Below are 72,089 nucleotides of genomic sequence, written 5' to 3'. Positions count from 1 at the left end.
GTTGTAAGTGTTTTTTTTTATTTATTCAAGGTAAAGTCGGAAGAGGTATGTTTTTAGTTAACATTGCGTTGCGTTCTACACTTGTATCCGAGGCTGATGCCGGCAAAAGCTACATTGTGTTCTAAAAGACCCAATCAGCAAGCAAGTGTGAGATTATATGTCATGGTTTCCAAAGATGTTGGTCACTCTCCGTCCAGACTCTAACGCAGACCCGGAGTTTTTAAAATGGGGCTAACAGTGTTCCCACACTTCTCCATTTCAGCAGCTCTAAAACTACAGAGTAGTGTGGAGTCCAGGCGTATCCAGACCAGAGTTGATGCGTTTCCAAAAGAAAACGTAGTCGTGTGGATGTAACCAGAAAACATGATGGGGGAAACAAAGAATTTTTAACATGTGAACATGTAGTGTTGGAGTAGGTGCCAGCTGTCTCTGCATTATTAATCAGCCATGTGTGGCTGCTCAGTTTGGAAAAGTCTGCTTCAGAGGTTTGTATGTTTGTTTGGCAGGAACTCAAACACCTCTGTATAATGCCTATGTCCAAAGACATGGCATGACCACATCCTCCAGTGTACTTAACCCTTCTGATCTGATTGTAGGTTCAGTTGCATATCTTATCTTTCACTCAATGTCTCTCCACATATCAGTGAGTGTCTCTGTCATGTGCCTGTGCCGTGTGGGATCACCTTAAATGGCTTTTTATGACGCACCTACGGGAAACTGGGGAGATATCCTGCTTCAGACAGCTGTCAGAGATAAAAATCTTGTCCTCGGAAGAGCGAGCCCCGGAGCTCCATCGTGCCTGAGCAGCTGTCATACAGCAAACAGGAGAGGTAAGAAAGTGAGGCAGTGTCAGCAAGATGGATCCCTGCTTCACCCGTAAAGCTGGAGATTTTCCAAACCACAGTTAACCCCCGCCCCCCCTTTATTTTCTGGCTCAATCTCTGCATGCGGCTCCACTCGGTCTCTTTAAGCAGGGCCTAATTAGATTAGAGGACTTTATTAGTTGCCCAGAGAACCGAAGGGAGAGGTTGTTAGATAGACAAAGACGGAGAGGAAGAAAAAAAGTGGTGGGGAAAAGAAAGAAAATGTTAAATAATCAACCGATGTCGTAACTTTTTTTGATCTGTCTGGCCTGTGAAGTGCGTTCCTCTGCCCCCTCCAAATGTTCTTCATCACCCAGCGTTCACTCCCTTCACACACTACACTTTTGCCCTCAGGGTTCAGTGCGGTGAAACCTTGAGCACGCGAACCAGCGCCTGTCTTTCATTTCTGCTTTTCCAAAAGCAAACGAGAAAGAGGTGGAGGGCCAAGAGAGACAGAGACAGAAATTATGAGACGTGCTGCCGACATTCCTTCAAATTTAACTGCCTCTGTAGTATGTCCTGTTTTAATAAGGAATGAATTGGAGGGCCCCACGATATCCCCACGATTTCCTACCAGGTGATGACTTATGGCTCGGTGGTTGGGCCATGCGAGGGGTGCACGTCCAATAATGTCTTGGGTGTCAGTTTCAGGGTTGAAACATTACCTGAGGCTCATCAGTCAGCGCAGAATTTGGTCAAGCAATCATCAGCAATGTGGAAAATTAGTTTCTGAACTCACTCACAAGTGTTATGGAAGATGCATTGCCTGAGTTTTTTTTCAGAATGATTAACACAACCCTAGTCTCGTGAAAAAAAGGCCTGTTCCACTTAAGTTTGAACCGTGAAAGGTGAAAATAAAGTGAATCCATCTTTATTCACTGTTTGTTTATGTCGCGCACGGCAGGTTCCATCTGCTGTTTTTCTTGTTTCCTCGCTTGACCCTGGATGAATATTATTGATGGCTCAGGATGGATATGCCTTGTTTGTGTTCTCATCCCAGTGTTCTTCATTTAGCTTGGCTCGACCGAGTCCCCAAAGTGATATTGTATAATACAAAAGTGCTGAATGAGAACTATGAGACCTAACAAATGCATGCGAGGACAAATGTTGGGTTAATGAGGGTTGAGGTTTAGTTCATGGATTATGAACAACATTTTCGTGGGTAGTAAAGCTGCTCAAAGCAGAGCCATTTACTTAAAGAAGCTATGGTTGATATTTTCTATAATAACAGTGGTTGAAATGAATGTGCATAATGTGAAAGGAGCAGTGATGAACCATGAAAAAGAGCAACCATTCCTGCAGCTCCACTCAGCTCTATACGGAGTGTTTAACGAATAATAATCCCAGTGTTAGATACGAAAAGGGACGGAGCCTTCGGTCCAACAATAGCAGAGCTATTTTGAGGAGAGACTTTTTCAAGTTGGTAAATAAAAACAAAGCATCTAAATGATGTTATTTTGTTTTGGCAAAGGGACAAATTCTTTCTTAATAACCAAATTTCTTAATCATCGCCATATTTGTTCTTGTTTTAGACTCTCGCCTCTCCACTGCCCTCTAGAGGATGTATCTAACAATCATGCCAACGCCAAAAACACGTATGTGGGTAGTGTTGGCTACATTGTTTGAAACAGACTTTCTACTCTCTCTTTGTGCTCTCATGTTTTGGGAGCTGTCATGTCGTCTTTTTTTAAACAGTCTGTTATTTAGTCTTGTTCAAGCACAGACTCAGGGCTGATAACATCTCCACCCATCTCTGCCTCCATCTACCTTCTCTATGACCCAATGACTGCACTCCTGGGAGGGAGACAAACGGTTTGACCGCTGACCTCACGCTACTCCAGACCCTTTGAAGTGGACAAGCCCGGACGTGGATAGTTTTCTTAACAACACTGGACATTAGAGAGAGCGGCGATCCAACCACTCCCTCCTTTTGTAGAGTGACCTAGAGGAGAGGAAATAGCCTCGCTCAGGGCTAGTGACATGATTTAATGAGAAACGTCTCAACTCACTGACCGTCAGTTCTCTAAACTGTAGCAGTGGCGACACTAGACGTCTTAAACTGCTATTTTTTTATTTCAGAACAATCTTTTTTAACCATATTATTAATACACTTTCAAACTAGGGCACAGCTCCACGAAAGGCAGAAAAGACCCATGTTTCAATAGATCTAAATTTGTATTTGAATCTGCACCACATTTACAAATATATCAATTATTCTCTGCGAAAAACCAGGAAAATGATAAAAAACTCACAATGTTAAAGGAGGTGGGGGGTAAACATTCTTGAAACTTCTTTTAATTAATTAATTAAGTAAGTGAAATACTGTGTAATACTTGGATATCATAAATTCTGGCCGGTGTCTGGCGTAAATACTGGTTAAATATTTACGATTTACATTAGACTGTTAATGCAAAGGGTCGAAAACCGACCCTTTGCATTAACTGTCTAATAACGATAACATTATGTCCCAGTCAGTCTGCGTCCCAAAGTAACCCGTTCTTTCTGTTTTGGCTTACATGCAACGCTCATTTGCATTCGTCATTGTGACACAAGCTCCTCTTATGTAACACACATTCACGTTAGTAGCAACTGGTGCAGCAGCGCTGAGCCTCTTTAGGGCTGTGGGAAACCTAATTTACAGAAACAGAAGGCACAGTAAATGATACATAAACACTACCAGGAGAAGGAAACTGGGATTATTTGTTCGTCTAAGTGTTTTTTGGTACCAGTACAAATGTGGTTGTGCTCAATGGTGTCAGCTCGGTTTGCGTTTTTTGTTTCTTTTTGCGAGGAGAGGGTGTGGCCGCTGTGTAAATCTGTGTGCACGCTCTGGTGGTGAAAATGATAATGTTTGGCCTTGTGGTTTTTAATCAGACTCCAGAAAAGTGTGTAAATGCTAGATTGCAGCATGAGGGCCCAGAAACTCCAGCGTAGTGGAACACGAGATAGGAGAGCTGACAACGATAACGTCAAAATCAAATTCATGGTTTCCTTGCAGTGGTTTCCCCTCGCTGCAGCTCGCGTGTTTGATTTAGAGGCTGTCGCTGCCAAACACGCCAGTCCTCCCTCTCTTTCTCTACTAATGGCAGGAGTTGTGCGCGCGAGCCAAGACATTCCTGCAGTTGGGTGGTAGGATCTCTGTATTTCTTTCACTCTTTCCACCCTCTGTCCCTGTGTCTAAATCCTTTTCTCCATTTATCCCCCTTTTTCTGTTGGACCCATGAAAAGTGGTGGTTTCAGCTATTAGCGCTCTGTTAGCCTTCATTCTTTCTTCGCCCTTTCCATCAATGTGCAGGCCTGTGAGAAAACTGCCTGCCTTTTGTGTGTCTGCGTGGGTTTCTGCAGCACTCGGCCCTTGGGATGTGACTCAGTGTGCAATCTTACAGACAGCCCCTATCATAATGACCGCTCATTACCTACCATGCACTCATATAAAGATATATTTATACACCCGAGGACATAACCCCATCGCTCATCTACATAACAATTATGGCTCACTTTATAGGCCTCTTTGGAGCCGTAGAGGAAGCTCAGAATGCACTCCATGCAAAAACAGCCTGGGTGACAGACAGGCTGGGAGATTAACAACAGTCACCAGTCATACTCTGGTTAAAGTCCTTGCAGGGGCCAGTAAATTGGTCCACCAAACTGTTCAGCAGAAAGAAAAGTAGATCATTCAGTGGTCGGATTCTGACTTTTTAATTTTTTTATTGTGGTAATTTGCTGTTACAATGGAAGCAAGTTCCTCGGAACACAGTGGCCTGGAGCCAAAAGTAGCTCTGACACTCGTCTCTTAAACCAGTGACAAATGGAGTTCAGTGAAATCTGGGAAAAAGATAGTGTTCGTAATGGCAGTGGTCAAAATGCTCAGCACACTCATGTCCAGAATCTTTCCTGTAGATTCATTGCTGAAAATAAAATTAGATTCATATGAGGTGTGTAATTGAAGTTTTTTTCCGGTGATGCTGCAGTGGGTATGAGCTCACCATGAATCTATTGCAATGAGTTTGTTACTATACTTTTGTGGCTCAGGCTCCCGGGTGAGCTTCGTTTCTTCTGGACTGTCCAGCGTCACCATGTTTGCAGACGATACACTTCTTTCTGCAATAGATCTGTAATTTTGTCCAAATTCTAGCTGGCATGCTCCCTCACTATCATGTTATTTGGGTGGGAGTGGGACACTTAAAATATGCGGCGTCACATTTCCAAACTGTCTCTCCAGGAAGTAGTTGAGTCACAATGTTAACAGAAGATGTTTGGAGAGGTTATTTAAATCCCCCTATAGTCTGACATGAGGAATATTTATTTTTCATACTCAATAAAATTACTGGTTTAGGAAATGTATGTTTTCTTTTAAATCGTTAATTGTCACCAACTTTGCGGCTGACAGGCTGGGGACGTGTTTATAGAGGGACTTATACGTGTTGATTTAAGTCTTTTGATGCAATTAGACAAATGTAATGTAATTAGAAAAATAATGCTGACACATTGTCAGCATTATCTCAGTCAACAAGGAGACAGGTGAGTGAGGGCTGTACCCCCTGTGACCAGGCTGTGTAAACTCGATACAGAAAAGCTAGATCCGCCCTTTCCCAGATACGCCTGTTCATCTGGATCACGCCCCACCCTTCTACATTATTTATTCACTTCAGTAGTTTGAGTTTTCCTGATGTCAGACAGACAAACAAACGCCAATGAAAACACAACCTCCCAGTCAGACTCACTGTGCCAACATTGGACTCATTGAATACATGAAGAGCAAATATGACTTTAGAGATTGCAAACCCACACGAGCGCTGCTTTTATCTGGACTCAGCTTTTCTCAGCTGTGACGAGTGAAACGCACCACAGCTATAATTTCAATAGATGAGAGGGCAACACACGACTGTGACAATCAGAGTTATTCAACCCGACCTACTGTGCTGGTTTTAAACCAAAGGTTTATTTAAGATACTGCTCTCCCACATCAAGGGCTGCAGTTTACAATAACTCTAGCCACCTTGAAAAATCTGAACTGTTGAAACTGAGGGGAAAACACTTTTCCTCACGGCTGTGAAAGAATTTGCATTGTTACTGGTTAGTAAGACTTTGGCAGCAGAGGGATAAGCTAAAGGTGTAATAAATTACAAGGCAAGTAGACAGTGCACACATGTGATACTTACACAGAGTGAATATGGACACAAGACTTTGAAAGGTAGGTTTGCCTTTCTGAAACACTTTTTATTTAGCTTACTTGTCGAATTACTTGTCAAGTCTGTAGGTCCAGAGAGGCAATAATAAATAAAGATGTCTAGAAGAAAAAAAGCAGATCTGATTGAAATGATTGGTCGTGATAAGTTGCGATTAACTGGAGTGCTCAGCCCGAGAGACATCACTGAAGCAGAGATGATAGCCAGACGTTAGCGAGCCAGTTGTCAGGCAGTGCACATGGTCGTACAAATGGCCATAGTTTTGTGGAGAGGGTCGATGGGAGGGGGCGGGATGTATCGGTTGCATTTTTTCAAGTTTAGCCTGCTCTTGCTTACTTTCCCAGGATTACTGGGAAAACTTTTATTTCAAGCATTGTCACAAGAGTGAGTTTTGCTAAAGGGAACTTTGGCTGTTGTAGGTATTTAGCTAAATTTGACTCGTAGCACGGCCTTCATCCTGTAGATTTTCATTTTATCACTTCTTGCCCAATCTAGAGATGGCTTTTTGAAAATGTTGGAATTTGGTTTTTGAGGTTGTGTGAGAAAACGAAGACAGGCGTCTGCACACTTTTTTTAAACTTGTGATATCAGGGTCACCGCCCACCCACACTCTCACCAGACCTGTGCACTTTCACACTTGCACACCAGCACACACACACACATATTCTCATGCTTCCATCTTAACCCTGACTTTAACCATCACAACTAAATGCCTGACACTAACCCTGCACAACCCAATCTGATTTCAATGTTAAAGCTAAACAATCATTTTGAAGAAATTATTCTTTCTTGATTCTTGTCATCCTGGGTCTGTACCCTCGGGGTAGAATGCACTTATTGTAAGTCGCTTTGGATAAAAAGCGTCAGCTTAATGAAATGTAATGTAATGTAATTGCCTTTAATTTAAAGTCCTTATTTACAACCTGCTAGAGGTCATACAATCCAGTCCACAAATCGTACCTTTTAACACTTTCTTATAACTCAATTACATTTTTCTAATGGCTTTAAGTAAATCAACAATGTACTGGTGATGAACACTTGCTTTCATTCATTCAAACTCTTCATGTTACCAAAAACAACAGTTAGATTTTTCGTCCATCTGTCAATCGCTGGTTTACAGTGGACTGCCCTCTGTGCTAGTGCACTTAACTCAGCATACATTTGCTTAAGTGTGATCCTAGAACTTGATTACAGTTAATCATTAACCAGTGGAGCCGCTATAGAGCTTATCAGACGACACATTATCACCAGTGATATATATAATAAAAAAAAAGAGCACCCTCCTTTTGGAATCGGACCAAATACTTACAGGTGTGTCTTGTTGATTTCATTCTGGATCCGTGTGTGTTTGTGTGTGGGTGTGTTTGTGCGTGTAACCTTATCATGAACAGATGGTAAACATCAAGAAGAGAGATATGCGGCCTTAGACCTTGCAGATATATTTTTTTAACCATTGATGTAACGTAACATGCTTCCTACTTACTTTATTAACCTTTTGTTTTCACCCGTGTTGATGAGGGTTTGGGGGTTAAGGGGTAACAATTAAGGCTTACTCTTGTCATTTCAGGCGAGCAAAATATATCTGTTTCTTTGTGAGAAAAAGGAGCCAGGATGTGACATTTGGCTTGTGGTTATTCAAGACAGACATGCTAAACACACACACACACACGTAGGCACGCACACACACAAGTGTCTCACCATTGCAAGCGTGGGTGCAACTTCTGCTTTTGTTCGACGTGATCAATGCTAAATATTGTTGGATGTCCTCTTTGCAAGTGTTGCTCGGTCTCTAGCCGTTGAAGAGCTGCTTCAAGTGTGTGTGGGAAGCAGTACCTTTTGACCGCATGTGCACTTGTACTTTGCGAATACCATTTTGTTAATAAAGAACTTATGGAGTTATGACATTTTGGAGTTTTGGAGGCTAACACTTGGTTTGAGGCTTATGAATCCGTCACAATGAGTCTCACTTATACCCTGACCCTAAGTCAAGTCATGGACCGGTGCATATCACTTCCCTAAGCTTTGTGCAGTCCTGCCCCGGCAGTAGCAAAGTGGGGTGAAAGGAGAAGTTAGAGTTGGGTTCCCATTCACTTGATGGATTTGGTTTGGTTAAGGTTAGTGTTAAGTTAATAAAAATGTAATTGGTTGAGTTTAGGTTTGAAAGCCCTGAAACAATTCAAGGTTGAGTTCGAGTAATTTAGAAGTTATAAGAAAGTGTTAAAAGATACGACTTGTGGACTGGATTGTATGACCTCTGGCAGGTTGTAAATAAGGACTTTACATTTAAGGCAAGGGATGTTTAGGTATCAGATTGGGTTGTGCAGGGTTAGTGTCAGGCATTTAGTTGTGATGGTTAAAGTCAGGGTTAAGATAGAAGCATGAGAATATGAGTGTGTCTGTGCTGGTGTGCAAGTGTGAAAGTGCTCAGGTCTGGTGAGAGTGTGGGTGGGCGGTGACCCTGATATCACAAGTAAAAAAAAAGTGTGCAGACGCCTGTCTTCGTTTTCTCACACAACCTCAAAAACCAAATTCCAACATTTTCAAAAAGCCATCTCTAGATTGAGCAAGAAAGGATAAACTGAAAATCTACAGGATGAAGGCCGTGCTACGAGTCAAATGGTTCTAAATCCCTACAACAGCCAAAGTTCCCTTTAGAAAAACTCACTCTTTTGATAATGCTTAATATAAAAGTTTAGAAAATCACATGTTGCACCTTCTGCTTCGGTTACTCACTTATCAATACAAGACTTATTTTCAACACAGCAAACCAGTAACATGTGACCAATGCTTCATCTCCTTCTCTCAGTGCAATGTGCTGATGCAAAACAGCGGCACCGAGCCGAAGCTGCACATGTGCACTTTTAACATTTGGAACTCATCTCTGCGGGTAAAGGAGACAGACAGGATAAAAGTGGGCAGTCAGTCGAAGTTGAACGGGATGCGCTATGCCTCACATTGAACTGGACTCCCAACTGTGGTTGTGGTTGCACTTGGCAGCTCCCAGGCCCAAGTGTGGGTTGAGTTTGTGCGAGTCTAACTAACTACTCCTCCAAGATGATTTCTTGAGATCAAGAGTTTTCTTAACTTTCTCCTAAAAAGGATGAAACTAAGATGTCCATTAAAACTATGCCCCAAAATACAGTTAGTTATCTTATTGTTGATATGTCGTAAGAGATTTAGCTTGTTTTTAAAAGGTATCGTGTTTAATTTGTATTTCATCTCCTCCTGTAGAGAGTTGGTCAGATGAGATGCAGCTGCAGTGCAGCTACAGTGGAAATTGGCTCCTTGAACCTTTCAACTGTTTATTGCAACACTAAACCTCTTGGTTTCTCTGTCATTTCATCAGAAGTGAAATTAAACTATTATCTGGAAGCACCACAGTACACCAAAAAAAAACACTTAATCATAGTGAGAGAGGCTCAAACTTGCTCTTCTGCTCTAATTGTGTGGTCACTTTCTAGTTCTCCTCCCACCTACGTGTAGAAATCCACAACTGGATGCAACACGCTCCCACCGTTTGTCTTGAAGATGGTAAAACCCATTCTGGGAAATATGAGCGGCCCTCTGAGAGGAGGCGAGTTCAGGACCCATGCTAAATAAAGAAATACCTTTTATGTGGCACATAACTAACTCAGAATTAGTCATACATCACAGTTTCGTAATACTAGATAATGTATGAGTATGTATTCAGAGGGAAACATAGAGGAAAGTTATTTTAGGAAATGTGTCAACCTAGAAAGGCAACAAGATTTAAAAGCTTTTGTAGATAAGGGCCAACGGAAGTGTTGATGTTGAAAAAAAAAAATCTGAATAAAGTCGTAATATCACAAGAGGTAATCATTTTATGAGAATAAAGGCAGTATATTACTATGCAGCCTTTCACCTGCAGTATCCTTCCTATTTTCTACTGGAGGAGAAACAAAGATGGAAAAAAAAGCAGAAACCCAGTGTCAAGCTGGTGTCATCTCCTGATCAGGCCCCTGGTGACCCACAACATTTTTCGCTCAGCCTCTATCACACTTCTGCACGTATACTGTGATTACAGCCACATGCTCAACAGCACCCAGCCTTCATATTCCGTGCTATGCATTTGTCCCAGCAGGACAGCATAGATGTTATGAAACGTGAAAAGTTAATTCCATCAACAGCAGTGAGGGAAGGGGTAAAGGTCACACGTGAGGCCGTGGTTGTGGATTTGGTCTGCTAAGCCCAGCAAAGAAGTATGAACTGTATATATATGTATTCAGAAGAAGCTCTGTATGGTACACTAAACATAGGTCATTGAAACTGACCTTGAACAAGCTCAGCAAACTTTAAAGTACATAACTACAATACAATTAACTATAATACAGGTCGAGTACAGCACAGAGATGTTCCAATACCAGCATCGAAAGTGCCTCACATACTGTCGAAAATGCACTTTGGTTAGTCCCACAAGTAAAACAGATATGTATAACATATGCAAGTCTTGAGTTTCAAACTGCAAAACTAGCAATAGGCCATTCATCAAGTAGACAGCCTTTAAAACATATTACCCAAGTTTTAGTTCATCGGAACGGTACCCGGTATCCGCTGATACGCAACGTCCAGGTATCAGAATAAATAACGGGAAATGAAGAAAAGATATCGAAACATCTCTACGTTTCACTATTAGTGAGGTTCACCACTTTAACCTGCCAATGTTTAATGGGTGAGAGAAGGTTCCGTGTTCCATGTCCGCTGAGAGACACGTTACATGCGTGTCTGGAGATCCATCTGATCCCACATTCTGTTGCATTCCAGTAGGGGGACCCGTTGGCAGATACACGAATGAAATGAACATGATTTCAAACTTAAACTCGCTGTGTTAAACCCTTCTGACCTGCAGTCGGAGTCGATAATCCCCCCCGCATCCTGTCATGTCGGCGTTTAGCCTTTAACGCTTGCCCCCTTGGAGGGTCGCGACCCGAGCTCCCCCGATCACAGCACCAATCAGGCACATTAGAGGCGTTTTGGTTGCCCTCACCCTGAACCTGCGAGCGTTGATACTTCCTGAAGCCACATGTCTGTCCTCAGGTCAAACATTACTCACCGCCAGAGTGAAGAAAAAAAAACAGTGTGCGCAGGGGTCAACTCCTCGCAGATCATCCAGGGCCAGCTCTCATTTCAAAGTTGTTAAGGTTTTGGCGAGTTGCAAACACTTTGGCGGTGACACACTGACAGATACATTACACAGTGTCCGCCCACAGGTTTGTGTTGGCAGTCCGTTAAATTCATCATTAATTAGTACAGTATCACAGGGAGATAGATAATCCTACAACCAGCTGTGGGTCACCGAGGTCAGGGAATAAGCAGCAGATGTAATGAGTTTAAATAAGCAGCATTGTTGCATGAAATAGTTGCACAAACACACACATACCAGCGGGCAAACACATGTTACTTCTAGGATTGAGACACACACTCTTCAGAGTAGCTTTGTGGCGCTCTGACTGAACTGAGATGTACACATGGAGAAAATACGGCCCCCCGGGTTATTAACCAGAGCACGAGTCACCTCAGCAGTTGATCGTTGCCTTACTTCAACCGGTTTGTTCTTCATCCCTCCTCACAGACACACATACACAGACAGAGACACACACACACACCAACACACCGAACACACACACACGTCATCCAACCCTCAGGGCCAGATGAAAGAAATCACAGACATGTGACCTGCACAGGAATTGAAGAAGACCTGGTATGGTGCGTTCGTGTGTGTACGTCTTTAACACTTAAGTCTTCATGTCGAAAGCTGTTTGTGATATTCATTCTGTATTTTATCATTACTTTTATATTACTACCTCCCTAAAAGAGGTTTTTGCTGCTGTCGATTTGTTTATGTTTGTTTAGAAAATTAAGATGCAAATACCTACTGAGCATGTTTCCATGGAACTCATTGGAAGGATGTGACCTTGGCCAAGAAAGAACTCTTTCAAATCTGGTTCGGATCCAGACAAAGGGACAGATACACAACTTGTTCTCCTACTTTCTTTAACATTTGTTATTATGAGGCGTTTCTTGACATTTTCACTGATTTTCAAGGGAATTATTCTTGGGTCATTGTTCCACAATGGAGACTATATTATTTAATGATCAGCATTGTTTCACTGGCTTAGCTAAAGTGATTGATGAGGGGGCTGTTGGGTCTTGGCATAGCAGTCTACTCAGTGACATTCTAGTTTCATTCATGGTCTGCATTTCATTGCTATCAAGTCCATTTACATTCTGCATCACCTCAGTGTAGACAGTTGTGTCATGACTCAGCAGGTTTTATATCAAACGACACACACAAAAATAATTCAATCAGCAAAACATTTGATGGTCACAGGTAAGTAGTCACGGGGAAATATTTTATATTCCTCAATGTTTTATTTATATCATCCGATGAGGAGGTTGCATTTGCACCTAGATTTTCACAAAACTAAGGATGAGGCATGGGCCATTGAGTTTTGGATTCAGACAAAAGGAATTTCTTTAACCTTATGAGATACAGTGTTTTCCAGGAAATAATTCAGGGATCCTGTAGAGAAAAACAAGCAGTGTGAGTGATTTAGTGCAGCCTGATTGGACTTAAAGAGACTGTTTGGCCTTGGGGGAGATATGTACGCTATAGTTACATAAATGTGTTATTTCTGCTGAGCTGTGAAATAGATTTTACACCTTATGCTGTCTTTCTGATAGTGTCTGCTGTAGCTCCCTTGATAACCTCGAACCGGTCCAACTAGGAGTTAAATCTATAGGAGCCATAAGAGCCTCTGTGTAAATTTGTATGATATCAAATTTTAATGCCAGACCTTGCCATTGAAAACTGCTTGCAGTATATTTTGAAAAGGCGGATTTCTCTGTCCTCTCTATGAAATGGCATTCAAATGTGAACATGGCAGGCCTGCACCGACGTGGTGACCCCTGCTGCAAGGCAAACTAAACACTGCAGCGCTGCAGCAGTAGACCAGCCAGCCTCTGAGGTCACACACAGCCCGGCTGCATGAGTCACACAGCCCAGAGCGAAAAGCGAAATGTGTAAAAACGCCACATTGGCAGATTAGTTTGTTTACATCCTGCGCTGGACGTGATTTGGCCAGGCTGCAGCGAGACACAGCCAAGGAGCCCGTCCTCCCTTTTTCTATCTCTCCCTCTTTAACTCCATCCTTTTTCCTCTCTCTTCATTCCCTCATTTCTTTCCTCCCTCTTAACTCTCAGCTCTCTCGCCCGTGCCAACAACACATGACCATGAGGCAGAGTGCGGCGGAAAAATAAAGCCGCCCTGGCCTTGTAAAAAATTAAAACAAAGTGAAAAAATCAGACAAATTAATAACACGAAACAGATGGGGAAGTTGTATTTCCAGAATAAAACAAGACTTAAAAAAAAAAAAACTCTCCTCCCGAGTTTGCCAAGTTATGAGCTCATGTTTTGTGGGCCCTCTGCTGAATATCTATTCATAGCGTCAGCTCCAACATGTCAGACTTTTATGACCCATTTCTCCTCTCGTTATCTGCAGCAACAATTAGGGGCCTGCTAATTTAATTCTGGGAATATGGAAGTGCTTTCCTGACTTGGAAGGAGTCTCACGGCGAGCCGCTGCGCACAGGGACAGATTAAACCCCTCATACATCTTGAATCGTGGACCGGAGGCTGGTAAAAAATCAACACGAGACCACGGCCGGGTGTGCATGTGTGTTTTTCTCACAGATCTAGAGTGTGATGATGAACAGGTCAACCTGGGGTCACACACACACAAACAGACACAGAGATGTTCATAGTGTCCGTCATCCTTGGTTCTGAGGTCACGCCTGGCATCGTTTTCTGAAATCAGTGGAAGTGGCGATGTCATTTCTGCATCGTCTGTCATACTGAACCTCTTTTCCTAATGTTGACACATCTGTAAGACCGATCACAAGTGGACCCCGCTTAGCACAGGTGTGAACGCACCCAAATTTGTTCTGTGATATCACTCAGACCTCATGGTGGTCTGCTTCACATGAAGGGCCGCCTACTCAGCCGGCGTCCTCTGACCTGCACTGAATCAATGTATTTTTAGATTCCCTAATAGATTTATTTCTGGCCCTCGCCAAAATATCAACACCACCCACCACAGAGGGATCGATACTTAAACGGATAATTCTTTCTTCATAGCAGAGCTGCAGAGAAACACTCAGCTCATTGATTCATTTATCCCGGGACTCTGCAAACAGACACATTTGTCAAATCAGATTGGGTAAAAACCTAATTTGATCTTCACAGACACAAATAGCGTACCAGATTAGAGTGGGGAAGTGAGATCCGATCACAAGCGGTCGCCACTATATCCAGGTTTGAAGTTCAGGTCGGAGTTTTGTAAATGGTGTAATCTTGCTTTATATCAGATCTGCGCACACTACTTTAAATGGAAACCAATATTTGGACATTAATTCAATTATGGTGTATACATCAGTTCTTTACATTTAATTCATATTCCTGTTTACACGGTACAGAGCAAAGTCCGATTCTGATTTACATCATTAAGTCTGACATTATTCCACCAGATCCAACAATGACGTTACAATGAGATTAAGGTGTACACAAGAAAATTCTTAATTAGTCATAATCATTGATTCTTTCGGCCACTCCTGACTTTGCACAACACAGACACACACACAGGTCAGACACATCGTTTGATTTTCACACATTCAAATGATGCATGTGTTCATTTGCATATGGAGCGGGGGAGTGAGAGCTGACACATACAGGACACGTTTTGTTAAGGCCAGGTCTGTACACACTGTATTTAAAGCTTTGACCCCTTGTTATCAGATCTCTCAGGAAAGATGTCAATATCAGGTCTGAACAAGGCCTAAATCAAGAGCTGACCTTCAAATCCACTAAAACATAAAACTTTCTGCTTCACAATCATTGCACAGTTTCAAAAAAAAATGTAAGTAGGAGTTATGTAAGTTTTGGCAGCGCGCTGACAAAGGGTCTGAGCAACTCACCACCCTTCTCTTTTAAAGCCTCGGCACCTCCTCACACAAGTGATCTGAGTTGAGGCTGATTTGACCTCTGCTGAGTCTGCACCAATTAGATTGAACCCTGCAGGTGCACCACATCTAATGGCAGAGTCACGGAGATGTGAGCCGTGTCTGAGCACGTCCCCCCCACAACCCTGAGGTGGAATCAGGAGCAGAAATAGAAGGAGGGCGTGCACACATTTGAAAAGATGTCTTTTTAATAGATGTATTTATCAGATAGTGGGTGTCCACACATCACGTGCTGTGAACACACATCACGTGTTTGATTGACAACCTCAAAAATGTCCAGTTCGGAATCTGCTGCGACTGTTCGGTGAAATTGTTCCTCGATAGTCGTGCCCTACAGCGGAGATCATTCCGAGCACTGAGCTGAACCGACATCCACTTCATATGCTATTGTCATTATATCGAGGCTGGAAACCGGAGAAAATTGAGAGGAAGTTGTTTTTTTCAATGACCGGAACTCCATGTCGCTTACGAGCACCATCAACTAAATGTCATGAGTCACTTTAAACTTTTCCTCCTTAAGAGAAAGAGTCGATTTAACAGGAGGAAAGAGGGTCATAATTTGTTCATATAATGTTCCCTCCATGCCATATTATGAGCAGGATTCCTGACCGGTGTGACAGAATGGAAATGTATTTGGAGGCCATCCATTTTACCTCGGTGCTTATGGGGTTTTACACGCTGCATTTCTGTGAAAGAGCCAGAGCTAAAAGTAACATATTGCATTTACGTTTAAAGAAAAGGCCAAGAAGAACAATTCATGACAATGGACACAAGCGTGTGAATAATGGCAAAGTTGGATAAAGTGATATTATTAATTCAGATACTTAAAACATATCAATTCTGTATCATTTCGTACACAAGACGTCCAGTTGCATGAAAAATCCAGTATTCCCTGCACATGCTCAGCTTTGTGTGCTTGTGCTCTCCTTCCCTGAGCGAGTTAAACAATACATCATGTGACGCTTGATTACTGTGCACGGAGGCCACCTCTGTTAATATGTAGCTTCTTACGCATCTGTAACTATCTGCAGGGAATTGATTCACTGTAGACGTTGCTTCCCCCGACCATGAAAACCGCCTGGAACTGATCAGAATCTAAAGATAATGAGGTTCAGTGCTTTGCCCTGATTTGAAACCTAAAGGATCTACGGCTGGAAGAGGCTCCGGCCGCCTATAGCTTATAGATGGATGTGTTCTGCATGTTTGTCTCGTTGCAGAACATTGTGAACATTTTAGGGACGTTCAGTTCCAACAACAACACAGATTCATCTATGAGTTTACAGCAATATGTCAAGACTAACATGTATAGGACAGTTTCATAAGCAAACATTTGACCTTAGCAAACTCCTTGTCCCAATTAGTTCAATTCTTTCTAGAGTAATTTCCCATAAATAAATAAAATATGATCCGGGCCAATATATAGAAAAGCATCGGAGGGCCTTTACATACCTGCACACACACTGTGTATACACTGCCTTTGCTTATAAAAAGATTTTTACATGGTAATATAATATTAATACTTTATGATGAATGATTATTTAACCTACACTTAGCCTCGGATCATGTGTCTATTTCACTTCTTCACATGTACACAAACTTTTCTGACTTCACAGTGACATCTTGATGATGTCATTCCTACCATACGATCATTATTTTTCCGTCTATGAGCTTTATGTCATGACTGTTTTCCTGTAGGATGCAGTGACACATCAAAAATGCATGATTTCATTTCCCAAGTACATATTCCCGTCAAGTTTGGTGAAAATCCGTCTATGCATCCTTCAGTTATTTTGTATTCAAACAAACAGGGAGAAAGAAAACAATCACCCGTCTTCACGGCTGTGATGGCGTGCAGGACAAACATGAAGGCAAACACACCCAGATAGGGAAATACACGAAACCAACAAGTCGTTAACATGCAGAAATGACAGATGAGCTTAGTGCCGGCACATATTTGTGCTACTCCACAAGGCAGCTGATACATTTGAATGTGTCTTATGGTCCAAAGTTACAAATGTATTTTGTGGAGAAAAAAAAGGAAACATGACGTGTTACAACTTTGCAACAAGCTCAGTGGTGATCACTGCACACACTCACAGTCAGCACCAGATATTATAGGAGTAGCTCTCTCTCTCGCTCTCTCTCTGTATGTGACTCCTACCGGCTGGTATCAACAGGAAAGAGTCAGCCAATGAAACTAATTGGGTGGTGTGTGTTTTATGAAAAGAACAGCCTGTTCTGTCCCAGGCTCCCTCCCACTGGTCTGTGACTGGCTGCCTCCTAAGTGGTCTGCTTTTCCTCTCTGCGCTGTGATTGGAGCCGGGGCGAGTCAATAACTCCCTAAAAAAAAGAAGGAAAAAAAAGGCACCTCTTACCAGTCCACCACCCCCCCTCCCTCTTTTCCCCAGGACATACCCTTGTTGTTTTCAACTTCTAGAGGCAGAGCTGGGCTGAGACGATCCAGCACAGTCACACACTGCACACCAGAGCTGTACCTGCGCTCGGGCTGTACACTGTGTCCTGGGTTTCAGACCCTGAGCACGTTTACAACTTTACAACTCTGCACCAAATACTGCCTGTGCCCTCCATACCTTCCTTATTTCCTATCTGCAGATTATAGGAATACTATAGAAATGACTGAGTTGGCAAATTTGTGCAGGAATGAGAACAACCTACACATTCCGTGGCCTTTATGTGACTTAACAGTGGCGGTTCTATTCCTGATCCTATCACTACTGTCATTCATCAAACCTTTTTAATAGCCTGTTTGTATCTGCACCAGGTCTTTGTGTCACACTTTATGTAATAACTATTAGCAGCCAGTTTACATGGGCGGATCACATTAAATGAAGTGTGTTTGTGAAGGGTGGAGCAGTTGTGTGCTGCTCAATCAAAATAGTGAGCACATCAATTTATTACAACGGAGGTTTTTTTTTTCTTTTTTAAATCAATCCAACTGCTGAGAGAGTAACAGAAAAAAAAGAGCACAAAACACACAGGGTATAAAATCGATTATTAGGCTCAGTTTTGCAACAGTTTATTTATCTTAAAAATAATAATGAAAATATATATTTACAAAAAATGCACAAAAGTTGTTGCTTTGGGAAGCGATACATACACCCACGAAAAAAAAGCTCAACATAAATAAGTTTGTATAATTTTTTTCAGTGTTTTTCGAAAACAAACAAAAACAAAGGCACACAGGTACACTTCAAAGTTTTACACCAAAAAAGGCAGCGTAACTTTGTTTTCTGCCTTCACTAAAATAAACGAGAAAGTAACAATAGTGCAATTACATGTTCCACATGAATTCCACAGCAACAAACACAAATCTTTGATTCACATATTTGCATAATAAGTAGCCCAGTGATTTCAACATATTATATCTATGTTGGCCTGGACTACTGAATTTATTTATTACAAGGGGTGGGATACATGGCTTAAAAGCCACTCAAATAATAACTCACCTAATTTTAAAATAATAATAATAATAGCTAATTCTTAGGATTATTAGCAAATACTGTTTAAATTTGGTTGGATATTGCTCAGCAGTTTAGCCACCCCTCCTTCCCACCCCTCCCCTCCCCCCCAAAAGGCACAAACTTTGGATAATCCCCGGGAAAAAAAAGGAAATATAATAATGACAAAAGAAAGGGGGAATAAAGTAATATTATTTGCATGTAAACTTTAACTATCATGGCTGCTCCCAGTTCGATGGACCCTCGACTTTCAGTGTGGCCTTCAGAAACAAGACAGGCTGTTTAAACACTGGACAAACAAAGCCATAGAAAAAGTGAAGACATTTTTTTTTTTTGTTTTGTTTCCATGTGACCCTGACTTTTGAAAAATCTGCATTTGTAACTTACATCAATTACCTGAAGAATGATACAAGACGACCATTTCAACAAAATAATATTTCTCTGCTGGAAATTGCACTGCAACTTCCCGAGTCAAATTCACACACGCATTCAAATACATTTAACAAAAAAAAAAAATAAAGAAAAAAAAAGTATAAAAGCATATTATGCTTTTCGCCTTTATGTGCTACATCTGAAACATAGGTAGTAGGTACAAAATAAAAAAAAAGATGAGCAAAAATCCATTTGCACACTGCTACATTGTCTGCTGCTTCTGAGGCAATTTAATTAAATTGAGTGCCAAAACTTGATAGTGTTCATAATCAGTGCTTGTGCAGCCTCCCCCTCATCCCCTTCTTTAGGGAAAGGCTGTTTCTTTCCCCTCTCTCTCTCTCTCTCTCTTTTCTTTTGTACTGTTCTCCTCCTTCTCTCAGATGATGAGAAACCAGCAACAGGTCTGCGCTGCTCTGTGGGACATAAAGAGGAAACGGCTTGTTGAATGGTGCAATTGAAAAAGCAGTTGCTCATACTTCACTTGGATCTCTCATGCACGCGCGCGCGCACACACGCACACACACACACACATACACACACACACACACAGTTGTGGGGGATTTAAAAAACCTGCAGATATTGAAGGTCGATGACGTGTTAAGTGCTGCATGCAGGAAATAAATGGTGTGATGGTGCTGACGATAAACAAGTCTATTGGCACCCAACATGATGGCCGATTATTAGTATTTGAGGCACTGAAGCCCCGTGTGTTATTGGCAATTCATTTCAATCGACACAAGTGGAACAGCGGGACAATGATCTCAAACCTACCGCTGTTTTTCACTGGACGTCCTCTCTGCTCTCCGGCCGGTCGGGTCTCCTCTGCTCCGCGGCTTTCACCACCAGACTCGCCGCACCGTGCGACGGGTCTTCATCATCCTCTTCGTCGGTATGCGACTTTTTACTGGGACACTCGCTGGAGCAGGGACCTGGCGGAGGAGAAAGCACCAAACAAGTGTCAGTGAAAGTTGTGAGGATGTGTGGAGCAGCACGTACACCTGACAGACGAACGAACTGCTGCCAGACTCCGGGGGGGAAACAGCCGATTTTAGCGAGAATGCCACCTCTTCGGATTACAATGTAATAATACAAGTCATGTGGAGTAATGTGGAGTAAAGTGACGTGCGGCCTCCAATTCGGGGAGGATTTGAGTTTTTTAAAGTTTCATAAGCGGGTATCTTTTAAGTTTTCTCTCCTCCCCAGTGATTTGGTGTCTGAGCAGGGACACGGTGATGAACCAACCGCAGCTCGAACCCGGCTGGCGGCTCCGCATTGCGACACAGCGACACTTCAGATGTGGACGAAAACTGCGTGACAGCTTCGAGAATGGAAGGTAAAAAAATAAATCACCTGAATCTCCAGAGCGTCTTTTCCTCGGCCGCTCCATGGCTGCCTGGTTTTCCGGCCGCGTCTCGCTCCTCTCCTGCCGGAGGTCACCGCCGAGCAGCTCTTCCTCTCGCCGCGGCGGCTGGCGCCCGTGAGGCGGCCGGCGGTAGAACTCCGGGGCGCTGCGGTCCTCCTGCCACTCGAAGTTACGCGACTCCGGCGGGTTACGCGACTCCAGCGGTCGATCCTCCACCGGGTCGAAGTTATACCTCTGCCTGAAAGCCTCCACATCCTCCTGCACAGACGTCGCCAAATTCCTCCGTATCTCCTCCCGGTCGGGTCTGCCGAAAAGGTTTCTGCGCACCGGGGGTCTCATGTTGTCCGGCTGCCGCGCATCCACCCTCTCCAATGTCGGGCTCGCATTAGAAAGGCGAACATCTGACATTTTGATGCACATAAGACAAGGAGGGGAGGGGGGAAGAAAACAACAACCAAAAAAAATTAAATCTTCTCAAACGCGTACTTCCAAGTCGTAATCCTGTAAAAATGCAAAGTCACGGGGGATGGTGCATGCGTAATCCGCGCGTCTCATCCACAATGGTGTAAAGCGTCTCCAAAAAGGCGCAGGGAGCGATCGAGAGAGCCACTCCTGTCAAGTCCGTAGTAAAGACTGATGAAAACAACAAGTCAAGTCATAACAACCAACATGGCGTTAGAGGGAGCTATGAGTGAAGAAGAAAAGTTGACATCAAGGACTATTTAAACAGAGAGGGCGATTCATTGGTCTGCGCAGCAGGGACCGCCCATACAGTTCTTAAAGTCGAACAGGGCAACAGCGTTTAGCTGGATGGGATCAACTCCGTGTTGAATGTGACTTCATGGAGCTGTTCGATGAGGGAAACACACAAGAGTCAAATAATGTGAGTTACAGGAGAAAGTGATCCGGGTTAAACTGTCCATTAACGCCTGGTTCAAGGTCAGACATGATAATTTAAGGTCAAAGGCTTCCTGTGATCCTCAATGACATGTGCATCCCTCAGCAAGTTTACATGGACGATTATATTCCGATATTAACTCATTAAGATAACAGGCTGTAAGGGGACCCGTTCAAAAGGAGATGCCAAAGATAACCAAAGTTGATTTGCTTCACTGCAGGAAGCACACGTTCAATTCATCTGACCTGCCTGTACAATTGGCCAGAGAGCGGGAGGCGATACACTGATAGATTTTCGTATGTAAGTCCATGTCATAAAACACTGCCATCTAAACAGCATGTTCTGATCACATTAAACCCAAATAGGGTCATACTTGGAACTGGATGGGCACTCAGAAAAGCGCCTACCTCCGCCAATGTCCCAAGTCCAACATTTTAATTAGCTAGATCTGGATTTTAATTAGGATCTGCACCAACTTGCACACACTCATAAATTTGAATCTATGGCCAGACGGAAGCAACGACCCTCACTGAACACTGGGTGGCTAGAATCGTCTGGGATTATTTAGGCCTTCTTAAAATCTTGACCTTGTACAGGTGAAGAAGGTCAGTTAGGGCTGAGCCAACAATATTGCTGCACACATTTATACCAGGAAATTTTGAGAGAATATGCAATTAAATCAAATTTGATTAAAAAAAAAATCATAAAAGTACGACTGACGCACATGCTTTTTCACACATGGTAACAACATGATGCCCAAAGCCGGTCTGACCTCTGCCACAATTCATATAAACAGAAAGATCTAAATAATCATATTCAGACTGAGGTCAGTAGTCTCCTTGTTCCTGCGCTGTGAGATGCTGTGGGTTTTGAAAACAGTCAGCTAATTGTCCTCAGAGTAAAATCTGATAAGAGAACAACACTGGTAAAAAGGTTTATCTCACATTGCAGGAGCGCCGGGCCGAGGTCTCGCCCGGGGGCTGGTAACACTATCACATGAATCAATCATCAAGCGATTGTGTGAGCGCTGACGGATTTCACTACTTCATCTGATTCAGTGTCACACACACAGCTTAGGCTCACCACTTGATTCAATCACTGTAAATGTATTCAGTTACCGCTGCCAGATAATTGAAGGACAATGACGCCGCTGTTGTGCTGCAGTAAGCACCCGTGATGCGAAAAGCCCCCAGTGTACGTTAAACATGATTTCAACCCTACTTCTAACCATCATCACCCGTCATTACTAAACCTCGCCTCAAGGGGGTGCTTTCGGCACAACAGCCCCTTTTCTCCCAGCATGGAACACGTTCTGTTTCAGGTCATGCAGCTACTTTTAAATCCAGAGAGAGCCTGAGTCTGAGCCGTAGCCATCAGTCAATGGAGCAGCAAGGTCCTGGTGATTTACATGCTCGACCAATCACGAGTTAGTCTCAACTGTCAATCATGACCTTTCAGCCGGTTTTTTGTAACACCAAATAAGAAATTAAAAATAAAATTTAAAGGAAAACATCACTTGAACGACACAACTGTGATAAGTACCACGTTACAGAAACTTGGTATTTTTACTTTTGAGTTTGGTCTATGTCCCATTGACTAACATGGAGGAGGAAGGGTTTAGGACCTATACTACAGCCAGCCACCAGGTGGCGATTGAGGCCGTTTGACTTTACTTTTGGTGAGCTGTCAAGTCGCCAGCCTCTTAATGCCTTCATAGTAACAACAGGATCAAAACAAAGTTATCCAACATGTTGCTGTGACTGTTAGTTTCCCTTGTGCACCGCCCTCCCTCGATGACACATCCTCGATCACCTTTAAACAGGTGGAAAAACAGGTTGGTCGACTGGACAGCACAGAGAGAATCCTGAATGACACCAGTGCAAGAATCAGATCTAATATGATGGAAAACTAGGGGATGAGACATGACTGAGAGCTTTTATGCAGGAAAACAACAACAACAATAGAAAAAAAAGGCCACAAATCTGCCTCCTGGCATCAGATGACATCAGCTCTGGAGTAGAAATCCTTCCGTCATCGTTGGCTTGGTGCCTATCACTTTTAGACTTCGCCACTGGTGCCACAGCGGTGGTTTGTGTGCTACACTGGTTGCAATTGCTTGTGTGTACTTGGAATTTACATAATGAGGAAACAGAAAGTGGTGCAGCTTTAAAAAAAAAAGAGGAAAAAAACAAACTTTGAGACTCGCAGCCATTTCCCTTTGAGGGTTTCCTGTTTGCATCATATAAAAAATGTCTCACCCAAGAGTCTAATTTGGGTTCATGTCAAGATTTAACAGCTTTCACATTTATTTTCCATACATGCCAGAGGAATCCTGACGTGAGCCTGTGAAACTTCTACAGCAGTTTAAGCCCTAAAACTATACAGTGTGTGTCACTGTGCATTCCTGCGCAGCATTAAAACTCCCTGCGCCTGCCTTTTAGGCCATGCTGTTTCAGTTAACCCATGAGAAGACCCAAACATCTCGTGACAAATACAGTGAGGACATCTGTTATATCGATGTTATCGCTGGGAATCACACTTAATCCATAATGTGTTTACGCTGCTGCAAAGTGGGCACAGTGTTGTGTGCACAGAGCGACCCACGACCTAAAAACAATTTCTGATCAAACTGATTATGCGGGTAAGAGGATAAATAAGGCAAGAGAACATTTTGTTAAGGTCACACATGCAGAACCGAATGCTTTAAGGGGAATGGTTAGGATTTTTTCTCCTGCACAGTTGGACACATTAAAGCTCAGCTGCAAAGGGGGGGTGTACAAGTTAGATAATTTGTGGCAATAACTGGGAAGGTTTGTCAGTTACCTCCACCAAGGAGGTTATGTTTTCTTCTGTAGCAGCATTATACAATCATTTAGTGGATGACTGGGACAGGACCCACAGAAGAACCCATTAAATGGTGCAGATCCAGATCATATGTCTACATAATGCAACCTCAGATCGGAATATTCCACATGTGTTAATTTGATTATTTCCACAAAACTGCAAGGGATGCATGATGGATCAGGGAAGAACTTATTCAAGATGGTGTGGATCCGTATCAGTTGGATACACATTTTCCCACTTTCTTATTTATAGATTTTTAAGAGAAAAATTCATTGATCTTGATGGAGTGATATTTTGCTCGCAATTTAGTGCAGATCCAGATAAAAATCTGGACCTGGTGGATTTAAATGTGGTTTCATAAAAGGTAGCGGTGGCCTTGGCGGGTGTATGATCTCTATCATACCCCCGCCGTATGATCTCTAGTTTGATTATACTTTTGCTGAGACAAGGTTTCGCATTCTCACCAGGAAGTGACAAGTAAATAACAAGAAAAGCTTAAGTATGTCAGAGAAAGGCTATTTGGATTATTAGTAGTTTGGAAGCTACATTTGACACCGGGTGTAATTTAAAATGACAAAAGGGGAGTAACAGTTTCACACTTCACACCACTGTTGGATGATGCAAGTGCAGTGAAATGACTGTAAGTTAAACATTAATTATGATCCACGATAAAAAATAAGTCACAAAACAAAACTCTATTTTTGTGTTTTATGTTTTTTTATGATTTCAGAACAAAGAGAAAATACTTTTGACTCAACAGAAGTCACACTTCAAGCTTTGAACATGAACAAACAGGAATAAAAGTTCGAGCTGTGATGCCCTTTGCAAATGATGTGTCACTGTGAACATGTGTGTAATATTAGAGGATGGGCCGTTAATGTTACTGTTACCACATGTTGCTGAAAAGCAGTAAAAATGTGTTCTCTTGTAAAAAAAAAATTGAACAGGCTCATTAAAAATGTTTTAATTTTTTTTTAATTATTTTCCCCACTTTGAAGGCAGTGGACACATGAATCGATGCCTAGGTGACCTGCAACTGAACTATTGCTTCCACTTTGCTCTTTGACTCGTACGCTCATGGCTGTAATATTGTTGGAACTATTTACAGACAGACTAGAATAGCTGCTGTGGGTTTAGATGGTTATAACTGTAAATGTGGTAGAGAAAGTTTAAAACTGTTCATCCTTATTTAATGAGTTTAAATAGCATAGAAAATGGGCTCCACTGAATAAACTATATTTTTTTAGTTGCAGTGTACATAACGTTTGGAGAAAGTTCAGATTTTAAACCGTCAGCCATTTTTAATTGGGAGGTTTGATTGTGAGCCTGCTAACACAATCCAACAGAGGTTTGGCAGCACTCCTCACACCTGCAGTTTACTTCTATAAAACTCTGCAGTAAACAACTAAACCTGGCTGACTATAATGCAGCAGGTTAACATCCTGGCCGCAAGGATAGATTTGTATTTTAGTAATGGATGTGGGTTTCCAATCAGAGTGGTCATTACTGAGAGCGACGTGGATTCAGTACAGGATGTTTTGTTGCACAGCTTTGTGTAGTTATAGTTCCATCCAGTGTGGATGTAATAAAAAGTGCTCATAAAAACTATTCATGACAAAAGCTATTCGTCCAAGACACCTGAACAGACGTCATGACACGGCAGCCTTGGAGCTCTGCTTCTTCTTGGCCAACTCGGACTGGATCTGGTGAGGGAACTGGTCCAGGTGTTTGTTCACACACTGCATGCAGAACCTCTTGGTGTAGAAGAGACTGCAGTCCTGTCAAAGAGGAGAGAGCCAAGGTCAGCATCAGTGGCCCAGTTTCACACGAGCACCGCATACAACACACTTACTCCAGGAGAGACGGCAATTTATTTCCCTACGATGTATCTTCCAAGGCAGAGGAATCAATTACCAGGTCTGTACAGATTGTACTGGTTTTCCACTGTGATCAACAATGTCAATCAGGTCAGGCAGGAAACTACTAATTAGCTTCATATTCCCTATATATACACGCTGATGTTAATGTTTTGTTATTATATAAAATAATCATAATAAAACACCTTAATTTCTATTTCGCCTTTCAAAACCTGAGTCACAAAATGCTACACAACATAAAGTGTAAGTAACAGATTATACTCAGCATTGCAAGAAAACCAAAAACATATAAAGAACAACATTGCAACAATCAAATTAAAGAAGAATTACTATACAAATTAACTCTTGTAAAATGCTTGTCAATATAAATGAGTTTTAAAACCCTTTCAAAGACCTAAAGACACACACACACACACACACACACACACACACACAAACACAAACACACAGTCATATAATTTGTCCCTGAAGCATAATGCCCACATCAGTGCATCCACGTATGAATCATGTGAGAACTTAAGGTGTAAGATCGCATGTTGAGTCTGAGGCAGAACCTCAAGCTTATGACTGAACCTTACCGATCCAGCACAGACACAGAGGCTGCACAGGCTGCAGGTGGAGCCCAGGACCAGGAACTTCTCCCGGTCCGGGCTGAAGGGATCCTTGGTCACAAAACACTCCTCCAGCAACCTGATGGGGAATAAGACACACTGTAACTTCTCGTAGATTATCGTGGTGCACAGGCACGAGACAGAAGTTTGTTATGAATGCGACGAACAGATCGCTGGACGGTTGTTTTCGCTGTGATTGCAGTCACGTAGCAGCTAACAGCATTAGCTTTAGCATGGCTAGCTCCAGAGCTGAGTTAGTGACTTACACTATGGCTCTAGTGTTTGGTGGTTTCTGTCCGTAGTAACTATAAGAGCTGCTTAAACCACACAACTGGCAGGTGAAGGTTTTTTCACTGGTTTCACTGGAACTATGCTCCATCGTTCACAAGAAAGTTTACTTCCTGGTTTTCATGTCGAGTACAGGCACGATGTTGCATGAAGCTTTACCGCCACCTAGAGGCGTGGGGGAGTAGAGCCACACACTGTATAATATACGTATGATTAAATATGAATTAAAATTCTTAAATACAAATTATTATTATTGCTACTATCAATAATTGTAGATACATTTAATGTCATTATTATCATTTTGTTTATTAAATTATGAAAAATTTGAGCAGATCAGTTTGTTTATATATTTATTCCACAATATATTTCATGATGCGTCAAACTAATGTTTGTTGACATGCTTATGTATAAAACTATTTGGAAATGAAGCAAACGTTTCCATAGAAAAAATAACAACAAAGATATGCAGATACTCCAATTTAGGAATAAGGAATAAAATACGTTTTTTGGGCACATGGGGGAATTTAAATAGAAAAAAGCTGCTGACATTAACATTATAAGTTTCACTTGCACTTTCCCTTCTATAAATTATAATAATTATAATATATTTATTTTTAAAGTATATTAATAAATTAAATTAACAACCAGGGTCGTAAATCACCTAAAAAGATAATATTTACTTTGTCAGGCAAGTAAATACACCAGTGTAATATTAAGTAGTTCAAATATAGTTGTTTATTCTGGGCTACTTGACATAGTTCCTTTAATTCAAACAGCAAATACATTTTCTCATTGAACCCTCGACTGTACAGGATTAAAAAATATTAACAATTTCATTATGACAAGAAACAAAGTTTATTGTTTCAGTGTGGCATCAGGAGGTGACGTTTCAGTTCAGAAAACAACGCAACTGGCACTTTTATTGAGGTCTGTAGATACATACATCCCTTTGACTGCGGTCAACACACTCCTGCCATATTTACAAAATAAAACCCAAACCAGCTCAACAGATTATTGTGTTTATGGTCAAAATATGAAATACAGGCCAAAACATTTATTTTTTCTTCATGGAAAAACAATGACTGAAAAGCAGAGAATATTTTGCACATGGCAACAGTGATCCGGAAAATGGGTTTAAAGTGAGTTATCATGTTGTGCTGGTTTTAGCAGCAGGATTAAATAAATAGATCAACCATAAAAACACAATGCATTTCAAATGATAGTTGATTTTCATAGTATATGAGAACATTTCTTGGTCCAACATTAAATAGTTTGAGAAAAGATCCAAACCATGTTTTTCAAGGACGCTATTGTGTTCCGGATAGTTAAGGGATTTTTGGCTGATAAGGCACTAGATGATAATAAAAGAACACGATGGACACATTCGAATGACCCTAATAATCCAGAATATCACGATTTACAGTTCTAGCCGCTTCTGCACTATTAACACTGGCTGTAAAACATTCATCTTAATGTTTAAAGGCACATTTAGTATTTAGCATCAGTGCATGCATGACTGTGGCAGTCTCTTAACCACATTTCTATATCCTCCCCATTTAGCGTTGCTCTGTACTCCTATCTTTCAGTTAAAAGTGAGAACAGCAAATGGTTTCTTTGAGGTCAAATCAACATATCTCGCCACATCGATGGTTTCTGAGTTCAGAGAGTACGTTCCCCACTGTGTCCTCTTCCACAGCTGCGCTCAGGTCCCCTACAGGAGCCGCCGTTCCCCCGGAAAAGAACTTCACTCTAGTTTTCTTCCTCAGAGTCACACGTTCACAGCAGTGCACGTCCACGGAAGCTGCACAATAAGTTTCTTACAGTACATTGATATGCATGATAGTATCGGTTAATGTTCACTGTATCTACCCCAAGTTAATCGACATTTTAATACACGTCCCGGTTTCCTGACTGTGTGCTCACTTCAGTACATGTCCCGGTATATCTCCTGCAGCAGCGGGTGCAGAGCAGCGTCCTCAGTCGTCTTGATTTCCTGCACCAGCTGGGCGTGCTCGGTGACCAGCTCCCGCAGGTCGGCCAGTTTCTGCAGAAGTCTGGGGAAGAGGAAGGTGTTGTCAGGGTGGTTGGCCAGCAGGTGGAGCTGCAGCGCCTGGACAATGCTTTCCTGCAGCTGCTCCACCAGAGGTACATCCACCAGGCCGGGACGGTCTAAAAGAGACAAAGTTGGTGAAGAAGGAGGTTTCAAGTCACTTCTTTTAAAGCCTATCGTCTGTCATCGGCGTCCTTTACCTCCGCAGCAGATGATGGCGGCCACGAAAAGGGCCAGGTCGCTGTCGTCCAGCTCCAGAGAGTTGAAGCGCGTGGCGAACTGGAACTTGGGCTCCATCATGTCGCTAAAAGGACGACGGAGGCTTTTGAGGAACTCACGTGTGATGAAACCGCCGCCACGTGCCACCAGGAGGCCATCTTTGTTCATGCAGGAGGCCAGGAGGGTGAAGAGGGCCTCGTAAACACCGTACTTCAATAGGGTCACCTAAACACAAGAGGAAGAAACGAGGAGCTCAACATACACAGTAAGACACAGGACAAGTACGGTTCCTGAAACACACCTGGTCGTTCAGGTCCAGGCTCTGGAAACCCGGCACGGCCTTCGCGAACTCTGTCAGCTCCGTCACCGTCTCCACAGACGTGCTCTGGCAGCAGAAGAAGAGCCTCGCTTCGGCCTCCCTCTGCTCCAGCTCCCCGCACTCTGCGTCCAGAGCCACAGCCCGCGACTGAAGGCCGCACTCGGGCTCGGCTTGGTCACCGTTTACCATGTGGGCCGCTAACGTCCTCTCGGCCAGCTGGAACGTCTCCATGTCGTGGATGATGAACGGCTGCGGGCAGAGACGACGATGAGAGCTGACATGGGGACGCAGAGTTAAAAAAATATCCTCAAACTTTTGTTCTCGTTTTGTCTTTTTACCGGTTTGCTGGTTTTTCCGGTGAGTATGAGCTTCGCCTTCGCTTTGCTCATGTTGAAGTTCTTCATGTAGGCGTCATGGATCTGCCTGACCAGAATCTTGTGGTCTGCCAGCATGGGGCTTTCCGCTTCCTTCTCCACCATATTGCTTTCCGCCTTGAGTTTCAGCTTCTCCGCCTGTGGCATCCGACCAAACCGAATGGCTGGCAGGTAGAAACATTTCCCCATTAGCAACAGATAGGAGTTTTTCTTATAGTACACACACACACACGAATCAGACGTGTTCTCCGGCTGTAGAAAACATGCAGACACAACCCCCACCCCCACACACACAACAGATGTGGTGTGTTCTCGTTCCTCTCCTCTGACGGCAACATGTCGTCTCCCTCTCAGGTTACTGACACTGCTCTCTGTCTGCAGCGGGAGGCCATCGAGACGAACCCACTGACCCTCGGGCGGGCGGTGCAGATGACAGCCCAGATGTGGAGCTTTGTACGGGCCTGTGTTGCCTCAGTGTCAAGCTGGGTCCGGCGGGACACTGCTCTATAAAAACCCAGTCGATGTAAAGCACGTTGAACCGGAGCCAAATCACAGAAGGACATGTCCTGCTGTGATTGTAAAGAACTCGGTGTGAGCAGAGTTTTGTACAACCGCGCTCACAGTGCTTACTTGCAAAATTCCTTTTTTGCTGCTGAAGTGGTTCAACAGCCTTTTTTTCACTCCCTCACAAATTAATTACACGTTAAATCGTTCAGTGAATGCGTGGAGCGTTCCAGTCTTACCGTTGTGGGACATTCCCACAGAGAGGCACTTGTGGAACCGGCAGTACTGGCACTTGTTGCGGTTCTTCTTCAGGATTTTGCAGCTGCGTTCACACTTGTCGTACTCCAGCTTCAACCTGATGGTCCTCCTGAAGAAACCCTGAAAGAGACAGAACAACACATACTTAAAGCTCTCGACCTGAGCTGCCATATTTTTGTAGCTGCATAAAGAACCTCATATGAAAACCAATTAACCTTCATGATGTTTTTATACTGAATACTGCATCGGATAAAAGGAGTCATCCTCGCCATGAAAAAAATGCATGAAAAACCTACATGCCACTCAATAAGCAAGAAAGAAGAAGCTGGTGTATCTTACTTTATGGAGCATAGATTCAAATTAATTGTTTAGGGAGTTGGAACCTCTTATATCTGTTTGCAAGTTACCTTCACCAAGGAGGTTATGTTTTCACCCCTGTCTGTCGGTTTTTATTGGTTGTCTATTTATTTTTTCTTTCTTAAATTTTTTTTTTTGATTTACTGTTGATTTCTTCGAGGATAAATGAAAGATCTCGACAAAAAAATGATTGTGCAAATGCAAATAGAATCCAGACCTAGTGAATTTTTTTTGGGATTTTCATAACGTGAGAGTTGAGCCTTCGCATGCTCTCTTCTTGTGACCTCCAGCGCATTATTACTATGGTGGTGTGAATCTCTGTTGAATAAAAGAGCAAAATCAACGCGGGTCTGTCTGAGATCGGACTCGGTGGCTGGACTCACAGCACTGTCACGTATATGAGATGTGAAAATGAGCAAAGTGAGGAAGCAACCTTTGGGAATGGGAAGAAGTGAAAAACACTGAGTGACGCTTTGAGCACTAAAAGAGTGTTTTGGCGGTGGTGAGCAGTTCAGGTCATCTGGTCTAATCCTGTTCTTGGACGCGCAGGGAAGTGCCGGCGCTAACACAAGTGTGTCATGCAAAGATGTTGAAGAAAGCTGAGTCACAGGAAAAGACCATTTAAGATAAGAAAGAAAGGAACCACAAAAAACAAAGTAATTACAACTTCTAATACAGTTCTCTGATGTGCACTCACACACACCTTTGTTTTCTGGCAGGAGCCCCGTAGTCACATGATACATCAGTCATCAGCTTAGTTATGACACATTGTCATTAATAGGTATTATGTGTTACATATCACTTTTTGTGTTGTGTTGTTTATCTAAAGAACCTCCAGCTTCCTGGTAAGATCTGGGTCTAATCTTAATTATAGTGTTTGTGCATAATGTTTAGAGGGGTCTGACAAATACACATTATAAAACATCACAGCTGTACATGGAGTAAAAAACAGATGTAAGTGCATGTATTCGCATGTCTGTGTGAGGATGTACAGACACAGCCAGAGGCCAGAGAGGTGAGTAACACGACAGGAGACGGGAGCAGAGACGTGCACTGTGTGACGGTGACTTGAGGACAAACATGTTTTTGTGAAGAGAAGAGCGTTTCAGGCACTTCAAGTACCTCTGTGACACCTGCTCATATAGACTGGGAACAAAGATGGACACGTCTCCACTTCCAGACCAGAGGCCCAAATGTCCCCGATATGAACGCTGACATCTCGCTCATTTGGAGCCACTAATATCCACTAATATGGAGGAGGCGGGATTTATGACCTATACTGTAGACAGCCTCAAGGTGGGGACTGAGACACACGAGCCATGACCCAGTTCAGCAGAGGTCTCCTTCAGAGGACGCGGTCCACACGAACCGAGGAAGGAAGCAGTCTTCAGGGGCCGGTTAGATTGTGAAGGCTGAACCGAAGTGAGACGGTCTGGTCTACAGAGGATTTCCTTCACTGGTGTCGCCACCTCACCCCATCCCTGTTACTGTCCTGATTACCGAGCCTTGATTTCTCGGGTAAAGAAGGATGCCTTCGTCTGTAGCATCACTCCGAAGGACGCAGCCCCTAAATTGAGAGACAGGTTTTGCCTTCATTTTTGGGGAGCCGTCATGTCGTCCATCTTTGTTTGCAGTCGAAGTAACTGAGCAGGTTCATTCACTTTTGTGCCTTCACCACTTAAGAGCCGGACTGTGTGGAGCTCCCTGCTGCTCCGTCATCACCAGCACAGACTCGGGCTCTCACGCCACATTCCAGCTCCACGGCGTGCGCTCCTCTCATTAAAGCAAGGTGTCAGAAGTGATACCCAGAGCCTGTCCAGCCTGCAAACCGTGAATTGTGACTCGCCACATATCACGAGCCAGATTTTTCCATGATGGCGCAACATCACCCCCCCCCCCCCCCCCCCCCGTCGGAGAACTTAGCAACAGAGAGCTGTCAAAACACGTCTCTCGCATGCACGGCGTCCAACAGCTCACCGTCAGCGTCATGCTCCTGATTTAGAATGGAATCAGTGTGGTGACAATGACAGGTCGTGTGCCAAGCCATGCAGCCGAGGATGAGCTGTATCTGTGAGGACTCCGATGAATGCAGGGAGCCGCTCGGTGTGTGCAGAGCTCAGGAACACGCAGATGCACATTGTAAAGCCGGGAGGTCACTCCGTCGGACTCGGACTGTGGAATGGACATTGTGAAATGTTCGCCCTCCTGCCTGCGTCCATCTCTCTTGTCTCCTTGAGATTCCAGTGAAACCGAAGGCACAGCGCCAGTGGAGGTGGTTACACAACAAGGAGACGACCAGGAGGAACTGAAACGTCTCTGACCGACCTCAGACACGTGTTTGTCTGGTTAAAATTGTAACTGCAGGCAAGGTCATAAGTTTAGGCAGCAAAGTAAATATAGCAAACAAAGACTCAGGTTAGCAGCAACAGCCTGAGCTCACATGACCACACAAACAATGCAGTGTTGATCCCTAATAGTTTTAACACATGCACGCACTCACACGCACACAAACACAAACATACACACACACACACACACACACACACTTATCATAGTTACTACTTTCCTAACCCTAACTTAATGTAAACCAAATCTAAATCTAGTATAAACCTGAGCCTAACCCTAATCCATGGAGGCCTGGGGTCGTTTGTCTTTTTAAACTTGTTTATTTTTTAAAAGGAGGGATTTTAATTAACTGTCTATGGTTTCAATAAGGTTTTCATATTTCCCCCCCACCCATGCCCCTCGTAGTACTCCATAAAGTGCTGGTTGGTCTCAGTGCTATAGTCTTACAGTGGCTATCTTATTTTTAGAACTCCTTAATTAAAATGTCTGGAAATTCATATATTTCACCACGAAGCAATTCGTATAGAGTTTAACTCATTTAAGCCTGAAGGTGAAAACTTTTCAGAAACATTTGCAAAACATGTCTTTCAGCATTAAATCAAAAAATGAGTCTTTGAGAAGGTAATTTATTTTCTCTCTCTCTCTCTCTCTCTCTCTCTCTCTCTCTCTCTCTGTGTATTATGATCACTCAGTCGGGCACTGTGCCAATCAGGGCAGAGGTGCCAAGTCAACCAATGCCTTCATGTCCCCCAACTCACATGACCTGGCAGCGTGTCTCAGAATCTTTCCACTGGCCCCTGGGTCAGGCGGCCCTGCTCTGTATGTGTGTCAGTGAGCGGGCGTGCATGTAGGGATGCATGTGCATGTGGGCCCGTGGGTGTGTTGGCTCGCTGAATGTTTTTCAACCCTGACACCGCTGCACAGTAACATGTGTGGGGGGGGGGGGGGGGGCAGACCTATCGTTTGTCTAGGGATCACGAGTTTGAATCTGTGGTAACGTTTATATTTAAATCTTAATGTGACGTCTATAGCGTTTCTCACTTTGGTAGGTAGAGTATGTCATTACATGCATACAATACATACTCCAGCTGGCACGGTGCCTGCTTGGGCCCCACATCTCTCACCTTGCAGCCCTCGCATGCGTGCACCCCGTAGTGGAAGCCTGAAGCTTTGTCCGAGCACACCCGGCACTCCAGGTTCAGGCTCTCCTCTGTTCCCGGTGCAGCTCCGCAAACCCCCGACAGCGGGCTGGAGGCCGGGGTCAGGGTGTCTGCAGAAGAGGACGCAGCAGAAACGAAAACAACACGGTGATTCTACTCCTTATTCACGCTGCAATTTACAGAGCAGGTCCGACACAGCTGACAAGAACCTAGTTGGCATCCGACCAATTTAAAAAGGCACATATTCAGTGTGCCAAGGGGGGAAATTCCATCTGTCAGGATCCAGGGGTGTTGCAACAGGGAAGGCACGTCAGTCCACAGCAATGACAATTTTGTAAGCCCACTTAAATTCGATGATTGGTCATATACAGGAAACTGCAGCAAGGCCGTGGTCGGAAACCTCCTAGCAAGGTCCCATGCCACTAACTTCATACCAAAAGCTTTGCAATTTTAGAGGTTTGGTTGAAAAGTGGAATTTATAAATGTGTGTGCGTTTTTCCAGGGATGGTGGGGGAGGTTTTTGCACTTCCACTACTTAGATATCATGCGTTTCTTGGGGTGCGTTTTGCAAAGGGCCCTCGAAGTCCTCTGAATTACTCCTGAGAGGATCTTTGTCAGTCTCATGTCTGTACGATAAATATGAAGGTACAAGCAGCAGCTAGTAAACTTTGCTAAGCTAAGGACTACTCAAAAACAAATTAACATTTCCGATGTGGAAATTAAACGTATCCTTAAAAATAAATCTAGATCAATGGGGCCCTGGCGACCACTTGAGTACAAGCGTCTCCTGTGGATCTAAAGACGTGAAGAGACACAGAGAGAAATTAATCCAATTGCGTCTAATCTCCTGTTTTCAGTGAATATAAATATAAATCACTCTGGAGCCAAAAGATCAGAAGGCCATTGTTGTAACGATCAACATTACCTGAAAATGAACTCTGTTCAGTACAGTTTGAAAAGCAGCTTGGGACCTTCTGCTTGTTGCTTTGCAATATAATCAGTGAGTGTGCACTGAGGGCACATCATATTTATCATCAATTGGGACGTACAGTATCTGTTCTTGTACCTTGTGACAATTCCTTCTTGACTCACCCAGTGCAGTGGAGCTCTCGGACCCTGAGCCGGTGCTCCGGTATTCTGGGATGTCAAATCCCAGTGCGCTGTCTTCCATCGACTGGGAGATGTCACAGTAGTCCTCCATCAGGTCTCCACACAGAGGACTGCCCAGGAGGGATTCCCCCAGCGGGGATGGGGGGCTGTAGAGGTCCCCTGCCATGGCGGAGGCCGAGTCAAACCTGGGAGGAAAAACCCCTCACTCACCCGACTGGAATGAGAGGAGAGATTAATGAGACTTGAGATCCACCTCTGAGAACAACCATGATTATTTTCCATTCAGCATATACGCAGCACAAGCACCCCCTCATATAGGATACAGGGGAAAGACTGAGAGGCAGAAAGCTGCAACCTACCAGCTCTTAGTATATTAGTGCTATATTTAATACCATATTTCTACAGATGCATGTATGGGGAGAGCTCAGAGCTTCTTTATTCTATAAAACAAACCCCAAATCACACTGATTACCGACCAAATGTTCTGCCTGTTACCAAACCAGGACTTAAACCTTGACTGTTTCACGAACTAGTCCCCAAGTGCATCCCAGTGGGGTCACCACTATCTTTTTGGACCATGTAGCTCAAATGTTCATCCCCAAGGAACCATGCACCTAGTTCAAAAATGAATCAGGCTGTCGTGTTTCAGATAAAACATCTGTCTGCAGATGTGAGGACGGGTATAGAGGTCTTAGGATACTGATGCCTGATGTAAGGCTGATAGACTCCCAATGTAAAGGTGTTAGGGTGAAGTTTGGTCTTAACGTATATCTGTGTGCGTGTGTGGGGGGGGCTGGGATTTGCAGGAGCTGCCAGCTGCTCCCAGCAGGGTGAAGGGCGTCTGTTTGAGCCATCGCACAACATCACAGCACCGTGTCCACGGCTCATGTTCGGAAACGCTCTGTACAACTTCCAGTAATTCACTGTGACAGATGTTCCTCCTGTCGTTCCATAGACTGATCTACTTTTGTCAAATGTACTCAGGCGGTGACGCTTCTATGAAGAGGCAACGACGCGTTCACAAACTTTTCTAAAAGAGGCAGATCCTGCAAAAAAACACTGTTCTTTTGCTTTCATATTTCTGCAGTATAATTGTATATGTGTAATAAGAAAGCAATTGAAAGGTTTGAGCAGGAGTCAGGAGCATATCTCCGATCTAGCACACAGAGAGGCCGTCTCAGTTTACACAGCTGCACACATGTGTAAGGCGAGCGTGGACAAGCGAAAGTTACCTTGTGCAACTTCCACTTACCGAGACTCCTTCAGGCACGACGTGGACTTTTTGAGCATGATGGCCGAGCACTATGATTAACTTTAGTGTTTTTCTGTATCAGCCTGAGGGGGGGGACATGAACTCTGTCAATCCCTGAGGCCTTGATAGCCGGGATGTGATTGATCAGCTTGTTTATCTAGTCTTTGTGCTACAGAATTTCCAGAGGACAAGTCCTGACGGCATGCCAGATCTGTGTCAAGGGGAAACGTGTGAGCGTGTGTAAATGCATGTGCGCCTGCAGCTGAAGGAAAAGCAACAGGACGGACACATGTCTTCTTTACTGAAGGTGTTTCAAGGCTAAAATCCCAGGGGGAGATTGAGCGACTGCTGCTGCTATCACACGGACATCTGCCCTGTGACCAACTGATGCCCCGGGAGCCTGGGCAGATTTCCACATCAAAGAGCAGATTGAGTAAATCTCTGGCTCCCTGCACACACACGCAGTGACCAGCATTTCATCTACAGGGCAGCTCGAGAAAGGCAGCACTGTAAACCTCATATGGAATCATTTATCTACATGTACTGAATTTTCCACTGTGGCTGGAGCGTGTCCAAAAATATGTACGATCCCGATCCAGCTTCCACCGTATAGATGTGGAATGTGGCGTGTCCTGAAGTGCACCCTGGCCCCAACACGTTCATTCCTTTTTTTTGGGACAGAAAATTGAATTTGCCACTGTTTTGCGGCTCTTTTACGTCATTTCTGAAGAAGATTATTCAAAATATATGATGGTGACAGGGTCTAAAAAGTGACAGATCACTGCTTTTTGTCATTTTAAGTTATAGTAAACTGATCACCAATCAACAAACCGATATTATGATACAGAGTTTTACAGTTTCTAATAAAAAAGCAAGAGATTCATCGAAGAAATCAAAGAATTTAAAGATTAACCAATAATCAGCCAAGACTGGATAAAGCCTGAGTCTCTCTCATGCGTATAATTCAGCCTTGTTGGGTCTTTGCTGATGTGTTTAAAATGGGCTCTTCCTCTTCCATAGAAGAACCCCCCCGGGCCCAGCCCATGTTTCCATCTCACCTCAAAGGACATTGTGTTTGAGGTCCCAGAGGAACTGTAATCCCAGACAGAGGGCTCTATCTTTAGGTCTCGAAGGAGAAGAGGAAACACTGTAGAGACGTCAGCTGCTCGCAAAGTATGTTAACAGATGACAGCAATGTTTTGCACGGCCAGGCGACACAATCGGTGCAAAACATTGTAGAGCTTAGTCGAAATAGATGGATACCTGAGCAGGTGTCTTCATGAAAGATTCCAAGACTTCAAGGAGGCAGAGTCAGTGGTTAAGAATAGAGGATTGATCCGGCGCCCATTTGTCCTCTGCTGAATCAGGATCAGCTGCTGTGACCCTTTCAAGAACTTTTCATCTCCCTGCAACCAGATCATCCAGGAGAGGGACTAGCCCAGCGTCCACACCGAGATCAAAACAAGTGATCTGACATTAGATCCTCTTCTTCTGCTGCTGCTGCTGCTGCTGCTGCTGCTGCTGCACAGAGATGGAAACATGCCTCACACTGAGAGTGGAAGAGGAAAATGCTGCTTAGATCACAATGACGCCTTTCTCGACACTGTGTGGGAGTGGGAGGTTTTAAACAACCACAAGTCAGGAAGCTTAAAAGTGAAGGGGCTCACTGAGAAACGGCCAGATCCTCCACTGGCTGCAGAGACCAGCGCATGTGACAGTGCGCGCGCTGTGGAGGGAGACCTCACTTCTATCACGCATGCGAGTGGTGATTACATTTGAAGTTACTGAAATTCCTCAAAACAACACGCGACCATGTGGAAATCACAGTTACATAACTGCAGAGTTTAGTGACAAAAGTTACGAGTTACCTCAGAGACAAGATCCCGAAGCATGTCCAGAAGCCAAGAAGCGGTGGATGTGTGTGTGTAGGTCCTGGGACACACACAGACACACAAACACACACAAACAAACACAGACACACAGTCCTGATCGTCTGCGCTGCAACCTTGATGCGTCGCCTCCCTCCTCCACAGTTTACCCTCGGCAGGAAATAACGTAGCGACCATGCGTCATGACGCACACACCTCCTGACACACCTATGCTACTGACCAATGACAGGGCTGGGATTTGAACGCGGCTCGCCTCGCTCAGGACACGTGACGGATTGGACAGAGGATTCGTGACGTGATCCCACAGCTGATTAAAAATAATTCAGCAGATTTTCTTTCCTCAACTATTCTCACTGTCACCTCCATCACATATTATAGAATACCACCACAAAAATACTGAATGAAACAATTCATTTTTTGTATCAATGAAATGCCAAACAATGGGTTTAATCAGGAGCGTTCAAAAGGATTTGGGGGGCTCTGGGCAACCTAACAGACCCCGCCCCCACCCTTCAATTATTCTTTTAGTATAAAAATTAATTAAGCAAAGTTCAAATAGATAATAGCAAAGTAGTTTAGTTAGACACACACATTTGGAAATTCTAGTTTTATAGAAATTAGTATTTTTGTGAACGATGTGTATTCTTAGCTTTGCTTAAGTAATGAAGTTGTGATTTTGGAATATTTTAAGTCCACCTCACTTGTTTTTCTATACTTCACTTCATAATGCATAAAACTGGAACAATTTGATGAAGTATAAAAAAAAGCCACTGACTCCACTTGCTTTCTGGGTTTTCAGTGCCTTGGGGTTGTTACTCAAAAAGCTCTGTTCCACTCAGTCGGAGCCTGGAGCAGATATGGGGCCCCTGTCAGAGGACCCTCAGGGTCAAAGGTAAAAAAACAACTAAGATATACTGAGGAGTCCCAGCATGTAAAACTGGGGTGATAAGTTAAAATCTGTTTACTCTGGTTAAGATCCTGGCCACAGAGTTCTGTGCTGTTAGTGATCAGTCTACAGTTTTACAATTTAGGTTTAACCCTTAAACCTAAAGCTACACATGGATTATTTTAATCAATAATTCTTAGTTGATTGTAAAAACAAATTTATATACATGTTTTGAAATTTACCGTAATTTACTTCAGTTACTGTCACACAAGATGCCAATATTTCCGACAGCTGAAGGTATTCAAATGGGCGGCCAGCAGATGGCATCATTTAAGTGTTTCAGTAACAATAACCCCGGTTCTGGTTGAGTTCAAAGAAGAAGAGATTTTCAGTTTATTACATCAAACGACGCTCCAGTGCAGAACTCTAGACTCTTTGATTGGTGAGTTTCATCAATGAAACAGTGGAAGAATACAAATTGTCTATGAACATTGTCAACTAAAAGAAGAAAGTTAAAAGAGATTGGTCCCTAAATTGATCCTTGAGGTGCCCCATACTCTACTGCAGAAGACAACTGGTTATAAATGGTGAGAGACCTTTCTTCCAGACAGATTAGCGGTTCAGCTGGTTATTGATAATCTCGATCTAGAATGAAAACCGTGATTATGCTAATTATCTTCTACAGGCCTAAGATGTGAGAAGTAGCTCTTTCTTGCAACTTTCACCAACATGTTGTGATGAAGAAGAGACACTTTCATAGCAACATACCTTTCAATGTCTTGAGCTATTACTAAAGGGATACAGCATTTTTTGGTGGTAATGATAAACTTTGTGATGACATTTAATGCTCTGCGTAACATAAACTACAGTAAACACCGTCCTAGTCGGCCACAACACTGACACACAACTTCTCATGGGCTTTCTCCATTTATTTATCTGAAGCCACAGTCAGAACACGTACATGACTTTGTGCACAGCGAGCAGCTCGCTGGTGCAGCATGTGGATTTCAACAGGGTAGTGTCCTGAATCAAACGCGGCTGTTGAGCAGAAATGATGACTGCAACATGTGACCGCTACTCTCACCCACCAAAATATCAAACTGCAGCTTGAGTCGCTTGGGTTAATTTTTTTTGACTGTGCCGCGTCTCACGCAACACGGAGAGGAAGCCGCCATCGGCACAGACGATGTGTCCTCTTTCCTCGGCTGCCATTTTCACGAGTTTGAAAAGGCACTGGTCATCCCTCCCCTTGTGCTCCACAGCCAAGATGGCGTCCAGCATTTCACACTCAATGTTTGGATGGTTCGTAGTACTATTCGGGTACTTAAGGTTGTATATACTAGTGTTACTGGTGTTAATACACTTCTGCACTCACAATATCAAGTGTGTATGGAAATCACATTGTGATTTTTTTCTCTCGACCCTGAGGCAGCAGCACCCTCGGGGGTTCTTAGTAAACTCTTTTCATTAATTAATTTCAATATCCCTCCTCCATCTTTGAGATGGTTTCACCTCTGGCTGTTGCCCTGCAGAGCAGCGAGGAGGAGGAACTTCGACCCTGGTGCTGTGTCCATCATGTTCAGCGTTTGAGCCGTTAGACTCAAACGTATTTGAGTCTAACGGAACATTTTGGTTCTTAAAGTGACAGCTTCCGTCACCAGCCACAGTTGAAAATGAAACATTTCCTGGATTTTTGTGTGTTCTATATTAAGAAGATATCAAATTGTGAAACTCTGTGAACATGCCCGTCACCTAAAGCAAAATGATTTTCCCAACTACTGCAAACTGTGTGTCAACGTTCTTTTAGTCTGCAATGTACAAATGTATCCCTCCTCACTGCCGGATGGTAACCAGGACAGACCTTCTCTGTGCAGTCTGCTGTAAAATAGATCTAAGCAACTGTCCAAGTAAAACACCCATCAACTCAACATGTATCATCTGGCGCCATCTGCTGCGTGTGGACACACTACACTCTATCAGTTTGTCTCTAGTTTAAGACAAGGTACTTTCTGGGGTATAACTTCGACAGTACAGCAAGATGAAGTACTTCTGAAGTGCTCAGTGTTTTTGTATGCAGACAAGTGGGAGGATGATAATTAAGGATTTCTTTGATCCTTATCTCGTGTTGCATCTCTAAGAGAAACACACTCACTGATGTTTCCTTAATTATGCCCCTTTCTGTTCTGTGCAGCTCTGCTAAGAAGCAGCTACCATCTTTGGTGAAGTTCCCGATCAAACAGTGTCTCTGCTCTGAAGTGTGGATTGAAAATTACACCAAATAAAACAATAAAACAGCACGGCTCCTTTATTTTGTTGTTTACTTTGAATTTCCTACTAGTTTGCTACAGTTTTCTGGAAAAATCCCGAATAATTGTCTCTGTTTGAAAGTACAAAGACCGATGCTGCACACTGAGGAATACACGATTACATGTTCCTGAGCCCTAGAGGCTTTTAAGATTATTATTTCAACATATAGTGAGCTCCTTTAAAAGGGATTACAGAATAAGGCAACATTTCAAAGAAAATACTTGAGCATGAAACTACTGTTTACGTCTGTACATCTGAACACGGAAAAGATCAGACTCCAGTCATTGGTTGTTTTGTTATTTCGTATCCAGTCTTTATTGATAAAAAAAATGACAAAGTTAAAACATTTAGAATATTAAAAATATTCTAAACATTTACAATTTTAATATTTTGTACCAGTTACAAATCCGTAGTAAACATCTTGATTCAGCCCCACCCACCCGTTTCATGAAAGCTTTGGGTTCTTTGTTGAGCTTTTTTAAACAGGAGTCAGGAGAAGTTTTCTTCACAGCAGGAAGGTAACGTTGGACGTGTGTGTGCGCTCGTGATGTATTGCTGCCCTCCAGGGAAGGCAGTAGGTTGTACAGTTAGCTCCCGATGGGGTAAAATCACAACCCTGAAACCACACAACCTACTACCTCACCCTGTACGAACACCGCAAGTCATCCAGGTGGGGGAGGTCGGGTAGGGGAGAGCTGAACAGAAGTCCCCTGATTTTTGATTATAACGTTCAGGCTCAAAAGGCTCAAACACAAAAAACTGTTTTCAAATATGATCTAATGGAGGAATGCTGTTCAGGCATTTGCAATTTTAATAAGGAAAAAGGAAGCAAGAGTTAATGTAGACTTTAGTAACAGAAAAAAAATAAAAGATAAAAATGCAGACATTTTATAAATAGATACCAATAAACATTAGGTCTGTTAAGTGGCAACCTTACTCACTGTCAATGGATGTACCCTTTCTTTAATTCTCTGAATATCTAAAGATTATTGCCTCTAATGTATCAGCTTCTTTTCGACATTATCTTCTCAATAAAGGAAATCAATAGGGGATTTATTGGGTGTTGATTAATACACTTTATGAAAGGATATCCCAGCTATTGTCCAAAGTGTACTGAGAAAAAAATCACATATGAAGCAAGGTCGTATTTTCGTTGGTGACAGTGACGAACACGATGCCAATACAGTCGCTTCAGGAAAGACAGTAAGTTGTATAGTCATCTGACAGCTCGGGAATGACCCTAAAACTATACAACCTACTACCTCACCCCAAGGAAAGTTTATCTTCTTCAGCCGTGTCACACTGTCGATGGTCAACCTGTGAGGAACAGAAGCTCAACGCCGCCATCGGCACACAGGAAAGAAAACTACAGATCAAGTGCACAGATTTCTCTATAAATGTCTTATTATATATGATGTGGGTACAATTACAGTACACTGACACCTTCTGTCTCCTGACACATGTATTTGACCATCAAGTCCATGAGATCCAGATTGGTCTATAGTATATCATTACGGCATTATACATACTTTACGTAGATAATTCATTCATAAAGCATGAATACAATTAAAACAGATTTAATAATTAATATATACATACAATTTTTAATTCCATTTTTAATATTAACATGAAGATTAACATGAATTGTTAATTTTAATGATGTGACAGCAGATCACAGTGAACTATTCGTCTGTGCATCTACATACTGAGATATCATCCCTTAATAGATGCAAATCTGTGAGTGCAGTAATAATACTTCCTGTCTCCCTCCTGTTTGTCACCCCGTCTCTGCGGCGGCAGCCTCCGGTCTGACAGTTTGCCTCCTCTCCAGTTTCCTAGACCTGATGGAGACAAATGAGTGGGGAGTGAGCTGGTGTCAAAGGGTCAGACTCTCACCTCTTGTTTTACACATGAGCATCATGTAACAACAGTGCTCTGCTGTGCATGTGAACCTACAACGTGTAGCTAGGTGTTTGCATGCACATGAACACAGAGGGTGTCTTCTGTCATTATTTATGAGGATCCTGTTGGCAAATCAGTGTTGTGCCCTGGTAGCTTAGGTGACACCCATTAGTTAAATAAACTCACCAAGAGTTGACTGGAAGAAAAGAAAGACTATCAAATTTAAATCAATCAGATAAATCTGTAGCCTCTTTGTGTACGACTCAGGAAATCGTGTTCAAATTAGCAAAAATTCATATGTGTTTGTGTGTTTGGTTGAAGGGGCAAGGGACAGGTTGAGGTTGTTCGGGGGGGGGGGCCTAGTGCTCTGCTGCGGTTTCCCCCAGAGCCGGAGGGAGCGACATGAGGGGGTCTGAGTTGGGGTTCAACTTATAAAAGTGAGTCATCATCTTAACTACTCACACACACGCACCAGCCAGTTAGTGGCTGTTTTTTATTGCAGGTCGGTTATCCCATAAATGCCACACAAATCTTGACACAAGCTACTTAATGTCCGGGATCCGTGAGGTGCACGGCCGACCGGACTGCATCTGGCTGCTTCCCTGGTGCTGCTGATGTGTGTGCTGCCAGGTATCAGGTTTATACAGGAGGACACCTTTAAAAAAAGGGTCACTTCAGGCTAATTGGGATAAAACATCTTATGATTTACATTAAGTGGCTTCTAGCTTTGGTTTGGTGTTACCAGGCTCTGAAATATAGATCTACCTCCAGCACAACACAATGAAGGTGAATGAAAAGTGGCTAGTGGCGTGGGATTCAATTTTCAATAAAAGATTATTGAAAAAAAATGCTAATTTATTTTACAATAATAGTATCACAAGTTCTATGTAAAGATAGAAAGCAAAATATGAGTAATGCTGTCAGTCAATTTATCATTAATTTTGTTTATTGTGCATTTTCTATCATTTCTGGCAAATAAATTGCGCTCAGATAATTAACTGCTTATAATAATGTAGTTTAGTAGAAAGATGATTCTGGTCCAAACAATTATAGATACACCAAGTTCCTCATAATCATTCCTATAAGGATTTTCGAGATTATATTCTTTTTGAGACTGAGGCAGATATCGCAAAACCTGGGGAAATTAAATTAAACTATATGCATGGCTACAAACTGCCAGAAGGGATTAAATACGTTTTTGACATATGTTTCTGTGCATGGACCCTATTTAACAATTCCTATGGAGCAAATGTTTAAATTATAAGTGTTACATTCATACTTTGATTTGCTGACACGCATTTAAACACAAGTAGGGTGTTTAATAAGTAACTGGAAACATCAGGAGATAAAGATAATATGACAAAAGATGCAACTTGTGACCTTAATCACACCTGGGACTGTTTCTGCGTCGGCTCATCCACAAATATTCTAGACATTCGTGTGCCCTGGAATGACGTTTTTATTTTAGTGAGCCCAAATGGAAACAACTGTAGAAACGAGGGGTTGAGGACCACCCTCAACCTGTGAAGGCGTCCTGTCACCATTCAGCCTGCAGTTGACCAGAACCACCAACAGGTGTCACATCTCCCCAAGTGCACAAGGAGAGCGTGAAGAGCCAAGGGCTCCCGTGACAATAAGGCCTTTGTGCAGTTCCGGGTGCCAGCCGGTGTGCCCTCGTGTCCTGTTTCCCTCTAATCTTCATTTGACCTTTAGGGTGACGACTTTTCTTTCACCTTTTTCCCAACCAATTTCCTTAGAGGAGATTATCTTTGAGTGGCAGACACTCACTGATTCAGACGACAAGACACACAACATGCTTTGATGGGACGTGTCACTCGGTCCCAAAGTCGCTGCTGCATGTTGGAACTAGGTGACACGGATTGTGTTCAATTAACTAACGGAAAACGATTTAAATTGTGTTGTGTGTCAGCAGGTCACCGACAGAAGAGTGGTTCAAATGGCCTTATAGAGACTGGGCAAGAGAGAGATGTCAGCAGTGTGGTTCAAGTGTAAGGTAAATATATACTGAAATTAAATTAGATTTAAAAATATAGGATATCTAGAAAAAAGTAGAACTAAACTTGGTACTGAGGTTTGACCAGAAAATAATAGTAATCCCCAAATAACTTGAGAGCCTGCAAATAAAAGAGAAAAATAGAGACACGAGAAAACACACACACACACACACACACACACACACACACACACACACACACACACACACACACACACACACACACACACACACACACACACACACACACACACACACACACACACACACACACACACACACACACACACACACACACACACACACACACACACACACACACCAAGGTGTAGACCTCAGGTCATAAACCTGCCAAGCAGCTCCATGAGTGTATCATTAAGGCTGATGTAACATATGTTAGAGGGATCATTGCTGAATTTAGACTGGAGAACTGTATTAACATTCACTGGCCTCTGTTAAAGAAGCTGAGATTCATCTCTCACAAAATAACCATATGGTTCTGAAAATGACCAGTGGAAATGACATTCTTGTGTGGTATTACAATTAGAAAATCAGCTAGCCTTTTTAGCCTCAACAGCTAATTTAATTTTCTGCAATTTTCTTTTGGATTTTAGTTTCTAAGATAACCAAAATAATACATTTACACAGACTTAAAAATACCAAATTATAAAAATATAAAGATAAGTAATTTAGCAAGTCAACATATGCATGTACATTCTGTTTCATATTGAATAAAATCTTTAATTTTTTTTAAATGTTTTAGTAAAAAAATATTAAAATATATTATGCATTGTTACACATTATATAAATAAATAGTACAGGTGTCTCATGCTCTCTTACCCTCCCCCTCTCTCTCTAATGGACACACAAATGTGAACACACACACACACACACACAAACAATCAAAGCTGGAATTGTCTTCTGTTCTAAAGTGCAAATAAAGAAATCAAATTTAATCTATAATATATTTATTATAATTCATATTGTTAAGTATTTTGTCGATACTTTTTTTTTTCTATGTCAGAAAAAAGGAAATAATTACAAGCAAGTATTGTGATACGAAATAAATATTAAAATACATCCTTCTTTAAAATAATAAGAAGTTTGAATGCAAGCACCTAAATATATTCACTTGTGGACCGCACACACACACTCACACACACACAGAAGTACTTTGTGTTACTGATCTTTAGAAATGAAGTTAGATTATCCCACAAACTTTAGTTTCTGCTTCATTTAAGTCCTAACAAAACCTTGACTGTCACACACAGACACACACACACAAACAGCAAGCCCCCCCCAGGCTCTGACTGAAACGTAGCTTAAAGTAAGACACAGCTAATATGTCTCATACCTCATTTCCTAACCTATCCTGTTTGCTGACAAATGTCAACATTTTACAAATTAAAAGCAGTTTTTTATGCCAAAAAGAAGTGCGAAAAATAAAGATAGCTGTGTAATAAATAGTAATCAATAATAGTGTGTCTGCATGTGCTTCTATACCTTTTCACTGCAAGTGTGTGTGTCTCAGAATTACACTGAATGCACCTGTATGTGTTTGAGTAAGACTGTGTGGCCATCTGTGGTGCATTCATTGTGAGTGTGAGAGTGTGTGTGTGTGTGTGTGTGTGTGTGTCCGTGTGAGAAAACTCAGAGGAGGAGGCTGTGCCCTGCACTCCTTGGAGAGGCGTGGGAACCCCATTCATCTTCGGAGCCAGAGTCCATTGTGGGGTACATAGCATCAAATGTGTCTGGGTGTTTGTGTGTGTGTGCGCAAGTGTGTGTGCAAGGGTGTGTGTGTGTGTGTGCACGCAAGTGTCTGGTTCAAGATGTGGTGGGATTGTCTTGAAATTCACACACATTTCCTTTAGGTTTTGATTTTCTAATATTCTCTAACACGTTGTAAGAATTTGCTTAGAAACCAGACACAGAGCCGGTGTTAGTGCCAATTGTTTTTAATTTTCTTCTTTAAGAAGAAAAAATGTATGTAAGACTCCTCTGTGATCTATTATTTAAAACATAAAGGTCAAAGCTTTTAAAACACAGGAAATCAGTGTGTATTGTTTAAAGTCTCACAACAAACTGCTTGTTGCTGCCAGTTTTGTGAGAAAATATGTTATCCTTTAATTCCAAGATCAAACCAGTTTTGTTTTTCTGGTGTCAACGGGATAAATATTTTTTCTCCGACAGAAAATATTTTGAGCAAATATACTCGATGACTTTCATTGTTATTCACATCGGACAAATTCGACAATGTAAATATGCAGTGGACACTTTAAAACATGTCCCTGTCGAAGGAAAAAGACTGGAAAATATTGTTGTTAACGTCAGAATCATTGTTCCGAGTTAGAAAAAGTGTGTTTCTTCCCGTTTACACAATGGCAGGTTGATTGTGAAGAGCAGCACAACCCAATGCAAATATTACCATTTATTTCTGCAGTGTGTGTTGGACTGAAAATACGAAGAAAGAAAATAAATCGTAAATAAAGTGAAGAAAAATTTAAACGATCCGGTCAATTTGTTTTTTCAATGCTGCACCTGGTGAACTGATCGGTGTTCAACACTGCTGTGTTCCTTTTCCAAATTGTTATGTGTTAATTCATAATTGTACCTGGCTTGAGTGTCTGAGACCAGTTTTTTTGGAAACGCCAAATACAGAAAGCAACGTCAGGGTCTCCTAACGGGGCGACAGCAATGGCAGAACCAGCACCGTTCCCTGAGGTGTGAGGGTGGCGGGTGATTTGGCCTGTAGGACGTAGGTGGGATGAGCACAGCTATCTGTGATGACTCACGCTGCCTCCACTCCTACCTATCGGTTATGGTTGAATCTGATGTGCTGAGGTGTTCAACATGAAACCATATTGAGAGGCAATGCGGGGAGATGGGCAAGATTTTCAATTAGAGCTCCTTGGAAAAATTGAATAATTAAAAGATGCACTGCTGGATGGCACTGATGAGGGGTGTGGCATGTGGAGTTTTTTAATTATGTGGAAAATATGATATAATAGAGTCAGAATTATAGCTGAAATTCTTCTTCAGGGAGGAAGCAGTTATAATTGATGCTAATGTTAATAAATATACAAGTTTTTGAATTATACTGAGCTATTCCGGTTGAAATACACAAGCCTAATGATGCGTAGGTATCTTACATCGTAAGTCTTCAAACCGTATGATCAAACTAAATTGATATAACGACATTTAAATGTTTCTTGTTTACACACGTTGAGTAAAATCTAAGAAATTAAGACAAATCGTTGAGTAAAGTTTAATAATCGATATGTCGAACAGGCCTGGTTGAGCCATATTAAAGCTACGTGTGGCCACGTGTCACCATTGACCTCTTTTCCAATGTTTAACCCTCTATTACAAATTCTAGACCTTGCACACATTAACCAAAATTAGATTTTCATTAGTATACTCAACATGAGAATTGCAGTTTATAGTTTTTTTGATAGATGACAAGGAGAGAAAAATAGAGAGAGAGAGACACAGAGAGAGAAAAAGAGAGGGAGAGAGAGGGAGCGTTGTGGTGTGGCTCGGCCTTGTGTAGCAGGCCTTGTCTGGCCCTCAGCCCAACATTACAGCACTGGTTCCTCTCTGCTCCCTCCACAACCGTCTCACACAAAAGGCCGACCTGTCGATCAAAACTGCAGGTAGGGACGCTCCAGAGGACAGATTAGCTCAGTTTTGTCCGAATTTCAAAGCCCATGCCAAGTTCCCCCTTTGGTTCACCTACATATCGTTAAGCCTGCTCTCTCTGGATAGTCGTGAAGCCCTGAAGGTAACAACACCAAGACACAACGTTTAAACACACATCCGTGGAGATTGGGTCGAACGAAGCCACTCTCTGCCATTTGTTTTGTCGTCTTCGTGTTTCATCGTTCTGCCAGAAGAATACCTCTGCATGTGTCTGTGCTTCACACGCACAGTATAAATGCAGACACACACATACTTACCTCCCCACCCACACATAGTCTTTGACTTACCCACTGAGTCTTTGAGGCAGCTGGCATACACACACCACAGCCATCAGCTATCCGGGGTAAAGTGCTGAAATCTCCACCGCTCATTGTGCTGGGTCTTCCTGTAGCTGCACCGAGTATGTCCACATATCCTCTCTGTAGAGAAGGGCAGAGAAGGAGCTTGGATTCAGTCACACAGCTCTGCACTCCCTGCAAGGAGTAGGCGGGCACGCCAACGAGAGACCCATTCAGTGTCCCAGCAAGTGCCAGCCTCCCTCTGTGCCTCAACGCCTTGTCTATTTGTCCGTCTGCCCATCTGTCTGCCCCTCTGTCTGGGTCTTACCCTGTCAATCTGGCCACCTCACCCCAAACCCCATCTCTAAGCTGCCGGTAACCTACCTAACCTCAGCTAACTGCTCTGTAATATTTACAAACTGGCTCCCCTCGCTCCTCTGTCTGCCACCTCCTAGTCCTAGACTGTCAGGGCCCGCCACAATGAGAAGGCCATGTGGGTTTCCCATGGAGTCGCGTGTTCCTCCCGTCTGGCAGTTAACAAGGCTTTGAATGAGGAATGTTAGCAAACAGAGCCGCTGAATGTCGGGTGAATGCTAAGCCAGGCAGCCAGTCAGATCGCAGCACTGGCCCAGGCATATGAATAATGCAAGAAGACTCGACAGGGAGGAGAGGAGGCAAAGGCTCCGCCTCTCACTGCCCCTTCCCAACTCCACCCACCCCTCCTTCTTTTTCCCCGCTCGAAACTCAAATGCCTTCACGGGAGCAAGAGAGCAGGGGGGTGGGGGTGCGAGAGGATTCAAGATCTCTGCCACTACTCAGTCATGCAATAAAAAAGAAAGGTTCTGCAAGAGAAGAGTTACACATGCACACATGTAATTACTACAAATGAGTTCTTAAAACATGCCACTTTCTCGCAATCATTGGGAACTATCTCACTCTTTTTTGGCTTTTTGTGTCTTTTGTTTGAAATTGGCACCTGTCCCAGAAAAAAGCCCTGTTGCCGCTCCGCCCTCCTGCTCCCCTTTCACTGGAGACTGCCCGCGAGAGGGAGAGAGAGAAAAAAAGAAAGAGAGAGAGTGTCAGGAAGAGAGGGTGGGGCAGAAAACCCAAAAGAGGGAGAGGTTTGGAGATGGAAAGGGTGAAGAAGGTGGAGGGCAGAGGAGATAAGAGAACACGAGAAATACACGAGAAATCATCGGTTTCCATTAAGATAGACGCACAGGTAACATGAAATCAAACAATTGCTCAAACAACATACTGAAAAACAAGCTGCTGTCTTCGTCCTCCGCTCCAGGCAGGATTCACGGCGAAAAGGAAGCATGGCGGGGCAATCAAGAAACATGTTCAAAAAGCCTCTGCATCACGCTAGGGCACAAGCCACACAAAAAAAAATACAGATTCTGCCCAGTTCAGTTTAACCTCACCGAGAACAACCGAGAAGAGGCCAGCACTGACCAAATTCAGGTGATCAATTTCTGCGAAGTGACGCAAATATAGGTCCTGGAAAGCGTCTTAGCAAATGGCGCAGCGATGTTGAAGCTGAGGAAAGGCAAAGCCACTTGTTGCATGATATTGAGGAGCAGATCCTGCAGACACAAGTGAGAGCAGGCAGAGGGTTAAAATTCTGGGACTGGGAGTTGTAAAAAATCCCTCCCTCTTCTGGCACAGACTAGCTCAAGGGGAGGGCCCGTCTGTAGAAATAGCAGCAGAGCGTTTTTCCCCTCTTTTTTTTCAGAGCAGCAGCGTCCTAGTCTACCCTCTCGCATGTGGCCGGGACCCAGGGAGAGAGGAGGAGGAGAGCGATGGATAGAAAAAGAAGCAAGAGCAGAGAGGGGAGGGGGAGAAAGAGGGAGGGAAGGAGATCTGTGAGTGGAGGAGAAGGGGCTCAGCTGATGATGAAACACGGACGTGTGGGAGTGAGTTTGCACGACGCGGTTTCATCACTGGGACCAGCACGACGTGCGTGTGCACGAGGTGGGGTTGGGGGTGCAGGAGAAAGGGGGGTGCACACTTTTGAGGAGGAAAAACATACCCTCACGAATGATTAAAGCTAACTTTGAGATTCATGTAAAACATTAACGAATCATGTTTTTTCATTTCCGAACCGCTGCAGCTTGGAGTTTTATCTCAGACATTTTTCTTTGACCTACATGTCCTTTGTCACAAAAGTCGGGGAGCAAAGAGACACAGGAATCTTCAAGAGGCCCCAAAAAAAACGTCTAGCATGATAACAGATGAATATTGTCTCGATAACTGCTTCTTTCTCTTGACCACAAACACCTTAATGAGTTGAAAAGATATCGACTGCGTTGTCACATGGTTAAAGCCAAATACGCACCTGGGTGCGACCGCTCTGCCATGATTGCAACAGTGGACTGTGCTGCGAAATCCTGCAATCTTTACCGCAGTGTGCCCGCAATGTGCCGGTACCAGGCCACCATTGACTTGCCGCGAATTGCAGCAACCTTGGCAGTTCTGCGTGCAGAGGAGAAATGTCGGGGCAGAACCGAATGATAAAATGGACTCTGCTGATGAGTCTGCTCATGTCCTGCACCCTCCTTCCTTTACGCCTCCCCTTCGGTGTCCAGCCTATTCTGTATCCCACCCTTTCTTATCCTTTCAGTAGCACCATTATAGCCTACAGTAATAAACAGCCCCGCTCTGAAAAGCTAGTGTTAATTTAAGCCTGCATGAGGAGGATCTTTTTTGTGTTTTTGTGCCAGATACCACCCCTGCTGTCTCTCTTTCTACCTCTCTCTCTCTTTCTCTCTCTCGCGCACACCTACCAACCTCTGCATCAGCATGCTGAAGGTTATTCTAACCCGCGTGGTTTCCGCCCGACTTTTGTCCGCAAAAGGAACCTCTATGTGGCTGAAATGCTGTAATGCCCCCTGGTTGTTTTCAACAGATTCCCTCATGGCTAAAAAAAAACCCCAACTTCCTCTCATTTGGACGCCATTCCACTCCCCTCCGGTCTTCTTTCCCAAAAGAAACCTAGAACTCAGCAGCACAAGCTAATTTTTTTCCCTCCTCTCTCCTCAAAAGTAGCAGCTGCACAAAAGAGAGGGGAAAAAGGAAAAACTGTCCAAAAACACAACAGATCTCACATCATGGAGCAAGGCTAGCTTGATTTCAATCTGTCTTTATTGCTCACACACATCTGAATGGGAAATCAGCAAAGGGAAACAAGTAAAGAGTGGGAAAAGGTCATTGTGTGCACTTAGATATTGTTTCTAATGTATTTTTTACTGTGGACAAGAAAGAACGGAGCGAACATGAGCGACTGAACAGCAACTAATATGGCCGCTTTTTTAGTTGCAGTCTCTCCTACCTCCTTACTCTTGGATGCTGAAATATAAAGGCGTTACGCCTGTGTGTGTGTGTGTGTGTGTGTGTGTGTGTGTGTGTGTGAGTGTGTGTGTGTGTTTCAACCTCCGAGGAGAGACTCAGAGAGAGAGAGAGAGTACACTTGTCTTGCCTTACCCTCCTTAGCTTTCCAGTCTCAAATAAATACTCAGGTTCTCCGTGCTCTGTGTTCTGCTGCACCATCCGCATATCAAAAAACATACAACACCTCTACATGGAAACTTGGAGCCTTAGAAAATAAGAGACAGGAATCAGTGACTGGAGGGTTTTGATAAAAGCACATTATCAAGGCATAAATTAGTTTGTCCCCCTTAATGAAGAAAAGAGGATCGAGCACTGCTTGGTTATCTGATTGAACCCTATGACGTCACATCTCGCCACGTTTTTCAACCAATCGCAATCACCGCGAGCACAAAAACGCCACAACAGCTGTGTGCCTAACAATCTAACAATACTATAAACAAATGCATGTTTCATTTGCAGTGTGAAGAGTCCCTCAGCTTTCCTCGTCTATCGGAGACCCTGTTTCTGCTAGTCAGTTGTTTACCATTTAACATGTGGCAGGAATTCAAAAAACTTGGCAGGGCTTGTTGCACCGTACGTCGTGGAGAGTTCACTTGAGGATACAGCTCTGGTTTTGGCTCATCTGCCAACTTCTGACACTGCAGCCTTCTGCACGGCCTCACCCGTGCAGAAGCGGCCTGCGCAATGGTGCCATTGATGAAACTCCAATATTTACAACCTCATTTATGACACCTTGACCATAAACCTTTCGTCAACCTGCTTCACCTCTGCATTCAAACCCCTCTGTATCCGGCCCTACATTTATTGTGTTTGAAGGCACATTGCATTGTTGATATTGGACATGCATGCAAGTCGCATTTGAACAATTTGCATATATCAGCTGACACAGTAAAGAAGAGAAGCTGCAGCAAAGCAATTCGGTATCACACATTAATTCAAATATCATAAATAAAAAACGGAAAAGAAAGGCATTCAATACAAATCACTATCAAATAGACCTATTACAGAAAATGTGTCAGTAATACACAACCCATGTTGCACCGTGATAACGAGTCAAAGTGAGTTATAGTGGACTCATGAGCTGAAACAATGGAGATGTTGACTCAGTGGCCTTATCAGACCTCCGGCACCTTCACATCCTTATGAATCATCCCGAAAGTGCACACTGCCACGTACAAATTCACACGCACACAAACACACCTCAATGCTGTACAGCACTGGAATAAGAAAAACACAAAATACCTCAGAATAATACGAGTCACAAAAATGTTGATATTCAGGGGCAAACACTATACATTGTAAATATAGTGTAAAAATAAATACAAACAAATCAGCACAAGTTGTATTGAAATGATGAATGAATAGGTTTTCGTATGAATAAGAGCAGGATAGCCGACAACAGCTACCTTTTTGAACAAATTCATCTTAAAACAAAGACAAGAAATTAAAGAAATTACAAATTATAATACATTTCTGCCCACAAAAATGCAATATTTTAAAAATATATCTTGCAGCTTTTAGTTAGCAATGAATAATATGCAGTTAAATAAGTAGAACCACCTGCCAGTAAAGATATGAGACCTCCGTAAGCAGCGTTGTTAATGTATGGTGTTTAAAATGCAGTAGTTCAAGTCTTATTCAGAAGCTTGTGACACTGGCCTGACTTGTAATAACTCACACAAATAATCCCGGTTGTGTAAACAGCCTATAAATGACAGATCTCTATATATTTACACTCTGGCGAGCACACACACACACCTTAGTGACCAGAGCGGCGGGCCGGCTCTCTCTACGTGGTGGTCTGCGGAGGGGCCCCTCAGCAGCACGCGCCTCAACAACTTCTCTATTACAGCCATGACCCCTAAGGTCAGTCTCTGAAGGGTTCTGAACAAAGGCCACGACCCCGGGGTCAGAAGTGTAATTCCGGGGGCAGGTTTGGGGACCCACGGCAAAGGGAGCATGCTGTTTGCTTTGAAAGGTAAGGATCACTAACACAGAGGCCTAATAAGGATTAAGGGGCCATCCCATTTGGGATGTCACTCTGGGGCCTCATACATCAGTCTCTATTAACCTCTGTGACCCCTGGCGGCCATTATGGGGCTACAGGTCACGGTCGCTCACACCGTTGAGCTGTAAAAACTAACATTGCATGCAGAGTCTCACACGGTTGCTGCTGATTATGTGGAGACATTGTTTTAGGAGATAGACACCTTGTCAAAAAAGACACAGTCCTCCCTGTGAGGGGTTTTGTTCCGAAAGCTTTCAACCTGTTGCAGTAGGAGGCAGTTTGGAGTCTTTAAGGAAGGTACTTGAAGGCAAACAGCAGGTATCATCCATCAGGTAAGGTCTCTCACTATGAAAAGAAAAGCCTGACAGGTCAAATTAAATAATAGTTAATTTAATTAAATGTAAATTAAAAGATCATGTGTAAGCCACAGAAAAAAAATTTACACTTTGAAAAAAGCCCCAGAAAGTTTGGTAAAACTTCGATAGAGGCAGGTGAGCAGGAACCAAGAGACAGAACCACAAAATGGAGGACAGGAGGAGACAACATGGCGGTCTAAAAGTCTGTCACCCACACACACCGACTGTAATTTGACAAATTCCGACTAAAACTTACATTTCATAATATTTGACAAGGTTTAAAAAAAATTATTGTTAAGCAACTAAACATAATTGTACAAAGACTTGTAGGAGATACATTTCTTTACTTCTTCGGTTACTTGAGTTCTAAACACACAGAATTTAACCCTGTGCAGTGTGTAAGGGACGAGAAACAAGAGTCTGTCTTTGTTTTGTTTGATTCGTTCATATTGTATTTAAAAGTTGTTTTGTGAAGCTTATCAGATGGTTGGGAAAAAAAAATTATTTCAGGTATTTTAAAGTTTACAAAAATGTGAAGCATAATTATTTATGAAGGTAAAAGAATGCAAACTATTTGAGCATTTCTTTCTCTTCAAATATAAACGGATATGCTGATAATGAAAACAAGAAAAGACAATTCAAATGTGTTAGTGAGTAAGTGTGTGTGTGTGTGTGTGTGTGTGTGTGAGAATATATATATATATACATATATGTATATACAATATATATACAATTTTTATATGAAGGGACAGTATAATTAATTAAGAGTAAAAATAAAAGCCACACAGTGATTCATTAATCATAATGTAAAACAGTATAAACTGCCTTCAGTGCAGTGAATAGGCAAAATTCTGAACAGCTTTTTTACTGTTACTGAAACTTTTTTTTAAACACTGAATACATTTATGAAGTCATTGGAAAAAATACTTGACATAATATATTGGTTTAGTTTAAAAGAAAAGGTTGAAAAAAGCAATTCTAAATTAAAATGTAACCTAAAGGATAAAACTCAAAAAATAACATGGGTTTCTTTGGCTTTTTGCCCCAAGGTGTAACCTTGATCCTGAAAAAAAAATTTAAACAACAAACTGATGATCACTTTTTTCTGCTAATTGTCAGACAGAATTTCATTATGAATTTAATTCTGACCCATTTTCATGAGCGGAACTCTGGAAAATCAAGTGGCAAAGATGAAAAGAGAGCTCTCCTTTTTTTTTTTACTTTATCAGCATCAATCGATATTCGAAATTACATTATTATTATTATTGATTTCAAATTATGACGTGGCTATTTTATAAACTACTGAAGCTTTAGTTTCAGATTTTAACTTTTAAAAAAGGAATAGAGATTTCTCCACTTAGTAACGTTTCTTGAGAAGGCTGTAATCCAGCAATCACAATTTACTCCAATGAAAACATTTAAATCACTTTAAATAGATGAAATAATAAAAAACATTTATGCAAGTGACCATTTATGCATCTAAAATGATAGAACTTGCAGACATTGTGTGTGTGTGTGTAATAAGATGCAATATGACTGTAAATTACTCTGATCTGATGAAAAGATGTTTTCATTAATTCATTTTAAAATGTAAGATTCGTGGAGAATTAACTACATGTATTAAATGTCTTCACATTAAAAAAAAAAAAATTAAAGCTGTATTTTATCATATACAGGAGTGTAGAGTATCTAACCGAAACACTAAATAAACAAAGAAGTCTGCAAGGTCAGAATAACATTCTCAGTGTGTTTTGCGAACACGGTTTAAACTTATCAAGGGCACTAACCGAGCACTTTGATTCAGACGCATTTCTTCGATAATCATTAAGCCACTCACCTCTGAAAACCCAGCGTCTCTGTGTGGAGGGAGCACATTCGGCTGCAGAGCAAAGGTTGGAAAAGTGGAGAGATGAAGTGGACCTGCATTCGCTCCACACAAGTGTCCTGAGCAGTTTTCTTTTTTTTAAACAGACAATAAATCCCAAACAGCAGCACTTTGACAGCCTCATGATTCCTCCTTTTTTTGTAGCTCATCTCTCATTAAAGCAAGGGCAGTGCTTTGGGAGAATCACTGTCCTACTTTCAGTTAACCATGAGATTCCCCCTTCTAGGTCATTTTGGATATGTCAGGTTTATTGGAAAAGTTTGGTTTCTAATTTAGCTCACAGAATAGATTGCCCATCTCTAGGACATTCAAAATATGTAATTACAGGGATGTTTATCCAGGGGACAAAGAGACGCCACCCTGATCCTTGGCAAAGCAGCCTTTTTCTCCATTATTTGTCATAACTGTGAATATGATTTAAAAAAAAAAGAATGTATGACTAAATTAAAGCTGCAATCCAAAATGTTATTCATTGCGTTAAATAGATTTAGATTTTGTTTGAGCCGTCGCAATGTTCGACAATGCTAGTGGACACAGGAAAATGCTACAAATATGAAGTCAAGTGCTCTTTAGGCTGAAACATTTCATCTAAAAATGTCTCATTTTTTAGCTCAGTCTTACTTTGGTTAGCTTGTTTTAACAGAGCATAAAAAGATGGTATATTACAAACAGCAGAAAGGCATATTTTTTATAAAATACCTAATTTTAGACATATTTTTCATATTCGAAGATCGCACCTCACACACACACACACACACACGCAAACACACACGCACTCCTCTTGCTGCCTTTCTACTTACTAGTCATATTTCAGGGTCCATTCCACATATATAAACAATTGTTTTTCGGTTCTTATAAAACAAGACTCACAAACTGGTCTGTGGGACTCTCAGGGAGTGGTACTACCTCTTAAAGGGTTCGGACCTGCTGTCGGTTCTGCTTTAATGCCACGTCACAGAGACACTGCAGCCTGGATGGTCCTGGCATGACCTAGCTCAGCCCAGATATCAGCCATTCGCACCCCAGCCCCCAACAGGACCGTACACCCACATTTCATACAAGGATGTCAGTGGTGGTGGTGTATGTGTGTATGTGTGTAGTTTTTTTAACTACAAAATCTCTGTCCTTCCTGTGCCTCTGATTTTCCCTCTGTTCTCCTCATTTAAAAAAATCGGACACATACGACACATACTCTCACCCAGTGACAGTATGTTCGTGTCAATCGCGAGTGTTTGTTTGACTTCATATCTAGCACGAGTATGCACACACATTCTCTCTGCTTCACACACACATGCACAAGTCTGGTTTACACAAAGTGATATTATTCACGTGTCTATTTATCTGAGTTTTATCAGTAAATTCTATTAAATTAGGAGATAATTTGTATACTTTTACTGCTGGTTGTGGTTTGATAAGAAAAACGTGACACAGAGTGTGAACTTAATGATCCACTCAAGGACGTGCATGTAGCACGCTAAAATTGAAAATAAAGAGTTATAATAGGTCAGAGCATCGCCTAACTGCTGCAGCCATAGAGACTTGATGCCTGTGATTTATCTTTAATTGGATTTTTACAGAGCTGTCTCCCAGTGGGAAGCTGCGGACTCATTTCTGAACTGTCCCTACACAACTTCAAGCAAAATGTACAGACAAATAAGCAAAGTTGTCCTCCAGTTATCAGAAAGGCAGAAATGGGAAACTATCGCAAATCTGAGCTTCATAATTGTTGTTAAATCCGTACAGCAATACAGAAAACACTAATCTGCATATTTTTACATACATTTCATGTGAAAACACTTAACACTTTTTAGGGGTTTTGTTCTCTGCTCCTTTTCTATTCATGGCTGACCTCAATATTAACCTCAAATCATTGTTAAAAACGTAGCCCTTATCCATTCGTCAAACAATGTATGACATTCATTTTGGTTTAACTAAGTTTAGCCTGGACATGAACACATGAGAATTTAAACTTTATTGATACTAAAATGTATCCGTAATAATCATTTCTTCTTGAATATATTTTCCAGACAGTTTTAAGGTTTGAAATGTTTTCACAAAAATACAAAACACATAAATCTCCATAAACACACTGTGGTGTCTGCTGCAGTGTGCAGTCTGGTGAGAGGGGAAAGGAGACGCTGGCTCTCAGGGGTTAAGATGCTAGCAGTCATGTGCCTGTCGGCTGCAACAAAAGCCTGCCTATGTAGGGTGCATACAGATGGAGCGAGCTCCTTTGTGTGCAGCGTTTCACACGTCGCAGCCTCGGAGCTGCCAGGTCTGGCTCTCTGGGCCTGGCTACAGGCCTGTAGCTAGCAGCTTGTAGCACCTGACGCTGCGGCTCACACTTTTCTTTCTGTGTAGCAGGTTTTAAAAGATAATAATGGAACAGAAATTGCAGATAATGGGTCACACTGCTCTAAAGAGGAGAGGTGAGCACAGTGAGGCGGTCGGGCGGGTTGGCATCAGCACGGCAGGAGCAGAATTGTAAGCATGGCTTTTACTCCAGGTCGGCCACAACATGTTTGAATTGTCGCTCTTCTGCTGTCAATTGAATACTCTGATATAAATACAAACGATGAGTGTTTTAACCATCTATGTTCGTCTGAATATCTTGCTATATTTATGCGACGTGCGCCAAGTAACTAAGACAAGCTCCTTATATTGTACATGTAGGTGTACAGTGTACACACACAGTGATTAAACTAGCAACTGCCTAGAAACTAACTTAACTAACTAACACTAAAATATAGAACTTTACATCCAAGTCTCCTGAGAGTGAAATAGTTTTTATCTATAAAAAAGAATTGTCTGCCCTCAACCACTTTTTACTGCAGAAATGTATTCATACATACATATACTGCACGTTGTGAAACACTAATACTTTTCTTTCTTAAGATTTAAATGGTCAATGACACATTTCACTCTGCACCACATTATACACAAGAAGCCTGTGAGGGGAAGTTACTGAGATCATAATAATTGTGCCACACTTATTAAAACCCTAACCAATTGTAATGATTAGAAGGGTCATTTTTTATATCTTTCCATTACTCATAATTATGAAAATGGATATATACAATAAGCAACACCATTTGTAGTCTAACACTGAAGCTTTCCAGTCTATTCACTCATGAGCCACTCAGGTGGATCCTCTCACCCAGAGTGAGTGAGCAGGTTGGGTGTTCTCTGTCCTACCTGAGAACCCTTCAGCAGCACACCTGGCTGTGAAGAGGGGGCGGCTGCTGACTTTTTAAATGCAGGACAATCTCTGTGAGAACTAACAGACCCCGCAGCCATGACTGCACTTACAACCCACATGAAGTGGATGGATATGCTGCAGAGGAGCTGCATTATTCTCAACTACCCACTGCTTTTGACTAAATTAACTTTTTAAAAATATCATTATATATAAGCATATCGTACAAAAATGATCCGTGTGGCTGTTTTGGGTTATGGATGTTGAAAGCCCCAAGTGAACAACAGAGGCTACACGCAGGAGAAAACAGAACCATGACAAGTCAATTCTGCCGTCCTCCCAAAAATGACAATCAATCTTTAATGAGAGGATACTGTGTCTTCTCAAAATGTTGTCCAAAAAAAGAAACACAGAAACAGCCTTTGTTTCAATTTTTCTAAATATGTTCTAGAATTGGTGCTTCAAACATGCTTCTGTGTTGGCAGTCATTGACAGCTGTGGCAAGTAATGAAGTACATTTACGATAATTAAATATATTTTTCATTAGTTTCCAGTGGATTTATATCTGCAGTCTTTCACTGCATCAGCAAATATCTGTACTTTCTACTCCAATATTTTTACAAAACATCAAGTTATAAGTTTAAATAGTCTTGAGAGTAATCAATCCCGAGAGGGGAATTGGTTCACTGTCCATACTCGGAAGTTAACATCAGACACTGCCGGCTCCTGCAGCAGCAGCAGCACCAAGACTTTGCCATAATGATGAAGCAGACTGCTGCATTTGAGAATAGGCTTTATTCGGCAAGTACTTCCTTTTAATATTTAAAAGCAAGTACCTACTTACTTGAGAAGACGGGTAAATGCGGTACTTATACTTTTCCTTTTGTACATTTTTGTCTATTTGTTTGTACTTAACATGCCTACTAACCCCGCCACTAGTCACTGAATTGAAAAACTGCATGTCGGCAAAGTCAGTGCCCTTTTTACAGAATATGGGCCCTGCTAGCTATAAGCTAGCTCAACATATTTCATCCGTTGGCTTCCACTAGTTTTCATTATGAATAATAACAAAGCTAAAAAGAAAAAAAAGTAATTTGTTAGCCTCTACAAACAAAACATGAGACATAATGTGTCAAATTCTCAGAGATGAGAAGGGATAAAATATAATTTCAAACTAAGTTTTAACGTTCATGACTATTATTGACACAATGATCCTGTGTGCTGCCATCACACTTGTTGTTGATGGTGAGGTGCAATGAGCTCCCACATGGTCTGGTATTGTTAAAGAAATGTTATTAAGGTTGTGTGTCTGAGACAAAGAGTCTACCCTCTCTCGCACACACACACAAACACCGTCTGTCATTCAAACAAGCTCCTACTATAGGTTGTATGTTAATTAAACTTTTGTCTAAACAGCCTGGAGAGTATTAGCTCTTCTTTTCTGACCCTGACACCCTCTCATCACCAATCATGTCCTAAAACACACACACACCCTCATACATACATAGATACTGTAAACCCCACATGCTTGAGTAATATACAACCAGGACAAGCCAGCTGGGAGCCTGAAAACCCCAGCGATGGAGGCGACGTGAGGGGAGGGAGGAAAAAAAGGTACCCTAGTGTGTTAGTTTTCTGCCAGGGAGTCCCTATTGACCTGTTAAACCTTTGTGACTGGAACAAATGCAAATGGCGCTGACTTGTTCACACAAAATACTAAAGGCCCATTGAAATGAGGCCCCGGAACCACAATGCAGCAGTGGCCAAGCGCTCTGTTGAGGGGGGGAGGCAGGCCCCAGACTGAGAGAACCAGAGAGACAGATTCTTTTAGCCATTGCACAGTTCATTTTGGTTGTCTGGTGGAGAGAAACCATCCACTCTCATTACTTCTCCTTCATGAGCACAAACACACACACATGCACACGCACATGCAGACGCACATCAACACACAAGTTACCTCACACCTCTGCCCTAACTAATTCATTAATACTGTTATACTGCTTTGAACCCTATAATTATCTCCTATCAAATAGTTTTTGACTATAAATGCCAGTGGACACGCACTGTTATCAAGCATAGCACCAGTCATACTTGATAATCAGACACTGCTTAATCCACCTTGGCCTTTGCAAGGATACTCAGTGTGTCCATGTGGCTTACATCATATCCTCCTTTTTAAATCTGCCCACGGGGTATAGAATAAGAAATGGGGAGAGACACCAAGCAGGAAAGACAGAAGAGAGGAGAAGAAGTATAGTATAGTGGTTATCTCAAATAGAAATATTAAATAACAAAGAACCCTATAAAAGATTATGAAATATTAATTGTAAAGCAATATTTAATTTTTCAATAATGCAGATGTATACATTTGGTTGCTAAAATGTGAGTAGGGTATTTACATGCCACAGAAATGGAAGAAAGCCAGACAGCCCAGTTGAGGTTTTCCATAATCATGAAAAAGAGCTATTCCAAAGGAGATGGGAGATTTGAATGAGTCAGCCCACAACTTGGTCAACTGGGTTACAAAAACAAAATTCTTCTGCACGTAAAACGCAGCCTCTGATGCTAAAAATGAAAGACGTCGAGGCACTGTGGGTGGGAGGCTCCGGGATGAAAATATCCATTAAAATGCCAAACAAACCACCTTTAAATGAAATATGGTGTCGTATATATGCGTACAGGGGAGAGGCTCGGATCTTCTTCAGCTCATCTGACTGTAAATGTGACAATCTTAAACTGATACTACTGAGAGAATAATGTTTTTGACAGTATACAGCACAGTAGGTTTTTGGGTGTCATGGATGGCTCTCTGTTCAATCCCTTCTATCCAAATATGAGATTAGCAGAAGGCTGGGGATGGTTCATACCATCACTTCTGGACAACACCTGATTGGAGGGACGCTGCCTACTGGACCTTCACTAAACCAGTTCTATTAAATGAAGGGTTATTTCCAAAAGTACTGATGTGTGTGGTGGGACGAAAAACCAACCAACAAGAGTCCTTTATCTATCGATCCCAGTACATCGTGAAACCAAACACCTAACTCACTATTCATTTGAATGAGCAAAATATGACATTGTATTTTGCAGTAGAAGACCTCATCTGTTTAAGCTCTAATAATATTTCTATGAAACAGTTGACTCTAAATCACTTCTCTTTTAATTGGCTGAATAGATTTTACTACTTTTGTCTGGATTAATTTAATTAGAGAATTTCATCAAAAATGAAAGCAACATAAGTTTTTCTGGGCATTAAATTTGACATTAAATTTTGTTATATAAGTCCATAATGTTACACAAATTGAACTGCTATTGTATGTATTAATAAACTCTTTAGGTTTTTTTTCATTCTAGGAAACTTCCATTTTAGCTTTTTCAGTTGTAAGCTTTGCAAGACAAATAAACGTATCCTACTCTCGGTCAACCGTGCAGTGTGTGACGCAACACCTGCAGAGGTCCCACATGAGCCATACCTCTGCAGAGAGAAGGACAGAGGAAGAGGAGAGGGAAGAGAAACGCCAGAGAGAGAGAGGTGACAACTAAGCTACGGTCGAATAGTAAAAATAAAAAAACATTTCCTTTACGAAACACTTTTGACCTTGATGGAAAACACCATGAGGTCATGGAAAGAGGAACGAGTTAGGATAAGAACGACTATCGGCTACGTTATTATGCCACTGTGAATTTTATTGATAAATGTTGCTGCCACAGTTTGGGGTGGCAATATCTTTCCTAAAGGATGTTCTAGTGTATTTTCTGCAAAAAGCATGAGAAAAGAAGCAACAAAGCACCTTTCCCACCTCTCTGTTAGGATACTTCTGTGTGATTCCAGTTTTCTAGCACAGAGCCAGACTTCAGTCGAGCAGTTTACTAACAGTTTTTATTGACTGTTAAAGCTTGTTTTGTGGGTCTGAGCAACTTGTTACACAGATCAACACAATGAATGGAAGACTTTTAAAAAACAAGAAGAAGAACGTGTCATTTTGGATTTATAATATATTCATATAACTTTTGTAGATTTTGCTTTATTTGATAGTCAGTATAAGTAGAGGCATAACATTTACTTTTGGTCTGTATTACTACGGAAGCTATTTCTATTATACACCACATAACATTTGTTCAACTTTCTACCCCCTATCTGTCTCCTAGTATTTACTTTAACAATTGAAGCTTTCATTAAATATTTCAAATGTGAAAAAGTTAAACTCTTTTAACCATGCAAAACTAAAAATCATAAGACAAAATCCTGCTTTAATCAATAATTTGATCTGACTTTTATACTTAAAAAAACTATTTGATGCATATTATCATTTATCACGCTGGACAAGACAGAAGAGCTGATGTGCACTCGAGTCGAATTTCAACTATGAACACACAGGAAAAAGCAGCTGCCACAACAAAATAAAACTTTTAAGGATCCTATTCCGTCTCACTCAATCAGTCACAAGTAAATCCAGCGCCTGATCCCTCGAAGCCACAGAAATTAATTTCATATTCTAGTGAAGCTCCTAATGTTTCCAAACATACTTGTCATTATGTCAAGATGAATCACAGGGAAAGGGTACAAACTGATGTGAGAGACATGCAGAATTGTTCTATTATATGCAATGATGGGATATCAAAATGACAGCAGGCTTCATTCAATACAAGAATTAAATGCTGTGGCTCCAGTGAAGTCCTACATACAAAACATAGTTTGTATGTGACTGTGAGGAGTAGGGGTTGTTTCTTACTTTAGATGTAGAGGAACATCAGGTTTCGAGCTGCGTCAGTGAACCCAGTGAACTTTTCTGAGCCTGTTATTGATCTTGCACTACTGGAATTATACAGCACCGGTAAACTCCACCCATCTGGTAGCCCATGCAAGTTAAAACAAACATGATACAATAGCTGCAACCAGGATTTAACCCTGGCCAGGGACAGGTGGTGTTTTTGAGTTATGAGTATTTTTGTCAAGAATTAATTTATCATTTAACACTGCTGTCACAAACGTATAGTGAAAACTGACACTTTTCTTTATGAGCAAAAGAAAACACTTAATATCCCTTTGTCAAATTGCCTAAATTCCATGACTACAGCATGAGTCATGGAAGTAATTCTGTCAACTTCTTGGAAGAAAATAAAAATTGGTTTATTTGTTCTCAGAGTCATGTTAGATATATTATCCATTATGATAAAATTAATAAAACTATACTTCTACTCAGTAACACTGCTCATAAACTTAAAGGTAGGAATCTTTTACCTTTATCAGTAAAGTCAGAGTGCTAATGGTGTTACTGCACACACTGTGGAATGATGTCTTCTGCCTGAATTCTATAGATAAAAATCATAGATTTTTCAGTTCTATTAAATTTTTTACTTAGTATAACCTAGTAAGTTCCTTATATATTCTAATAGATATGGCATGCCAATTAATGCAAAATTCAAATTAAGGTGCCAACATATGTGCATTTAATAATCAAACAAATAATCAGCATCTTGCTGAAGAAGCATAATAAGGCAACATAAACTTTGTCTTTGCCCATATACTTCCATACACAGCCTCAGAGGAAATTTGTGTGTGTGTTACAGTCCCAGTTTACTCACGTGGTTTTTAGAGTCTGAGAAGTTGTTGTTCCACATCCACATTTGTCCTCTGTTGACCTGCACCCAAAAAAAAAAAAAAAAAGACACAGGAACAAAATTCAATTCGCAAATTGAAAAGGATGGAAGGTCACAGCTCGGCTGTTTCGACCTGGACTGTTAACACTGATCAAGAGCTGTGATTGATTAGGGCGTGTGGAGCGCGGTTTGGTTGCAGGTCGTTCTCCCACAGCTTGTGCCAGTACAACAGAAGTACAGGACATTCTTAGTTGAACATTTCTGCCGATGCATGTCAGCGGCGTTGGGCACAAAATCAGCTTGAGTTCATTCATCTTCTTTGAAACCTAATCTTTCAGTATCAGTGATGATTATTGAGTTTCTTATTTCAATCTATGATAACACAACGGATTCAATGTATAGAATAAGAAGCATTACATATCTTTTTTAAGACAAATGAAATGAAGTTCATGCAGGAGTTGGGATGCAAAGACGGAATACTGACACTGGGTTTTGGTTCTATACTGACTCACACAGCTGCATCTCATGTTATTCTTTTTTTACGTCTACGTATTACATTGTGTGTCAGCAGCTCACCAGAACACCTGTACATTTAGCTAAAGAGGAGAGCTCAGATAATATAGTAAGGAGCACATTCACTTTGAAAGTTTTGTTTTTAGCAAATTACTTGTTGCCATGACTTGTGTGATTTTATATTAATTGCACTAGCCTGTGGCTTCATTGTGACTTAATGTTGATAGTTAGTTCTCAATTTATGGTTCTATTGTTTCAAACTGGAATTTTAATTACTGATCGCTTCGTTGCTGAAGTGCAGATTTACATGTTAATTGTAATCGCCGTAGAGCTTGGTGCACAATTGATTATTATGTAAATTAACGGTACATTAAATATATATGTATTTATTAGTTGTATTTTGTTTACAAAGTTAGAAAATTTGGATTTAAGTCAAGCCCGATGTTAATATACTCATAAAAAGAATGATCCCAGTCTTCCACACAGCTTATTAATTACACACTGGTATCAGATCAGTAATCTGTATCGGCTGATACCCAAAGCCCAGATATCAGGATCAGTGTCCGTACTGAAAAAAAGAAACGGATCATTTTATCTCTTTTAAAGGAGCAGACATTTATCATGAAGAAATTGTGTCCATTCAGTGAGTATTACAATAAAACACTTCACTGATTCACTCTCTGCCCTTTACGAAGGTCAGAGCACAAAGTCAGCCACAGCTCTGACTGAGTCAGGCTCATGGGAATGTGGATAAGACACAGACTTAAATGGAGAAGTTATCAGAGCAAATCTGCCTCTGCTGTATTGATACAAACGTCTGTATACTGTCAAGAAATAAAGCAACGAAACTGCCACCGCATTTCTCCATGAACAGTACGGTTCTGCTTCTCAACTGCCGAAATATAGGTATTCCTGTCGTACTATAGCAGCTATGCTGTAGTTCAATATTGCAGACATAAAACCCAAACAGTTAAATATTTTGCGAGCAAATAAAAAAGGTTTAGTAGGTGGTTTCAGTTACAATATCTGGTCTCATTTAATTCCCCCACTCCAAAAAACCCTTTCCCTGCAATATGTAAACCAAACCTTGAAGATGAGATTATCCACACCTCGGGTTTAGGTCATGCTATTTAAACATTTATAACATTTCCCTTGGCCTGTTTTTGGTTCTTGGAACAAGCATTTCTCGACATGAAACGTGACTGAGAGCAAATTTAATCTCAGTGACCTTCAAAACCAAAGTTTTGTTCTGCCAGTAAAATGATATTCAATATTAATATTTTAGCCATTTATCTCTCGCCCAGAAGGGTTTGTCAGATATTTCTGGCGCCTGCTCTTTCCATACCCCACTTTTAGGGAATACAAAGGGACTCAGAATCCTTCACAGTTCCTCAACATTGGCTTTAATAAAACCAGTTTGTGTAGGTGTTTTATGTTTTTTTTCCCCCCTAAGTACATAACGCAGGCAGACTCTTTTTACTGTGGGTACGGTAAAACTGAACCGGAAGAACCTGCATTGCTCCCCACAGAGCTCTGCTTCATTTGCTTTTCGTCTCTCCTTTCCTCTGGCCCTCCCTCCCTCCCCACGTTCTCACAGGACTCTTGAACTCTCCATAAACTCGTAGATTCCCTGCAGAACACTGCCTTCTATCCAACATCAGTCGAACTAGAAATGAAACTAAATAGGTGTGAAAAAAGGACAAGATAGGACAATATGGTATAGAGAATGTAGAGGAAGAGGGAGGGGAAAACAGAAAATGAGAGAAAAGCAGGGCAGATTGCAGAGGGTTGAATCAATGCAGCGGCCTGGTCTCTTTTTTTCCTCCCCTCTCCTTTTTTTTCATTTTTTTCTCTCGCTCTCAAATGATTCACAGTGGAAAGAAAAGGCCTTTTCCCTGTCCTCAGTTGAACTCAACATCAGCTTCCTGTTAGAAAGGCAAGGAGGAAACACCCAGAGCTACGCGCATGCATGCACACACGGACAAATACACACAGAGGAAGGCCTTCACTAGAGTGGATTCTTTGCTGCCAGAGAAATTAGGTCAAGCACTTAAATGCCCTGCACTGAGATGCGCAGAGATTTAAAACGTGAAGTGTTTGGTGGGGACAGCAAAAGCAAAACCAGATCAACAAACACTTACACACACAACTGCCCTGGCTGCACTTGAAAATATACACTAGCTACACTCTATGCTACCAAATCATAGCTCGCCGCATTGTGTATACCGTAAAAAACTGAAATAATCTGACAGACGCCCACTGCTCGACTGTTAATTCACCCTCCATCTGTGCAGATTAGAACATGACAAGGTGGCTCAGGCACACACAATAAAAATAAATGATGCGTATCTAAAAGAGGCTAACAGAGACACCTTTTAAGTCTCTTCTCGGGACGAGACCAAAGCAGTACGTGCTCACATTCTCAAAATGCCTGATGACCTGATTAGGGAGTGACAGGAGTCTCTGTGCGCCTCCACAACGCTGCTCAGGACAGGAACGGGACAGCGCAACACACCACACTGCAGTATCAGCCGTGCACGCGCCGCACCAGCACCCCCCCCTCCCCACACACACCTCCCGCCCTCTGACCTGAAATGCCCTTAAAGAAACAACACACTGCATCGTAATCACATCCAATCAACTATTCATAGAAAGGCTGGATTGCTTTATGACCAATATCGCCGTTTAAGGTTTCAATCAATTGAGATATGAGAGAGTGGGAGGGAAAGTTGGGACAGAGGATGAAAGTGTTCTGAAAGCAATTGAGAGGAGATAAGAGTGAATCCAGGTCTCTCTTCTCCTCTATATCGGCCACTGCCCACGACGAGGGGCTTGCAGCACCAGGGTGGCAGGTTTAATCAGACAATAATATCGCCATTTTTCCCACTAGCCGTGTGCTCTCCTGTCCCACTAACTAAGAAAAATTTGACTTGGACCATTGTCTGAGGAAAACCTGTGTTTCTGCTCCATTTTCTCAAATATACATGGCATCTTCCTGTTTATAAGGTAGTCTGTGTTTTAAGCAACAAGATGCAATATCAGCTTATTAATACATCACATAATAGAGCTTTATTTACGACCAAGGGCTGCGGCCAAAAGGTCGATGTGACCCAGTTCATATTCCAGCTTTTGACAGTTAAGTTCTTCCTTCCAGCTGAAGGGTGAGAAAAACAGACAACGTGGTAATCACACAACACCATGTCTCTGTCAGCCAACACACATCTCATCTTGGGAAACACTGCTGCGTTGCAATTTCCATTGACACTCCGGTACGAACAGAACCTTATCAAGGCAGCCAACCTGCAGATGAAGACACACACGTACACACATACATACAAAGCGAAATACATGCAGGATGACTGATGATCTCAAAGGATTAACGAATCCTAAAGATAAACTGATAAGTGCAGTATGAGAGTATTCGGTATTTTAAACTTGGGACTTGTCCCGAGCATAAGGTGTAGATGTGCTGTGGGTAGAAGTTATCTTAGGCATGAACAATAGCTGTGGCATGATCTTATACAACTAAACTAAAAAGAGACAATGTCCCAAGTTCACATAAAGACAGTTCAGATAATAAAATGGAAAAAACAATGTGATTCCATTGTAAACAATAATATTTTTATGATTTTAAGAGCACCCGAGCGTTTTGCTCTTGTTGCTCGGAGCAAGATGACGGCTCATATTTAATCATTTTTTATGGAAATGTGCAATTATCATCTATAACCACAAGAAGATTTAAGCTATATAGTGAACTTGATAAGAACTTCAAAACTTTTATTTTGTTCTCTAATGTGGAAACCTACGTTCAATCAATTTAATTTCTCAAATGAACTAAATTAATTGTCTTTTTTTTATATTTAAATACTTGATATTTAAGCTCACAGCACACCTGAAAAGCAGCCAGGAAACAACCATTCTAACCATCAAAAAATACACTGAGCTACTGCGGAGTCTGCTCCTCTCAGATTTCAAAGAATTAATTTCATCAGAAACTTCTCTGAGGGAAACCACAGTGACACATCAGTGGAAACCACACAGCTCCACCATATGTTCTCATGTCTTACATACACTGATCATCTCGGGGTGAACAGGGTCAGCGCCGCGTTTCTAATTGAATGCACGTTTCTGCTGAAATCTTACAAATTGCTCACTTGGAGAGCGGGGATGTTTTTCCCCCACCGGCTCGACGTGATGCTGCCTGTATCTGTGCCTGCGTCGGGGACAAAGGGAAAGATTATGCCTCAGTGTCTGCGAAGGGAAAGTGGGCCACGCAGAGGCGATCTCTCTTTCCTTGTTGTAGCGCAGGAGGGAGAAATGTGCTGCCCGGCGTCCATTTCATTCCCTCGCTAAAGCGCTGGAAAGATGTTCGCGACTTGTTTTCAAATTCACAGACGATTATGTTAAGCTGTTAAGCTCTTAGTCCGAAAGCGCTTGTTTTCAGCGGCACCCTGTAAAACTTCTCCCCCGAGGACCGTGGATCGTTTCAGTCACAACAGCGTGAACATCCAGTGACCCAGCCTAGAGGAAACACGGCCGTGCGCTTAGAGAAAAGACACTTCTACGCAAACGTACACGACAAAAAAAAACAAAGAGGTAACAAATAAAACTACATACCAATAAAAGTCAAGTTCAAGTTGGACGGTCTCTTCCTCCAACGCCGTGGGCTACACGCCTCCTGGACTGTGGCGGGTCTGGTCTCATGGCGAGCAAGGGAGACACACACAACGCGACAATATTTGACGACTGAGATGCAGGAGACATCGTCACGTTGAGGACAATTTCCAGAGAGCAGCTGTAGCGGGACAAATAAAACGAGTGGTCCCCCTCCCTCTCCTCCCGCCCCTCGCTGCCTCTCTCTCGCCGGCCGTGCAGCTCGGTTCAACGGGGACATAGGGCAACAGACTGCGCCGCCGCCGCTGAACCAGATGCGTCGGGTTCAGCTGAGGTGACACGGCCGTTATACAACCGGCCCGGGCGGACAGCAGGTAGCCCGTGAGCCGCCACCGAGCCGCTTATTTAGTGTCTCTTAAAGCAGAGAGACAAGGCGAGAGCCCGGTGGAACATCCACAAAAAAGCAGGCTGCGTTGGATCGTTTATTCAATGGCCCCCTCCTCTCTTCTCCGGCCCCTTCCGCGGGGTAAAAAGCACCATTCTCTGATTTGACCTCACCTGATGTCAGCCTGGAGGGAAGGGCGCTTTGTGGTGGAGAAGAAGCCTCCACTACCACCGCAAAATTATATATATCACATATCTGTGAATTTAGAGATTAAAATGTAATAAAATACAACGAGGGCTCCACACATTCACAATTTGAATGTGGTGCACAGCTCCAT

General features: G+C 42.2%; 3 protein-coding genes and 1 long non-coding RNA gene across 7 annotated transcripts; all 4 read right to left on the bottom strand.

Annotated features, from left to right (window-relative positions):
• Positions 1-18,091: 18,091 nt before the first annotated feature.
• cdkn1ba (cyclin dependent kinase inhibitor 1Ba) lies at positions 18,092-21,056 on the bottom strand. The gene is made up of 3 exons (XM_062383067.1): positions 20,350-21,056; positions 19,771-19,928; positions 18,092-19,412 (listed from the first exon to the last, which is right to left on the bottom strand). Exons 1-2 carry the CDS (start codon positions 20,780-20,782, stop codon positions 19,780-19,782), a joined length of 582 nt encoding a protein of 193 aa, XP_062239051.1. The 5' UTR covers positions 20,783-21,056; the 3' UTR covers positions 18,092-19,412; positions 19,771-19,779.
• Positions 21,057-24,798: 3,742 nt separating this feature from the next.
• Positions 24,799-27,028, bottom strand: cdpf1 (cysteine rich DPF motif domain containing 1). The gene is made up of 3 exons (XM_062383346.1): positions 26,859-27,028; positions 26,560-26,671; positions 24,799-25,882 (listed from the first exon to the last, which is right to left on the bottom strand). Exons 1-3 carry the CDS (start codon positions 26,969-26,971, stop codon positions 25,754-25,756), a joined length of 354 nt encoding a protein of 117 aa, XP_062239330.1. The 5' UTR covers positions 26,972-27,028; the 3' UTR covers positions 24,799-25,753.
• A 569-nt stretch (positions 27,029-27,597) lies between these two features.
• LOC133948626 (peroxisome proliferator-activated receptor alpha-like) lies at positions 27,598-38,874 on the bottom strand. Of its 4 annotated transcripts, none has more exons than XM_062382490.1 (9): positions 38,698-38,874; positions 38,093-38,350; positions 35,560-35,791; positions 34,432-34,577; positions 30,586-30,724; positions 29,807-30,006; positions 29,451-29,717; positions 29,131-29,374; positions 27,598-29,049 (listed from the first exon to the last, which is right to left on the bottom strand). In XM_062382490.1, exons 3-9 carry the CDS (start codon positions 35,741-35,743, stop codon positions 28,805-28,807), a joined length of 1,425 nt encoding a protein of 474 aa, XP_062238474.1. In that variant the 5' UTR covers positions 35,744-35,791; positions 38,093-38,350; positions 38,698-38,874; the 3' UTR covers positions 27,598-28,804. The 4 variants fall into 4 exon arrangements, with proteins under 4 accessions (XP_062238474.1, XP_062238475.1, XP_062238476.1 ...); XM_062382491.1 differs by having other exon boundaries at positions 38,093-38,347; XM_062382492.1 differs by having other exon boundaries at positions 38,093-38,341.
• Positions 38,875-42,199: 3,325 nt separating this feature from the next.
• LOC133948991 (uncharacterized) lies at positions 42,200-71,832 on the bottom strand. Its single transcript, XR_009920112.1, has 4 exons — positions 71,371-71,832; positions 66,226-66,282; positions 49,814-49,945; positions 42,200-43,752 (listed from the first exon to the last, which is right to left on the bottom strand). It is a non-coding gene; the product is annotated as an uncharacterized LOC133948991 (long non-coding RNA).
• Positions 71,833-72,089: the final 257 nt, after the last annotated feature.

Source organism: Platichthys flesus, chromosome 23, assembly GCF_949316205.1.
Source record: "Platichthys flesus chromosome 23, fPlaFle2.1, whole genome shotgun sequence".
In the NCBI taxonomy this organism is placed as follows: Eukaryota; Metazoa; Chordata; class Actinopteri; order Pleuronectiformes; family Pleuronectidae; genus Platichthys; species Platichthys flesus.
This window is presented reverse-complemented; position numbering and strand designations above follow the sequence as displayed.

What these genes read in the sequence shown, in the direction of transcription:
- cdkn1ba (XM_062383067.1), bottom strand. Translation starts at nt 20,782, where the DNA reads ATGTGCATCAAAATGTCAGATGTTCGCCTTTCTAATGCGAGCCCGACA. An exon ending in AAGACGCTCTGGAGATTCAG is followed by an intron (nt 19,929 to 20,349) that starts GTGATTTATTTT and finishes CTCCTCCGCCAG; the next exon opens with GTCCCTGCTCCAGCGAGTGT.
- cdpf1 (XM_062383346.1), bottom strand. Translation starts at nt 26,971, where the DNA reads ATGGAGCATAGTTCCAGTGAAACCAGTGAAAAAACCTTCACCTGCCAG. An exon ending in CCAAACACTAGAGCCATAGT is followed by an intron (nt 26,672 to 26,858) that starts GTAAGTCACTAA and finishes ATTCCCCATCAG; the next exon opens with GTTGCTGGAGGAGTGTTTTG. An exon ending in TCTGTGTCTGTGCTGGATCG is followed by an intron (nt 25,883 to 26,559) that starts GTAAGGTTCAGT and finishes CCTCTTTGACAG; the next exon opens with GACTGCAGTCTCTTCTACAC.
- LOC133948626 (XM_062382490.1), bottom strand. Translation starts at nt 35,743, where the DNA reads ATGGCAGGGGACCTCTACAGCCCCCCATCCCCGCTGGGGGAATCCCTC. An exon ending in CCGGAAAAACCAGCAAACCG is followed by an intron (nt 29,718 to 29,806) that starts GTAAAAAGACAA and finishes CTCTGCCCGCAG; the next exon opens with CCGTTCATCATCCACGACAT. An exon ending in GCCTGGACCTGAACGACCAG is followed by an intron (nt 29,375 to 29,450) that starts GTGTGTTTCAGG and finishes TCTTGTGTTTAG; the next exon opens with GTGACCCTATTGAAGTACGG.